Genomic DNA, 69,096 nt, shown 5'->3' on the forward strand with positions numbered 1-69,096 from the left:
TTCATGTGATTGGTATACAGTTAAAAAAAAGTGTAAATAATATTAACGTTAAATTATTCAAACCATTTGAAAACTCTAATATCAATTTAAAAGTACTTGTTCTAAACCAAAACTAAAAAAGAAAAAGTCTTTTTAATTCTTACAAAAACTCCCTAAAATATACTGTAGGAGAAGACCATCGTCACATTGAATCGAAAATAGTACTTTGAAAATTCAAATTTAGATCGAGTTTTGTCGAATTTAAATCAATTATACGACAATGTAATACACTTATTATGTAATTATTGTATAGTTCAGAAAAAGAGACAAGTGTACTACATTTATCCTATGATTGATTTTGATAAGATTTTCACATACGAGTTTGTAATTTACCTCCCTATGATATTGTAAATGAGCAAATAACCCCCTCATGGAAAAATAATAGCAAATTACCCTCCAATATTTCTTAAAATAAAATAATTTATTTTCCTATTTAAAGAGGTAAATTGCTTCATATTAAAAAATATATAGAATAAATTACTGTATTTTTAAAAATACAGAATATAAATTCCTATTCTTTCCGTATAAAAATAATTTGATCATTTTTTCCGTTTCCCATACTATTTTTGATCACGTGGTAACAGAAGCTGCAACACCTTAGACGCACGCAGACTCCACACGTCCCAGTCCATACACGGATAACTCCATTCAACTTCACTTCCTCCCTCATCGTCTTCCTCTTTCCTCTCTCTATATATAGTGGAACAAGAATTAGACTATCCATAGCATCACTCACACAGATAATAGCATTAGGTAATGGCGCACTGTACTTCATTCCAACCACATAATTTCTTATCAAACCAAAAATCACAGAGAAATAGCAGTTCGAAGGAAGCGTTTCTTCCCAGTAATCTCCAATGTATGAGATGGAAAATGCAGTCCACGGTCGCCAAACAGTTAGTTAGTTACCAGCCAAGTTCTTGGAGTTACGACTTCATACAATCCATTGGCGATGATCACATGAATCATGTGGTATTAGAGTAGATTAATATACTGAAAATCTGGAATTTGTTTATATCTCCGCGTGAATTACATAGAGCAGAGTTTTTGTACTTCTTATGACTTTTTATCTTTCTGTGTTGCATGCATGATTGCAGATGGAAGTAGAGGAGGATGCCGGGAAGATGGAGGACGAAGTTCAGTGCATGCTTGAGAATGAAGACGTGGAGCCGTTGGTTCTGATAGAATTGATTGATGATATCGATCGTCTAGGCATCGCGTACCGGTTTGAGGAGAATATCGACAGAGCCCTTGAGAGAATTCTACTTCAATCTTCACAAGTTGAGCAGAAACTGCGTGAGAACTTGCGTTCTAGTGCTCTCTATTTCAGGCTGCTTAGACGACATGGCTACAGTGTTTCTACAGGTGCTATATTTTTCAATACTGAATCATGGTTTTTTTATTTGAAAAGTTAGAAAGCGAGGCCTCCTTGGACTACTTATCCCTTCCCGCACTCATCGATCACTTTTAGCAAGAGTTTAACTAACTATATCAATTTTTATGGGAAAATAGATATATTTGAGAGCTTCAAGGACTCAAATGGAAACTTTAGAACAAGTCTGGCCACGGACATTGAAGGAATGTTAAATCTGTATGAAGCTTCTCATCTAGCATTTGACGGGGAGAGTACGTTGGATGAGGCTAGAGAATTTACGAGCTTCCACCTCAAGAATATGCTCGGGAAGATGGACATGAAAAGTGCTCTGCGAGTGAGCCGTGCATTGGAACTTCCATCCCATCACAGAATGCAAAGATTGGAAGAAAGGTGGAACATTGAGATGTATGATAAACAAAATAAGGCGAACCAGTTGTTGCGTAAATTGGCAACATTGGATTTCAACTTGGTGCAAAAGGTGCACCAACGAGATCTGCAAGAAGCATCAAGGTAAATGTATTTCCTGTTTTTCAACAAATCGTTTAGTATGAAAACTATTTTCATGGCTGCAGTAATTTCTGATGACAAATGCTATCTCAGTCTACAGTATAATATTATCGTGTGATGCATCGTGTAGCATAATTTTTGTAACCTTTTACACTGCATGCACTATACTTTCAGGTGGTGGAGACATGTCGGCTTAGCAAATAAGCTGAGCTTTGCAAGAGACAGGTTGATGGAAAGCTTCTTTTGGACAGTTGGAATGATCTCTGAACCTCAATTTAGTAAATGTCGTGTTGGATTAACCAAAGTGGTCAACCTAATTACCGTTTTAGATGACATTTATGATGTTTATGGCTCTGCCGACGAGCTAGAGCAACTGACAATTGCTGTTGACAAGTAAGGAAAGAAACAACTTCGGTATAAACTAAATATATATACTACTTGATCCATGCTTATTTGATACTAACCTTTTGTTTCGATTTAGGTGGGATGTCAATGCTGTGAATGATCTTCCAGACTACATGAAGCTATTCTTCTTTGCACTTTACAACACAGTGAACGACATGGCATATGATACTCTTAAAGAACAAGATCAAGTCATAATTTCTCAGCTAAAAAAAGTGGTAAGTTAAGGAATATGAATATGTAAGACAGATTGTGAACGAGCGCAAAAATGAAAAAAAAATAAATGAAACACAGATAAATGCACAATTTTAATAGACAGAATGTGTTGCACGCGCTGTGTAGAAAATGCGTTTAAGTCCACGATATATAATAATAGTAATTAATAGACAGAATGCATTGCACACGCTCTGTAGAAAAGCCTTAAGTACATAAGGATTAAAACTCTTTGTGCGTTTTGTGTTGTCAGTGGGCAGATTTATGCAAAGCATTCTTAAAAGAAGCAGAGTGGAGATACAAGAAAGAAATCCCTAAATTTGATGAATATTTGGATCATGGATGGACTTCTTCCTCTGGAGTGGTATTGTTAACTCATGCCTATTTCTTGACCACTCAAAATATCACAGATGAAGCCATAAAGGCCTTGAATGACGGCCACGGCCTGTTACGTTCCCCCTCTACAGTTTTTCGTTTGGCCAACGATCTATCTTCCTCAAAGGTATGTATATACAGATATCAAATTTGTCCGAAAAGTATTGGTCCAATCGGGCCGACTCTTACTAAAAAGTACTCGTACTCTTTTGCAGGATGACGTCGGAAGAGGCGAAACTGCAAAAGCAGTCTCATGTTACATGCATGAAACCGGTGCATCTCATGAAGTTGCTTGTGCATATATTGGAAAGTTGATTGATCAAAACTGGAAAATGATAAACAAAGAGAGTACTTACAATTCAGCACTCTTTGGCAAATGTTTCATTCAAACAGCTCAGAATCTTGCTCGCATAGCTTTGTGCCAATACCAGCATGGAGATGCTCATACTGCCCCGACCGATGGATCAAGAAATCGAGTCAAATCAGTGATCATGGAGCCCATTCACTTCATGAAGTGAAAATCCAGTTCAAAAGTTTCGGTTTATACTTCATACCATTGCTGTAATTATTCAAATTCTTGTTTCTGGTCTAAGTAATTCGTTTTGGTGCAAGAAGTCCAATGTGACGAAGGTGTTCTTCCTCTTCATACAGTAATGAATCATCGATTCACTCACGTTATTCTGTCCAGTTTGCTTACATCAGTCAGTCAAACGTATGGATCTCACGATAAATATTTGCAGATAAGTCCCAGTAAAGTTTCAAATTTTACAGAACAAAATCAGATTTCTCGTCCCCGAGTTGCAATTTCTTCTCTGAATCAAACAAAGAATTGTCTGATTAATGAATTGAAGTTTCGGTACTTTTCTCGAACTGTCGAAAAATTCGGCTATTGTAATATCTCCGTTTAGAAAATGTCTGAAACTGGTTTTTTCTCAAAGCCATCAGATGATGTGATACTCAACATACTCTACAACCTCGAGGATGAGCCTGGGAACTAGGCTAGGATCGCTTGCGTCTCCACCAAAATCTCCTCTCTGATCAGAACGGTCTGCTGCAGAACCAAATGCTCGCAAGCAATTCCCGCCTTTGTTTCCGATCTCCTTCCCTCTGGTGCATTGTTCACCGGACCTCCTGGTGGCTGGGCATCACTTTACAAGCTTGCAGTCTGCTGTCCCGGCCTCGTTCACTCCGGCTTGCTCCTTGAAAACTCTGTTGGAAAAATAGAAATTGTGCCAGGAAAACCACCGCCTTAAAAGCGAAATTTCAATACTACCGTGGTGCAGATAGTATAAATCGATACTTCTCAAGCTTAACATAGTTATTACTTTCTTACATGTCAACTCGTGGACATAGTTATTACTTTCTTACATGTCAACTCGTGGAACAAAGCTTGAAATAACGAACAAAATATAAAACTCAGAAGTGAAAGAACAGAAACGAGCTAGGAGAGAAAAGGCTCTCGATATTTTGGTTTGTAAAATGCAGTGAACTTAAGCCCTATTTATAGAGTCATACATTAGTTGTTGGAAAAAATGGGTCTCTATCCCATCCACAAAAAATCCAATGGATTTATTTTGATATTTTAAGAGCAAAAAATGAATTTAGGAGTCTTAGGTGATTAGGAATCCAAAACCCATTAGTCATTCCCAACAAACCCCCACAAATGACTAATATAGATGAAGAATATGATTTCTGAGTGAAGGAAAGAAATATACTTAAGCATTAATATCTTTCGATTGAATTAATGCGTAGTAAAGTGAGGAACGAGAGTGATATGACTCTTGAACTTTCGATAGCTCAAATTGAGACCCCCACAGTCACGTATGGATTCTTTAATGTTCGTTGTTCCGCGATAAAGTTCCGAGCGCTATTGATGGCCTTACACTTATACCTTGAGTTCTAATGAGTGCTCTAGAAAGAGCTTTCATTTTTCATTCGTAAAAGGCGGCTCACCTCCACACTCATCTAGATAGTTTCATCAAGTTTTATAGACCACTCAACAACTGAGCTATTAAGCTATCTTCCTGAATAAAGTCAGGGTTATCCATCAAGTCCTTATTAGGATCACCCAAACACAGGGCTATGGATTTATATGATCATCACCATATTCCATTCTTTGCAAAGTTCTATTGGCAAAAGTATATGATGACCGACAAGAAAAATGGCAGTGCATCTTAGAAAATTCACATGCACATTAAAACACAAGTAGAGAGGGGTGACATAGACAAACTCAGCAGATCCCAGCGTGCCAGCATTACTCTCGCTCCGCCTCTCCACTAAAACATTCTGCAACCAAGAGCCAAAACACAAGAGTCCAACACAACAACTAAGGTCCGATACAAGGCAAACCTACTCGTCAGGTATATCCATAATTGGAACTAGTGGAACCGCATCATAAGGTGCCTACAATCAATCTCTAGTACCACGCCTTGCAATCCCAAAGCCAAAATCCAGAAAAGCTTATTATGAAAATCATGACACTGCTGGATAAGAAAATAAAAGGTACCAAACCATAGGTCATCCACGATTGTTGTTGCCACAGTTTTTGCAAATAGGAAAACAAAGTGCACAACAATGATTTAACAACACATAAGGACAATCACAGCACAAACTAGGAATCAATGGACGAAGATGCTTGAATTAAGAAATTCTCAAAATGAAACAACAAAGCAGACTTAGCACCGGGTGAACCAAAATCTGATGGTCTAACCAAATAGCCAAACAAAGTGCATCTCTTGAACAAAACAACACTCCTTGATCTTGGCAAGCCTTCTGCAAATAGGAAAGTGAAGTGCATAGCAACTATCCAGGACACATAAGCATGATAGTATTGCAGAATAAAAATCTAAAATGCTTGAGGAAAAGATGTGGAAAAGGAAAAACCCAAAGGCAGACTTGGCGACAGATGAATGATTATCCAATCGCCTCACAGTGCATCTCTCAAGCCGGGCAACACTAGTTGGTCTTGATTAATACATTTTGCAATCAAAAGGCCCAAGTCTCCAGAAATAATAGAATAATCACGACTCCAGAAACCTACCAAGAAACATTACCAAATAGCCTGGCACTCATAACCGTTACTTGTTGCAATTAATCACAGTACTGCAGGCGTATCTTAAGGCAGACAAGATTGATTAACCGTGGTGCAAATGCAGTAGTCCATCAAATCTTTTATGTCATACGAGTTTAAACGTGGTGAGTGAAGGGAACAGTGAGAGTGATAGCAAGAAATTCAACCAAAATTAGGACAAAAAAGTGCACAAATACTCCTAGATAGGGTACTAGGGGTAACTTGATTAATCAACTTAAGAAGAAGAAATATATCAGAGTTGTGAAGGTAAAATGAGCAAGCAGAATAAAAAGTTAACTCTGTCTTGCATGGAAAATTCGTCACTCGATGCAGGTTAAGACTCTTTGCTGGAATTCGTGTTCTGAAAGAAGAAAAAGATCAAGCAGCTGCTGTGAACTGAAGGATACAAAACAGAGTGAAGAAGAAGGAAGGCTACAGTATAAAAACGTTTTTTTTCTTTCTTTACTTATAAAGTCGCCAATGCGACTCTTACTATCCTTTTTTGACCTCTTCTTCACAAAACAGTTAGTTGGTTGCTAACCACTTTTGCTGTATATATATGGGACAGCAGACCCATGTTCTGCAGATGAGTTTTCTTTACCAGAGAATGAAATTTCTTTCTTGATTCTTGATAATTCCCTTGGTCGTGTCAATATATATGAGCTATAGTAATTAGAATGATACATACTCCCAACTGATTTTCTTGGAATCTAGTTTTTGCCATCAACGAAGATGCAAGTTTCTAGTTTTCATTCAAATAGTTGCTCAGAACTCGTGCCATGTTTTACACCATAGTTAGTTCCGAATGTTTCTTCCAACTAGCCGAGAAACACAAGAATGTTCAATGTTGATTTAAGCTGCAACTTATGGACTAAAGGGGAAATGCCAAGTGAATAATATCAACAATGAGGACCAGCCAAAGAAAGCTCCAAGCCCAATGAAAAAAAAAATCATGTTCATGATCATTCACACGACCTCCACACCAGAAGAGAACTATAACATAAAAAATCCCATCACGGATCATTTCATCAGAGTGTATCTTATGAGAGAAAAAGAGTTGCTAGCATTTCCATCAATGGGCAATGAAAGATCCCACCAAACAAGATAATAGAAAAGAAATACTGCTATTCATAATTAGCAAAAATCTCATAGTTTTAGCAAAAACTTGACAGGAAGAGAGATGTGACTGTCGCAGAAACTTTAACACGTCGTTTTCAACAAAACTTAATTTTACATATCTAAGTATAGACACATCAATCTTGGACATCTCTTTTTTTCTCAATAGAATTTGAAGTTCAATTCAACTGGTGAAAGGATAATAGAACAGAGGGTAAAAAATCAACTGTGTAAAATTTGGGTTCCACGTGATTAAAATCCAAATTAACTCAAACAGCCAAATTATCAAATTAAATTCAACCATTAATCCAAGTTAACTAAGTAAATGAAATGGTCCAAATACATAAAATTACTTTAACCAATAAGTTAATGCCCTAAGCACAGAAAGAATAGCCTTATTAAACGCATAATACCAATGGTCATGTATTAACCATCGTTCGCAAAATCTCCGACTGCAGATAAAGAAAACCAAATCAGCCGAGAACCAAACACCTAAACATGATCTCAAACAAAATCATAAAATAATAAAATGTCTTTCAATTCTTTGGCAATCTGACGTTGATATACTTGAATACTAAAATTTTGCTTTCAACTATTGGAAAAATAGAAATTGTGCCGTGGAAAACCACTGTCTTGAAATTTCAGTACTACCTAGTGCAGATAGTATAAACTGATCGCTCCCCAAAGTTAACATAGCTATTACTTTCTTACATGTTCACTCGTGGAAGAAAGTTTGAAACGGAGGCTCTCGATTTTTTGGTGTGTAAAATGAAATGAACTTGAAGTCTATTTATAGAGTCATACATTAGTTGTTGGAAAAAATGGGACTCTATCCCATCTACAAAAAATCCTAACGGATTTATTTTGATATTTTAAGAGCAAAAAATGAATTTAGGAGTTTTAGATTATTAAGAGTCCAAAACCCATTAGTCATTTCCAACAAACTCGAATTTCGGGATCGAAAGCGATCTGGCCGGATGAAGATTACCAAGGGAATAAGTTATTAAAGTCCACTGAATCTGAAAAAATTGCTTCTCCGAGTTATGCTGATCATGAGTCGAGTGTTTCCGTATCTGCTAGAGAGTGATCATTGTATGATGATTTGTTGTTTGATACCTTATACAAACATTCTGAATCATTACCAAAAAGCCGGCTGAAATGCACGAAGTTAGATCAGCTCAGCCCGAGTTTACTGTTTGTAAGAGGAGGAAGATTTGTAGGTCATTTAGGTCGCATTTGGCGTCAGGTATTTGGAATTTGAGCCGCGAGCAAGGGAACAAATTTCTCGCCAGTCGATTTAATGGGGACTGCTTTTACATTTGCGATTGATGCATTCACGTCGAGGAGAAGCATAAGTATATGCTTTTTAGGGGCATTTTCAAAAATTTGAAGCAGTCGAGGTGTGGAGGACGATCAATGATGGGAATAGGACAAGATTGATTTGAATTGCCTATTTTGTAGCTCCAAACAAGCATGGGATTTGCATTCTTCGTTTTGTTTGAGGAGGTATTTCAGGTACCATGATGTTGGGGAGCCTGTAGTTCGGGCTTATGTTTGTGAACACGGCCATGTTTCTGGGGCATAGACGAATTGGCCTTTGTATACGTGAAGCTGCAATCAGAGAGTTTTTTGGTACCTTTTCTGTCTCAGTGATTACATGTTTGCTGAAGCATTTGTGCCTGGATGTTTGTGGATTTATCAACTCATTTGTATTGCTGATATACATTCGACCAAATAGTCTACTTCAGACAGGTAGCTGTGGATTTACTTTTGTATTGAACTGTTGTTGTGATTCAATTGTGATTTCAGTAATGCAGCTTGCGACTCGATCGATGTTTTGCGAGGTATTGTCTATTTTAGATGAGGAGCTTGAGTGGCTTATAAGCCCCAAGCTTCCTCTCCCTAGCGTGCCTTTTAAGACAAAACTGTGAGGCTCTTGCGAAACTAGAACGGACAACACCTAGCGCAAGGAGACACCGAGCGAGTCGAAACCTACATCAGTCAGGGTGATAAGTTTGTATGTGGAATGTTGATATGGGGCTCTCTTATCTGTTTGTTTGGGTAATTGTGTTTGAGAATGTATGAATCATCTTGAATTCAGGTTTTACCTAGCTTCTTCTTATCTATTTTATTCTTGTTACTTGCTGGTGTCTGTCACTAAGGTACTTTATGGTTCCACTTTATCTTAGCAAGTTCCCATTGTTTCTCATTATTTTCATATAACTAGTCTTCTCCTCATTAGAAAGTCTTTTGGTTCAGCATTGAAAATCTTTGATCTAGTTCTCACTTGTGATTGATTCAGCCCTTGAGCTTACAGGCTATCTATCGTACTCCCATTTAAAAGCTTGAATTACATTCAGGTTGCTTTGCATGATGCAAGCTTGTACTCAGACTATATCATATCTCCTTAGTTGAAGTAAAGCTGCTGAACTAGTGCTCTGCCCGTATTCTTAACAGTATTGTTAGTTCAACTAGTCTTCTTTTAGTTTATTGCATATTTCTTATCTATAGCCGACTTGTGAACTTTTCAATCTGTCATCAATGTATCACCTTATCTAAACATTGCATCACTGAAAATCAATTGATCAAACTAGTAGAGTTCCAAGCTAGTTGCTAAAGTTGTATTACGTAAACGTTTCCTCAAAATGGAAAGTGATTGATGGACTTGCCCTTTTGTTCTCAAACAATTGACCACAGAATAACAAGCTGGGCAGTTTTCTATTCCATATGGCCGTCCTATGACATATATGGAGCAAGTGTCCGTGTAGTAATCCAGGTTCGTTTAACTTGGTCCTTTACGACTGTTCACGTTCCCACTTCATAGTTTTCAGCTTGAATTTCTTTCCTTGCAGTTTATACCTATGCCCGATGACAGTCCATATGATTCGCTTTTGGTCGTTTCTGTTGTTACTTGTTTTATCTTTTGTTCTTATGAAATCTTTGTTTTTGCAATGGATTCTGTGTTTCTGGTATCTCTTCTTTCAGTTTACCTTCAGTTTTCAACTATCAAATGATACTATAGCCTACTACTTCATCAATACTTCGTATAAATCTACTATAAAAAGAAATGAATTGAATAGCAAATAATTGCTGAATCTATTGCAAACATATACAGCAAGTCGTGCATTCAATTATACAGAGTAGCATTACACACTCAGGAGTGGAACTAGAAAGAAAAGGCCCTTATGTTTGCGATCGACAATATGTGTAATGTCAATCCCAGAACCTTGTGGGGGCTCAAACAAAGATTCAATTGATCACAACATTAGCATAAGAATTGCACTTTCATAATATGTTCGGAAAGATTATCAGTGTTTGATCTTTGGCTTCTTGACAATCATCACAGAGCAGTGAGCATGATGAGCGCAGTAATCACTTACACTGCCCAAAACAGCCCTGCAAGAACAATTTCATTAACAACACATCAGCCCTCAAGAAGCAGAAAGAAATAGAGGGAATTTAGGAGCATAAGAGAAGAGGAACTCCACTTTCATTCATAACAGTCATTTACATAGAGTGGGACCGAAGAAGCCAATCTAACGGTTAACTTCTATTCATTATACATTAGAAGGAAAAAAATACCTCTTTAAAGCTCCATAACCATGACTACCAACAACCAACACAGTGGCTGGGTGCTTTTCCACAGCCTCACAGAGAACATTCCTAGCATCACCATCGACGACCTCAAACATCGCATCATTCACCTGCACAAAACATGAATGCTTACAAATTGATATCGAACTTATACAAGTGCTACTCATTCTCAACATAGCCTCAACTCAGAAATTCATATCAAACATTTTATTGACATCCCCAAAGCTTATTCTAAGCCTTGCATACTTCTCCATTTCTATATTCGCCTTCAACTGTTTACGACCGTGACTTTGTTCATGCCATAAGATTTATACATACCGTACAGAAAAACAATCAGAACAGGTCTTTGGTCCAAGAAATGATGGATAAGCGAAAACCATTCATTCAACTCTTAGGAGTTTTAGGATTGCAATAAGTTTCCAACAGCGTAACCGTCGTAACAGGAACAACTTCATGCTAGGAGATTTCTTCCTAAATTGCCAGGAACAAGAAACACGTATCGAATTCAATATGGAATAATAACTAGTAAGTTAACTCCAAAACTTAGTTACAGAGTACCTCAAGTAGTCAACTTCAAAGTAAACACATACAATTAGTCTGGGGAAACAGTTACAAAATTAGTAAGTTACCGATTTAGCTGTGCACATTTCCTTGGCCTTTTCCAAAACCCTGGCAGCAATCTTCCTCAAATCCAAATCCACATAGGGCAGCACCTCAGCAGAACCTATGGAACACAACCATCATAAACATTAAGAAAAACAACTAATCCAGATCATTCCAGCGCAGCAATCCCTCTGCCGGCCCCAGATTGAATGTTTCATTTGATCCATTATGAAGTCAAACAACCTAATCTTCGATTAACTGGACTCAAAACAAACGCATTTAAAGCTATGCATTTAAAAACAATTCAAACTTACGGGATCTTAACAATTTTTCCCATGTTTCTGAAGTTTAACAGAATTAAAGTACGTTGATCATCCGCAATCCAGTCTCCGATCGGTATATATAATTGAAAAAAATAGGAATGACAATGAGTATACCGGGGCCAGCGAGGCCGATAGCGGTCAGAGCAGAAGGCTTAGCGTGGACGACAACGAGCTTGAAAGGGGAATTTTCCGGCGACGGAGAAAAGAAATGTTGCAAAGTCCACTCCAACGCATAGAAGCTGTGGTCGCTGTCATCCAGCCCAACCACCATCACCGATTTCTCCATGCCTGCTACTCGATCAAAGCAAAATAAGACCTGAATTTTCTTTTCCCGAATTCTCTACCTCTTACCCTTTCCTGAATGGTTTGGGTGCCAATTATATAACTTTGCTGTAGCGTGGAAACTGAAAAAGTGAAGTGAAAACTATCAGCGCCTAACTGCACTAGTTGTTTATTGAGTGGAATGTGGAAACCGGATGAAGCCTGGTATCCAATTACACCTGTTTTTGCTTTATTCAAAGCTTGGACACTGCTGCTGAACGTTCGGGATGTGCCTTCCATATTTGTATTTCTTTAAAATAAAATATTTATAATTACACTCTCTCCCTCAAATTTTGTAAGATTACCTTTAAATTTTTTATAATTTAAAAAATTACATCTAATAATCTTAAATTTTGCTTTTATTTAATAAATAATTTTATCCATTAATCAAAACTTACCGAATTTACTATATCAACTCCTAATTCACTTATTACTTATCTATTGCATGTCAAATAAGTCTTTTATGACCAATTTACCTCCCTACTTTTTCACGCATCAATGCATGTGAGAAGATATATCTTCACAGTTATAAAGATAGTTTAGTCCGAAAAAAACTACTTGACCTGCAATAAAACAGTAATTAGTTAGTCAATTAAGAGTAAATATCAAGTTTTATTCAAATTTTTTTTGTTAATATTAACAAATTCAATAAATTTTGAATGACAGATAGATTTATTTGTTAGACGAAAATAAACCTTAGAGGTGTTTAATGTAATTTTTCAAACTATAGGGAATTTATGTATAATTACATCAATCATTAGGGGAGGAAAGTGTAATTATCACAATATTTTAATATATATAAAATAATTAAATTAGGGGGATTGACTTTTGCCAATACTAACTAGTCCAACATCTTATGGGCCTTTCAAGAGTCTGTAGAGTGTGGTCATTGGATCCTAATTTCAAGAATATTATGAACATGTAAAATTTAAATTTAAATTAAATTTAATCGCATTTAAATTGATTACGTACGGGGCAGGTAAGATGCAGAAGAAAGTGCCTGAGACTGGCTTCAGGCAAATCTTGAAAAGGTGTAACTATCAGAACAATGGGAATAAGGTTCCTGCTCATGATACCTCCACTTGCCCACAGCAATGCCCAGGTAGAAATTTGAAGGGTATTATTGGTGGTTAGTTTTTCAACTCCAACACCTCCATATTTTCTAGTCTCCATACCCGAGTTTCAATACTCTTCTTCACACTTTCAACACTACATTTGAATTACACAATCTAGCTAGCTGAATTTTTAGTTTTTTCCTTGAGTTCTTTAGGGGAAATAGCATTTTTAGTCCCATAAGTTAGATTCATATCACTTTAGGTCTCATTCATTACGGGATTAATATTTTTAGTCCTATAACTTATAAAAATTAGAATTTTTGGCCCTCATGCATTTTTGCATCTACTATTTAACGATATAGATCACGTGCCTAGCACATTACCATTAAGTATTTTTGGTTGGAGGGAAAATTGATCTTGTTTTCAATAGTAGCATATGAGTACTTTATTTGGCCTACTTGATTTACTTGTGGAAAATATATTCTTTGTATTGCTTCTACTTGGCTTCAACTTATAGAAATATGAGAAGAATAGGGTTCAAGTTTTGTAAGAAAAAAGAGAAATCGCTATGTTTTTTGCCCTAATTTCCTTCAAGATTTATTTTATCCCCTCAAATATAGTTTTATTTTTCCCCAAAAATTATCCCAATCTAGAAAACAAACCAATTGTCACTTCAGCTAAAAATACTTAACGATCAAATGCTAGGCACGTGCACTACACCATTAAATTATAGATAAAAAAGTATATGAGGACCAGAAGTGCTAATTTTTGCAAGTCGATGGACTAAAAAAGTGTTAATTTCGTAATAAATGGGATCAAAAGTGAAACGAACCTAACTTATAAAATCAAAAATATTATTTCCCGAGTTCTTTATTTTAATCTATCTCAAACACTTTTACTAACGTAAATATTGAAATGTTTATTCCTATTTTGTAAATTAGTCATATGATATCTGAAGATTTCAAAGAAAGATCTTTTAATAATTATGGTGCTATTGAACTTTGATACGCATAAAAAAATTATTCAAGTAACCTATTGAGTACACTAAACTCAATTTAGACACACACCCAATAGGACACGTCATCATATAGCTGGACAGACACGTTATATAGCTTGCCAATAAGATACACCATCCTAATTTATCTCCAGGTGGTTCCGAGTAAATTTATGGCAAATGAGTCGGGAATCCACGAGTAATCAATTCTTGGTTTTTCAATCAAATATGGCAAGACTCAATCCACCTAACGTATATTAGTAAAATTAAGTCCATATCACAAATGATTATTTTCTGGATAATTGCAAACTCAAAGGGATTTCAAATGCCATAGGACTCTTTTCAAGCAGATATGGCAAGACTTAGTCTACCTAACATATCTTAACCAAATTAAGTCCAAATCATAAACAGTTTTTTTCTAGATAATAGCCAATTCAAATGGCTTTCAAATGTCATAGGACTCTTCTCAACAACACCCGTATCCCGTTCTATACACGTCTGTAAATAAATGTCTTGTGCAGTCATTTGGTAACACCATTTCTCACTCTCAAACTCTCACTCTCTCAATTTTTAAGTTATTCTAAGCTTATACTTTGCACTCTACATGAATATATATACACTTTATCATCATTTCTTTCCATTATTCTCACTTTTATTTCAAATTCCCTTTATTTTTTTCAGTAAAATCGTTACTGATTTAAGCATCGAAGTGCTAAACTTTATTTTCAGGGTTAGTCCCTGTTGATTTTAAGATTTTTCTTAAAGATCCTTCAATCTTATGGTGTGACCAAAAATCTAATTCACATCAATGATGAATTGTAATAAATATGGAGAAGTAAAGTGAGAGAGAAATATGGAGTAGTGGGTAGTTAAAAAAAAAGACTATATAATTTTGAAATTATTAAAAAATTAAAATTACTAATTTGATCAAATTTAAAAAAATAAAAAAAATTTAATATTCAAAAATTGATACAAATTTTCTTTTTATAATAGTATATATAAAACCAACAGTTACGAGTACTTTGAGCCTAAACTTGTTGGGCCATATAGACTTAACGTGGGCCTTAGTGATCTGTAAGCCCAATGGCAACATGATAGAATTGTGGTGTAATCGCAGACGGTCTCGCGTAACCTATTTCAACTCGAATTACGCTTTTAGATGAAGAACTGAGCCGCTTCGTGTCCACGTCGGAGGGTTTTATACGCAAATATCTTCCTTCTGAGGGTTTTAAAAGGACTAGAGCTGCTTTGTGACGCTCGCACTTCTTTTTCTCTGTACTTTTGCTTCTAGGGTTTTCAACTCTCTCTCTCTCTCTCAACTCTTCGCAAATCAAACTCGAGAATGAGGTAAGATTTTCTTCTTGACTCAGTTTACACGTTTTGATTGTTACAGTTATGGTGATTTTTCGTTATTGAATTATGTATTTGAGGTTATACACCTTTTTGCTTTTCTTTTCCGCTATTCGTACGCGGAGCTGTTTGTGTTATACTTCCTGGGGCTTCGGTTTGATTCTTTTAAGAACGTCATGCGTCCTTTTTGTTGAATAGCATTTATGTTGGTTGTTCACTCTTTCTGTCAAGTTTCATCCGCGGGAGAGAAAGAGAGTGTTGCGTTATTACACCTTATACGGAAACGAAAATGTTCATAGGGTTAATTCCTGTGGAAACTGTGTTTAATTTCATGTTTTTAATTATTACTTTCTGATTTGTTTGAGCAACATTTTGTTCAATTGATTTTAATGACACGAACTCATATTTGTGCGTTTTCAGAAAGTAAAGAGGTTTAACAAAAAAGGTTTTCTCACCATGAGGATTAAAGTTAATTGAAATTGCTTCTAAGATTATGGGATTTTGTATTTTCTTCTTTATATGATTTTGTAACAATGGCGTTCCTGCTGTTTTCTTTCTGGTTTAATTTGCATTTTTATTTACAAAGTTTCGGTGTTTGTCCTTTGAACTTTATGCATCTGTCATAATGATTTCTGATGTTCATTTCCTTAAGTCTGACTGTCTTAGTAGGATATTTTGTTATATGTAGAAGACTATGTAGGTTAATACTGTCAGAACTTGATGAGTGCATACAGTCTAAGCTTCACTAGTGATTGCTGCTCAGAACAGAATGAAAAGTATGTGAGCTTCAGTGATTCAGTTATGCTGAAAGATGAACTGGATGAATCTCTTAATATTTATTTGCATAAATACTAGCCTTTGAATGGTTAACAGCATGTGATTTTTATTTTATATTAAAAAAACTTAGCTAAAAGATCTTCTATACTGTAGCCGACACCCTGAAGTGAAGTGGGCTGAAAGAGAGGACAAGGTATATCTTACTGTGCTACTGCCAGATGCAAAAAATGCTAAGGTGAATGTTGACCCTGAAGGAACATTTACATTTTCTGCCACTGCTGGGACTGACAACAACCTATATGAACTCAAATTAGATCTTCTTGAGAAAGTTAATGTGGAGGTGAGAATGCTCAGATCTACTTTCTTTATTTCTAATTTGAGGTAATGGTGGAATATCTGTGAACTACTCCCCCCATGAGTAAATGACATTTCAAATTGCCATTTTTGATATATTCGTATTGTGCTTCCTCCATCCTAGTATTGTTGGTCTGGGGAAAAGTGAGTTTTGAGTATCTTTGTGATGAAGATTTCTTGAAAATATAGCAGCGGCGAATTAGTGATATGATTAATTACTAAATACTACGTGGTGGTTTGGGGGGAAATGTGTATTAGGAAAAAGAGGCTTTTTTATGATCCCCGGAAGAAAATTTGTGGCTATAAATTTGATACAATGGTAATGTTCTCTTTGCAGGGATGTTTTTATGTAGCTTCTCCTATGGTTTATGTACTAAATTATAAGAAAGCTACTTAAAATCCTTTTACTTGCCCCAAAATATCTGTTATAACTTTTATTTCCCAAGAAGTAGGAATTGTTGCTCACAAATTATATTCTCTAGGAGTGTAAAATAAATATAGGTGTGCGGAACATATTCTGCGTACTGGAGAAAGCAGAGAAAAAATGGTGGGAAAAATTGTTGCGTGGAAATGAGAAGGCACCCCACTACGTAAAAGTAGATTGGGATAAATGGGTGGATGAAGATGATGATACTGGTAAATTTGTATATATATATTTCCCCGTAGTTCATGGAAGTTTATCTAGTTTCACTACAATATAATTGATTCCTCTGTATTCCTCACAGGAAAAGGTGCTCCTGCTGATTATGATTTGGGTGGAATGGATTTTTCTGTAAGTTTTCTCTGTTCCTTGCATTGTGTTCTGAGTTTTCTTTACGAGCCCTTCTAAATGTTTTCCGATTTATCGTACCTTACAGAAATTTGGTGACATGGGCGGCATGATGGGCGGCATGGGTGGCATGATGGATGGCATGGGTGGCCTAGGAGATGATGCTATGGGGGATGACTTTGAGGATAGTGATGATGAAGGTATTGGTTGAACTGCATTTTGCTTCATAACTGTGCTTGAATTGTTAATGGGCCAATTGATCTTACCCAATAAATTGGGGAAAACAGGGTTGTCATACTAATGGTCGCATAGAATGCACTATGTATTGGGAGGCAAATAGTAACTAATCACGACTTCCATTTAGGCACTTCTTTGCAGGAATTAAAGAGCCTCAAATAGCTATGGACTTCCATTTAAGCCCTTCATGGGAGAAAATGAAGCTCTAAATTTTGCCACTCAATTTCTCTGTCTTCCTTGCATGTATTCATATGTGGTACTTTCTGGGGGACTAGGAATGAGGTGTGATTTTGTTACTTATTCAGTTTGTTTCTGTTTTTCCTTTACCTTCGCTTAGGTTGAAGGCGAGATTTCCCAGATCCATTTTATGCAAAAAAAATTATTGGACATGGTCGTGGTGTGTGATCACCTGTCTTCATGCATCATGTCTTGTGGAAAAATGATGAGATGTTTCCATGCCTCCTGTCTCATCTTATTTGCATCATTTCACAGTTAGGACACCAACTGCCTGAGGAAGATATGGAGTGTTGTGGTTCGATATATCTTTTGACTCAAAAAATGGGTGATAAGTAATGGCTTGACACGTGGATTTCTGAACTGTAGTTGTGTTAAAGAATATTTTTTCGTTCCACTGTTCTACAGTTCCTGTTTTATTTTGGTGATGCCTGGTCTATCTTTAATGTCATTGATTGTGTCTGGGGGAATTTGATGTAATAGAGTTCCATCTGTGGCATTCTTTAGCTTATAAGTAGTTTGCAGCACTTGCATTATTTGTTTCTTTGTTCTGAAGTGATGAACATGTTTGGCCGTTGCTGCTTTGCAGAGGTCAAGAAGCCCGAAGAGAAGGTCAAGGAGGCACAGGGAGGAGAAGCTTCGAAGGAAAAAGCAGAACCGTTGTCAAGTACATGATTTGTGTGAAATTATTGAGAAGACTTATACTTATGCCAGAGTTTTCCACTTTGATTATTAGTTAAGCGTGTTTCTGTGAAGAATGATGGTCCCCTTGTCTAAATTTTTGTACTGATAAAGCATTGTTATTGTACTCTGGACGAGATAATCTCTCCATCCAGTCTGTGTTGTATTTTTAGCCGAGTTAATGGGTCTGAGATTTGCAAATGTGACCCTAGATGAATGTCCGTCCCAACAATTTCACATCTAAATGAAACTCAGGAACCTAGGATGTCTGCAATAGTTAAATTGCAAAATAAAATGGCAAAAGGGTTATGAGTCCAGCAATAGTTAAAAAAATGAGAATAGATTTGATGCGAGCCAAAAAAATGTAGTATTCAGTCTACTTGAGTGGAAAGCAGTAAAATAACTGTAGGAAATAAAAGAGCTTTTTGTTTAAAAGTGTAGGAAATAAAAGGGCTTTTTGTTTAAAAAGAAGAGATTGATATTTTGATTATGAAAAACGCTGTTCCTCTTGACAAAAGTGGTAACATGAAGTTGAAAGTCTTAATAAGAATGCTCAAGTTGTAGCTTAAATGAAATTATATTATGTGGTAATTTTACTCCCCTTAATTGAAATTTGGTGTAACTACGTGCAGGCCCTTTGTGATTTGAAAAATTATATTTGACACCTCTAAAATTTATTTTTATCTAACAAATAAATTCCTACACTAGTTAAAATTTATCAAATCTGTTGATAGTAGTAGTTGATTAATTACTGACTTATCGTAAATTAAATAGATTTTTTTATTAACAAACTATCTTCATAGATTTTCACGCGTTAATGGGTGTGATGACATATATTTTATTATTATAAAGTATTTAGTTCGAAAAAAATTATTTGACACGAAATAAGTCGGTAATAAGTCAATCAAGGATAAAATATTAATTTTTATTTTTTTTATTAATATCAATAAATTCAATTATTTTTTACCAACAAGATGACTTGTTTATTAGATGGAGACAAATCTCAAAAGTGCTAATTTTTCAAACCACTGAAAGTCTATGTATAATTACACCAAATCTTAAAGGACGAAAGTGTAATAAATTTAGTGAAGAATAATCTCAATATGACCAAATAAGGTTGAACTCTCCATGAATTTGGTGGAGGATCCCTTGAATTCAGTGAAAGGCTATCTCTTGAGAGTTGAAGACTCGAGATCCTCGAGGGCAATTGGAATTCCCTATAGGGATATTTTTTCGCAAATTTTCAAAAAGTCAATTGAGAAAAACGTCTTCACCCAACTAGAATCCAAAATTTTAAAGTTTACAAGTTACTTTTCGCTAGACGTGCCACATGTCCCCGATCAGATTGTTCGGCCTTATATGATTCTATGAGAATACCTCCAAAGATCCTACATGAATCACATTTAAGTCGCCTGTGTATGCGACATAATAAGCTCAAACTTTGGCGGAGGAATTTCAAATCCTTAAAACTTCCTTATAGGCTTGTGAAACCTTTTTAAATCTAAGCCCTTCAAAATTTGGGCATAACTTTTTTTGACCAATTTATTTTTTTGGGCACCTCTTATCTGTCTCCACAAGGGATGTACTAAATTGGATCTCCAGAAAGGGAACGTTAAGCTTTGCATTCCTCTGGCAATTTGCAATCTTTCTTCTTTTTTGATAGGTTGGGCCTCTTTGAGTAATTACATGTCCCCAACCTACCCATTTGACACCCCTGTAATATCAATATTGTATTAGTATAGATCCTGTTTTCTGGTATAGGCTAGAAAGTGCGAAGAAAATTGCCTTCCAGGTTATATCTTTAATAGTTCATTTTACCCCATAGAAACATAATAGCCTGTGTAGCATAGCATCTACGCCCTTTGATAATATTTAAGATGCTCGGACACTACCATCAAAGAAGTGCACCAAGTTGCTAGCAAAATTAAAACTACCACTAGCACAGATGGAAATGAACAAATGTGAGATAATTATCTGACGCTGCAAAAGATTATAATACTCTTACCAACTAGGACGTGAACAACTTTTGGCTGATAAAGCCACTTCAATCCAGTAAAACGCAATGATAAACCAAAAACTTGTCTGACATAAAAAATTTCCAATCTTCAAAAGAGTAGGTCCGCCCAAGCAAAGACAAATTTACAATACCAGAAATCTCAATAGAAATTGATAGATTGCAACACAGGTAAGGGGTCAAAAGGCAGCTATTCCGATACTATTGAAAAGTCCAATAAGAACATTAAGGCAATCAATTACTACGAAATAAGAAAATCATGTCTTCATCTCATCATGGTATATAGTTGCAAACGAGTGTGTATATATATATAATATCTAAAGATTGGGGTGTGTGGTAAGCAACTACATGGAGAGAAAAAGCTGTCTAAACAAGGGTATATGAATATAAAGGAGAAATCTAAATATCCATTGATTATGTTAAAAGGAAAGCCTCTACATCTCTCTATATACACATTAAACTCGAAGCCACACAGATGCTGCAATAAGTTAATAGTACAATATACCAAAAAAAAAGAGACGAAAAAGAGGGGAGCCCCTCAGATTAAGCCAATCATACCACACCTACTTTTTCCTTGGGCAAATTTGTTGGAGGATTCCACCCACCCACCCTTATCTCATACCACCACCAAAAGGGTACAGAAAACAACCAGAAGGGGAAGGTAAGGAGAAAATTTCTATCTCATACCACCACCAAAAGGGTACAGACAACAAACAAAAGGGGAAGAAGAAAATTTCTAAATGCTATCAATGGGACTGATCTTTACCAATTCCATATTTCACCTACTCAACTTTTCCACATGGACACAGAGATTGGCAGAGAAACAATTAGAATAAATCCAACCTGAATATACAGACAAGAAAGACCTGATGAAGCAAAAAATTAGTAGGATAAGCTTGATAGACACTTTTATCTGGTGGTGACAAAATACCCATGAGAACTAAAATGATACAGGAGTGCCAGGTTCAGAAAAGAGGTTTTCAAGTGAGAGGAACCTGGAATTGGATTTCCACGGTCACAGGGCCCACCATCTCAGATAAGAAATAACCGCCTAAACATCAAACACTATACAGCTCCTGCATCTCCTCTACATGAAGTAGCTAAGTGATTTCTTCTTTCTTGATCCACCTTCCCCATACAGTTCATTCCACTGGAGAAGCTCATTCATGTTTTGTGATTCTGATGATACACTTGCACATACCTATATTTTCATCAGAAATACAATTTCAGGACCGTCAATTCTCTCAAGGATGAAATTAGTTCAACGTGATACGTGTATTCCAAGACATGTTTCACACTTAAATGCATGATAGAGACCATATGGCCATGAGACCTCAGGGGACAATAACGGTATCCATTACATGCACAAACGAACGCAGAAGCATTTCACCAGTACACTATAAAGAGGCTCGTTGAACACTAAAAAAGAATTCCGGTCCTTTTTTTTGAGTAAAATCTACACAAAATAACATTAAAAGAAACAGAAAATTACATCTTTGATATAACACAATTTTACTGAAGAAATATAAGTCATTATTAGCAGGCAAGAAAAGGCTAAAACGAATTTAATATGAGCAATAGGTTTGCAAGTTCCATTTCGGGTTGCTCTTTCTTCTGCTAATATTTTCAACTTTGGACCACTAAACACCACCATCTGTGTGCTTCTCTTTATTTTTCCATATACTCTCATTGGAAGTATATATACCTGTTCATGTGCATATCTGAAGTCATCCATAGTCAGGGGACGAACATCTGCACTGCTATGTAATGCAGGCAACGGTCTGTTCTCAGCCAGTGCCAAGGCCTTCTCCTAGAATGATGCATGTTAGTGCTATTAGTTTAGCAAGGATATGAAAATAAAAAGGGAACACAAAATCCAGTAGCTAAAGATCAAAACATCAACAGTGAGCAAACAAGACAAGCAAAAAATTATATAATGTCTAATAAGACGTGTCACTAGACTGCCTTAACAGCAACTGCTTAAAGAAAAGTCTATATGAACCAAGATGGTCAACTGAGATATAATTAAGTAATGCATACCTTCTTCTCCTTCTCCAAAATTTCTCTTATGGGGCAATGTGCAGCTGTCACACACAGATTCTGGGAATGGATGGTTTCCAAATGGAAAAACAATCATCAGGAACATCGAACCAAAAGCAAACTAGTTAACATATAAAATCATAACATGAAAGAATGTGATCAAACCTTTAGATCACTTCCTGAATACCCCTCCGTCAAGCTAGCAACTGCTTCAAGGTCAACATTAGGAGCCAATTCTTCCTTTGCTAATATCACCTTTAATATTTTCTCCCTGTTTCGAGCATCTGGCAAATTGACCATCAGCCTACACCAAATAAATAAATAAAGTGACTAATGAGAATTTCTTTCAGTTAAAAGATAAAAGTCTGTTTTTTGTTGGAGAAACACTACAAAACTATTAATCTAGGCAATGAAAAAACCTCCTGGGAAGCCTCCTGATTACAGCCTCGTCAAGATCAAATGGTCTATTTGTTGCCGCAAGTACTAAAACCCGTTCCTTATCCTTTGTACGCAAACCATCCCAATTCACCATAAATTCATTCTTCATTTTACGCATTGCTTCATGTTCTCCTGGGTTCTCTCGTCTACCTAACATGCTGTCAACCTGTGCCAATAAATATATGAAAATTGAAGGAAGACGAGATTATTGAGAGAAGGGAAAGGAAACCCTTGAAGACTATACTGACCTCATCAACAAAAACAACGCTAGGCGCTATTTTGCTGGCCAAAGTGAAGACTGCTTTCACATACTTCTCTCCTTCACCAAACCACTGAATGCAAACAAATTAGAAATTTAGGTGCTGATAGAAAAGGTGAAAAGGACATAAAAGACTAACAAAATGAAGGGCCAGTAAGAAACTCTACTTTTGAAGTGATGCTTGACATCGATATGTTGATGAAATTTGCCCCAGCTTCAGTTGCAACAGCTTTTGCAAGCATTGTTTTACCAGTACCAGGAGGCCCAAAGAGCAATATTCCTTTACAAGGCTGTCAAAAGTTGACAGTATTAGTGAAAAAGACATGTCTACTGATGACTAATGGACAAAGGAGGACCTCCATGGAACTTCTAATAAGCTTTAACTATTCATTTACTTTTGTAAGCTGTCCTTTGCTGAACAATTCTGGCCTTTGCAGGGGTAGCATCACCAATTCCTTCAAAGTTTCCTTCACATTCTCCAAAGCTCCAATATCATCAAAAGTGACACCAATATCACCAGGTGGTATAACCTCAGCAAGGAGCTTTTTCTCAAACTCATTTTCAGTAACCACGTCCTAAAATTCAAGCTGTCATTCTCCTATACCAGTTATGTGAAACAGCACGGCCAAAAGAAAATCATGAACATTAGAGACTTCAAGTATCACCTTGAGGGATTTCTTCAAACTCTTGTTTTCATTTTGAATGCCCTGTAGAATGTCGAGCCCATATCTCATACTGTAACAAAAAACCAGAAGCAATAATGGTAAGTACCTAAACAAACACAAGCTACTCATTTTCCCGTCCATCTCCAGTCATCTTCTATCCTCCACCTTGCAACAGGGCTAATGGAAAAGAGTTTCAACAACGATTTACCTTTCACTTGAAATAACAAATTTCGACTCTCTGAGTGAAGCTTCAGAGCAATGCATAAAGTGATGACTTAAAGACCAGCCAATTACTTTTTCCGCACCTATCACCATTATAACAAGTATTAAGAAACCTCTTGAAGTACATGACTCCTTATTTAAAGATTTGCGCTGTGTGAGTTTAACTGACTTTCACTAGTCAAAGCTTGGTCTTTAATGCATAATGTTTCCAAATCAGGGCAATCAAGGCCAACCCGGTTTAGAACCTGAAATCCATGCAGAGAAACACAAAATGCTAAGTTAAGAAAGATGACAACCAGCTCACTCAGAGATAGTTACCCATATGGTTAAACAGCTTTCAAGCCAGCAACAGGGAGGTTGGGCATGAATATATGTTATTTACAAATAGCATTATGAACACTTATCACCCTCTAGCACCTCCAGAGAAATAATCAAGTTAAAAATCTGGCCAGAAAAATAAGAAGATATGTATCACGTCTAGCCTGCACTGGAAACTTAGAGACCATCACATAGAAGGGTCATCAATTTCGAGATAACCAAGAAACCCGAAAAAGATTTTCAAGTTTTCTCAGAACACTTTTTACGTTGCTTGTACAAAAAGCAGATGTGTACAAGAACACAGAGTATTTAGCACCATGCCGACATCACAGTGTAGACCAAGCAAACCAGTGAGCATATAATTTATGAAAGGATGATGGACAGATGAGACTCACTACGCGAATGCTGCCAATATTTGATTGTGACTTCATTCTTTCAATATCTCGGTCTAACTGTTGTTTCCAGTCCACAAGCACTGTTTCATCCTGTTGTATTTGAACAACGTTTAAAACTCGGTGTACAACATCATAGAAGCAGCATGACATAGAAACCAAAAATAGTGATTACCTGGGGGATTTGTATCGTCACTTTGTTCGGGAAAAGACGGCTGAGTTGTTTCATTGTTTTTGGAATTTCTTTACTTCTATCATGCAATCTACCAAAATTATCCTAACAAAAGAAAAACCAGAAATTTTGTCACGCTAGAGCCTCCAAGAATGAAGCTATTTCAGATGCAACCATAGTCAAGTTGTCTGCCTGACCGCAAGGGAACAGAGTCTATGAATGCACAAATCTCCACTGTGACAAGCATGTAAGAGGACGATGAAGGAAATGTTACATTCAACTGGCAAGATGGTGTCCCTCTCAAAGCATTCTCACAATCACATTCCATAACCTATTAAATCATTTTGAACTATAATGAATTTCTCAAGTGCAGCCTAATGGGGATGGGGAATGCAAACACATCAAGTATGATATAACTATTTCAAAAGACAAAATTTCAGGAGAACTAGATCAGACGATAACACAAGGAAGAGGAAGAGAAACATCTAAGCCCACTTAATTTAACATACCGGGAAAGCAAGGTCAAGTAATGCGGTTTGGTTGCTTCCAAATTTTGTGAAAAGCAATCCACCAGGATGAGACTGAAGTCAACATATTATATCATCAGTTCTACCAACAAATATATACACGAAGATAGAACCGTAGGTAGTGGAAGTAAACAACCATGACTTACTTTCTCCTTTCGGTTGTCCGTCTGAGTATGTGAAGCTATTACAACAACATTTTCTGGCAAAGTTTCAAGCTTAATTTTGAAGGCAGCATATGCCTCTGGATTCCCAACCATGGATTTCTCTATGTCTTTCAGGAACAAAATTAATGGACTACTTTTACTTTCAACGGAAGCAACCTACAAAATTACGCATTTGTAAACACACATTGACAAAAACATTGCAATTTCAGGAGAAATCATATGTTTTTATCTATATGTAAAACTAAAATATGAAGTTTACCTCAAAGAGCTCATTAATGGCAAGCTTGTCAATGTCATCACCACTGGAGTTATCAAGACGTAGTAAGTCAGCTGCACAGAAAGATAACAGTCACCACAGGGCTAACCATACACGATTAAGGCATAAAACAAGAGGACAGAAGTCAGACAAGTAAAAATTTACCAGCACAAAAGAAACCATGATCTTCTTCACAAAGGCCCCCCAGATCATTTCCCTCTGGAATTGTTCTGTCAAATCTAACCCCAATTTTAGAAGAGCCGTTTTCTTCAAAAGCAAGAACCACCTTGCCTCTATAACCATAGGTTGGACCCCTGCAAAATAATTTATTGTTATCCTACATACAAATAGAAAGTGACATCACAAATCATGTCAATCATCTAGTATAGCTCATGGGTGAAAGAATAACATCTTCAAAGTCTAGGGACACTAGATATAAGCAATTTATGTCAAAAATCTTCTTGTTGAATTTTGTATAATAGAGGGGGTTAGAGGCAAATTGGGTTTAACCAAAAATTTGCTTATAATTTTCAGTTGCCCAACATTATATTTAGAAGCATATCAACATTTAGTTCCTGCAAATCTTTCCCCTCTTCTGGTGAAGCACCAATTACATATTCAAGTTCTCTATAAGATAAGGTATAAAGGCATCAAAAGAGGTAAGATGGAGTACATGGAAGCATCCATTTCTAAAAGCTGTTCCAAAGTTACAGCAGACAAGCTCAAAGACACATGGATCAAGTGCCCTTGCAACAAGAAAGAGAATAGGGGACTTCTGGCTGTGTGTGCACACATCCAATGAAAAACTTTCTAGCCCCAAATGGGGGCATTGGGGCTATAGTACGACTGAAACTAATACTTCTAGATACTGGAGGAGCCTGCTGTTAATTCTAACAATCACAGAGATACCAGTCCCATGGACACCCATGATAATGTGTTGTGGAGGAAAACAACTATCTAGGAAAAAATGTGTAACAGAAGGCAGTGAGTTCTATCTGATGGCTGATAGCAAATATCAAAATCAGTCTGCTGGGACCCCTAGCAAGCTTAAACGTCCCTGTCAATACCAGCATCACTAATACAAGTCGCCCGACTGGACAACGAACGACCGGTGGCACTTTCATGCAGCCGGCAGCAATAGAAGTATACAGCTTGAGTACAAGAAGCAGAGACATTCTCTTAGAGAAAGGAGAAAATCTGTCCAATTGAACTTAAATAATTACCTAATTGGAGCTTGGGAAGGAGAAAATCCTGATGGTAAAGAACCCACATATTTTACTCTGTCTCCTGCCAATACAAAAAAGCAAATCAGTTAACAGAATATGTCCTCAACCAAAAAAAAACAAATGGCTAGTAGACAGCTTCGTGTACAATACCTTTTCTGAAAGTATAGCTTTTCGATGAAGCAGTAGATGCTTCCTGTTTAGGCTGAGCCTGAGTACTTATAGCAGAACCCCCAGTAATATCAGCCTCCACACTTGAGGCTGGTTTCCTAAGGTGTAGTGCAGCACTAGTTCTCTTTCCGAAAACACTCGCTCTCTCGGGTTTTGGATTCTCTTTGACAGAATCAACCTCCTTTGTCATTGGTCCCTAAACAATTTTTGAGTCATTAAGTTAATCAAAAGTACTAATTTTACATGAGAAACAGTAGAACAACTTGAACAAGGAAAGACAAATATTAACATTTGGAAACAGCTAAGCTAGACACTTACACCAGGCAATAGAACAGTATCAACTATAAGGAGCCTCGCACCAAAATATTTAGCAAGAGCCTTGGTCAATGTTTCCTGATATATTTCAGAACCTATGAAGAAAAGAAGTAATGTCTCAAGATCAGGAAGGAAAAGTATGGAACAAATACTTGTATAATTACTAAAATAAAACGTGGAACTACATTACCTGCGGGGCCTGACAACAAAATTCTTGGACACACTGTAGGGAGATCTGAAGTAAACTTTACAAATTTATTACATTTCAAATGTATGTATGTCGAAGCAATAAGAACATTCTTGGTGGTCTCACTGTCAGGAAAAATACGGAATTGTTAGCGATGATGATGAAAGAACAGAGTGAGAGTAGGATGCCTTTAATACACTCGAAAAATTTACCTTAGATAATAGGGAAAATTTTCGAATGAAACATCAATATTTTTGCAATCTATTACTCCTTGTCGTAAACCATCTTTAAATTCTTGACGTCTTGACGACACTGAAATGGGGGGATCACAACCCTTGCACTGATCTCTAACTCCCCGATGCTCATCAAGAATTCTTGATAAGCTGCCAGTTATATCAAAATCAGGAGCTGTTGGGCCTAAGAAATGCAAAACTGGTCTCAAGTCATTGTTTTCCCCTACAATCTTCCCAATCTCAGCATCAATATTCAAGTTGTCACTCGCCAAACCAGGAGATGGACCACCAGTCTTCTCAACTACTGATGCAGAAGCAACATCGTTATGGACAGAAGTATCCTTCATTTCAGTATCAACAACACAATTGTCTGGCACTTCACAAGTAGTAGGCACAGATGGTATTTCAGAAGCTTGTTGTACATCTTCCCCACTCCGAGATGATGGAGGAAGAAGAGATAACTCATTACTGAGATGTGATAGCGAGGCCAGAGTTGATGCAACAGCAACAGTAGAAGGATCCCCAGTTCTTGCCTCAATATGTAATCCTTTTATGGGTCCACCATGAGCTTCTAATATGCTGACTGAAGGAGGCATATCCGTCGCTGATTCACCACTGTTGGTGAGTTGTTGGAAAATCTAATAGTATGTCAAGGAAATATGAAGGTGTCTAATAAAGTAGGAAGAGATATACTTATCCACATTTAGCAGATTAGGATACACTCAATCCCTCTAAGGTTATGATCAAGGGAACTAGTGGAAAGAGAGCAAAGAAAAAATAAATTGTTCTGATCGTAGGATACATAAGCATGTTTACCAGACGAGCTAAAGACCACCTCATCACCTCCATTTAGAGGAATAGTGGAATCTTTGGGGTAAACCTTGCCATTAACTTGAACAGCACCCTTTTTCCCAGTGATTTCAAGCACAGTAACCGAGTCCCCTCCCTAGTAAATAATCAAGAACGAAAACAATGATACAAACAGGTGGAAACCAGCAAACACCGGGAAGGAAGCGCCACTGCCTTTAACATGGCGGTGATTCAAACTCACAACTAAAGATTTACGAGCAAAAGAAAATCAAATATACCTCAGTCTCCATGAGCTTCAGACTACACAAAGATTTACTAACTGTAGGATCTCCCACCCACAAGTCACATTGGCGGCCTTGACCAACAGTGAAAGTAGGACGATGCATAACAACATGCGGATTCTGAGAGGGAACATTGCACCGATAAGGTGAAGACTGAAACTGCTGGTGAATAGTGAAATACAAAGGCCATTGAAGCTCCACAACCAAATACACATATCTCGGTAATGAGACATGTTGTAAATGTGATGCAGACCTTTCTCTGCCCTTTACCCACACTCACAAAATACACACAAAGTTTCATGTAACACATGAATGCGTGTGCATAAACAATTCAAGTAATGACACAACAATGAATACTCATAAGAAATCCTGCAGCTACCCCACTCAACTATCACCATTTGCCTTCAATATGTAGGATACACATCATCTTAATGGAGTTAAAAAGGATTAGCAAGACCACAGTGTTTGATTTTTTTATGTTCTCACCAAACCCAGACTTTTTAGGATAGCATGTTGGCAAATGCAAAGCATATCATTTGTTAAGGTGGAGCAAATTCTTCAATGACCAAGCAGTTCAAATAGAGAGACAGATTGACGGACAGTATTTCCACATCTTAACAGTGATTTTTGCCTGCAGATATTAATCCTAAATATATATAGCTCCTTAGTTCTATGATGCAACAGAAAGAAAGCCCAAGTTCCCCCATTTCTTTAAACTATTCAAGAAATAGAATAGGCTTTCATATTTCATATTTCGCAGAAAGAGTCCATAGCAAAGCCTTCTAAAGTTACTCAACTTTCTTGGAATTTCTACTTTGGGATTTTTCACCACTCAAAAGTCAGGTTCCGACATAATTCCGCATAAAATTTAGCAAATAGAAATAAACATGACAAGAGGAAAATTCCAGTTAGAGTGTCTGACAAATTAAAATTCAATAATCACTGCAAATCTCAATATGTGGAGAACTTGCAACCATACCTGTAATTCTACCATGAATACTGTTTAAAATATAATTAGAATGAGGCTGTATATATTTTCTTCTTGTTTCTAAAACTTTTATTCATAAACAAGATCAAAGAATACAACTGAGTACAGAGTGTGAACCCACCTGTGAACACTGGGAAAGGAGTTTCCCCCATGCAATCCCAGTATCAGATTTCAGTTGCCGTTTCTTCCCGCGATTCACTGATGGCCCACTCGACTTCCCTTTCTCCGCATCTATTACGGTGTCATCTGCATCCACCAAACAAATAAAATTTCAATAATTCACAAAAAAACACCAAAAGAACCAAAATTCTATAAAGCCAAAGCACATGCAGAGCACAAGATCACAGCTAGAGTCATCGGGAAAACCAAAACCTCACCTTCAACCGCCGGCTCCGGCGATTTCTCCGCCGTCAAATCATCCGACTGCTTTACGACGCCGCTGATGGCCAGATCAGCCGATCCAGCCTCCAATTCTTTCGGCACAGCCGCGTCTACCACTTCTTCGGATGCCGGCGAATCGTTCGTAGATGAAGAAGACGCCTCCGCCGCCTGCATGCACAGAAAAACCCCGAAATTCAGAACCACCACAAAACACCAAAAATGAAAGGAACAGTCACAAGAAAAATCAAGAAAATAAAAAAAGTTGAAAAGAAAACCCCAACCTTCGATCGCTTTCCGCTAGGCAGAGGAGATGAAGGAGAAGACAGGGGGCGCTTAGAGGAAGACGAGCTCCGCCGCGTTTCAACCATGTTGTCTGATCTAATAATCCTAGAAAAAGAAAAGCAAAAAACTTGTGATTTTGAAATCAAAATCAAGAAATCCACCAAAACGGAAATATAGTATATATAACTGGAGAGAGAGAGAGAACAAGAAGAAGAAACGATGGATAGAGAGAGAGAGGAAATGAAGAGTGAGAAAACAAAAGAAAAGGTGAATGATTGCGGGAGATCGATTATATACATACCAACTGCTTTGGCTTTTTGCACATCATTTTCCCTTTATTTTCTCTTTTTTGGTTTTTGGTTGGAGTTAATGACTAATGAATCGGCGAGGAGGGTAGAACAGGACTCACTCCCGATGCGCTTCGCCTGAATCCAACACTTGCCACAGTGTAAGGTGCCACCTCCAAATTTCAATCAATTTCATAGTATTTGGATTTATATTTTTAATCGTTTTATTTTGGTGTTTCGGAAATACAGAGAAAAAATAAAGATAAATAAGTATGTGTTGAAAATAAATGGTATATTTGGAGTTGTGTTTTGAGGCATTTAAAATATTTTAAAATAAATAGTATAGTTTTGACATTGGGATTTGAAAGACAAATATTACTATCCATTATCAAATCGTATTTATTTTATATATAAATATTATGTTAATATTGTATTTTTTGGAGACAAAAGACATTATTCATTGCAAACCATGTCTCGTTTATATTATACATAAGTGTATATATATTATATATAGAAAGTGAAAAATAAAAATACATACAAATAAGGTGTAAAAATTATAAAAATAAATATTGGGTGTGGTTTATCTTGTATCGAAAATACCAAAACATGAAGCCAAACTTAGTGTTCGTGTTCTTGAATTTTGGTTGTCCGCAGCGAAGTTGAGACTTAATGGTGTTATACTGTATAGTAGGTTTGTTCAATTTTGAAGAAATTATACTTTTAGTCTCATACGATAAGGTGTGTTGCACTTTGGTCCTATAGTGTACGGATTTAGTATATTTAGTTCCAAAGAATAAATATAGTCGTATTTTTCGTTCCATAGGCTAAATATTGTAGCACTTTTTTTCCTATATGATAAAAATTATGGTATATTTGGTTTCATAGAATATAAACAAATGTGCTATAATTTTTATTCTATGATACCAAAAAATATTACAATATTTATCCTATTGGACTAAATATGCTAAGCCTGTAACTGTAGACCAAAAGTGCAACACGCCCAATCCTGTGGGACTAAAAGTACAATTTTTCTAAGATTTTATTTATATGATGTGATTGGTTAGGGTATGATTTTCATAATTATCTTTATTAGTAATTGATATTTTACAAAAATATTTATAATTGAGTAATTTTATTTAATAATAATTTATCATTTAAAAAAAGGATTTTGGGTGGTTGACCAAATTAAGGTGAAGTCTGCTCTGCCATCTAAAAAATAAGAGAGTCAATCGTTTGCCAAAGCATTTTCAGTATTCAAATTCAACTCTTTCTTTGTACACATTACCAAATACACGACTCTGCCTGTGCCAAAATTTGAATCTGGCAGCACGATTTTAAACAAATTATTCCCCCTCCTTTTTTGGGAAATCCAAATAATGACGTTGAAAACGTATAGCGACTTAATCAATATTTCAAGGCCCATCCCTTTTTCTACCTTATTTTTTTCCCTTCTTCCCCAAATTCGGGAAATAAATGATAACACACGAGATATATATAATATAATAAGGGTAAATTGCAACGATCCCCTTCAAAATTTGACATAATTATAAATATTTGCTCATTGTTTGAAAAACTACAAATACTCTTTAATATTTTATGAAATTATGTAATTCTTGAATGGAAGTATAAAATTGTCAACTATACAACTACTGTATTATTTTTTTAAAAAAATTAAAATTTATAGAAAAATCGAACAGGATGGATGGACAAATTTTAAAAATTATAAAAAAATTATCCATTTAATCGATAAAAAAATTTAAAAAATAAATAAAATTATAATTTTTAGTCCATAAGGGCATTTTGTTCAATTCACGACAAAAAATGGATAAAAACCTAGCGGAGACTAACAGAAAGGGTTAGTTGTTGGAAGGCCATTAAAATCAGGGGATATTGATAATGTAACAAATAACGAGAAAGTATTTATAATTATAGCAAATTTCGTGAGAGGTCATTGTAATTTACCCAATATAATTACAAAGAAGCAGGTAATGTGGGCGATTAATATTATTAGTTTTTTATAATTAATATGTACAATCAAACTTAGTCTTGATTTCCTGTAATTATGATATAAAATAATATTTGAGTAATTACAATGAGCTCCTCTAAAAATTTACATAATTATAAATACCTTCATTATTATTTAAAAAATTATCAATCTTCCTCTAGTTTTAACGGTCACCCTCCCAATCCGCTACTCTCCGGTAATTAACTGATCAATGTCATTTATGGACTATAAATTGTAAAATTTTAATTATTTCTTAAAATTTTAAATAACAAGTATGCACTAAGTGGACAAGTGTTTTACATATTTAAAAAAAAAATACAATAAAGACAAAGTAGATAAATTCAAAACCCTCATTCAATAATTACATAATTTTATCAAATATCAATAATCAATAATTTTTTATATAAATATAAAATATTTATAATTATATCAAATTCAGAGGAGCTCGATCCGATATACCCAATATTTTTTCATAAAAAATATATATTCCATCCACTATCCACCCAATATATTAAAACAAAAAAAAATTGAATATACCGACACATGCATGTATATATGTACACATAATATATTTATATATATACATAGAGGATTAGCGGACTAAACAATTATTATATATATTTATTTACAAGATTAGTGATAAAATTCACATGCGCACCTCACAAAGTGGAGAAGGAATCACGCATCAGCCCAATCATGCATTGCATGGTCTCTAACTTAGGAGAAATCATGTGTTCTTTACGTGGACTTAACTTAACAATCATCATTAGCTGGAAATATTAGTTTAATATTTAGGAAAAATGCAACCAACTTCATATCATATTATAAATAAGCAAATTTTTCTTTTATGAAAAATAAATAGCAATTCACCTTTCTATATATTTTAGAATGCAACAACTTATTCCCTATATTTTTTAAAATGAAATAATTTACCTCCTCAAATAGAGAGGTGAATTGCTTTATTCTAAAAAATACGGGGAGTGGAGTGAATTTGCTATTTTTTACCATTAAAGGAGTAATTTGCTCGTTTGCAATATTATAAGGGTAAATTGTATTAAGCCCTTTAAAATTTTGGGAAAAACAATTATTACCAAAAATAAAAAGAAAAAAAATACAATGTAATTCAGTTTAGGGATAATTATATTTATACCCCATGATCTATGATTTATTTACACATATCACCCATATCTTTTGCATAATTACAGAAATTACTCATGAATAGTAAAAAAATAGGGATAGTCTGTGTAATGATGCTACATTTTTAGGAGGGTGTGTAATTCTTAAAAAAAGTAAGGGGTAGTTTGTGTAGGTGATAATAATATTTTGATAAATATATGTGTAATTATCTTAAAAAATATGGATAATTTATATAAATAAGTCATAAATTAAGGAGTGTAAATATAATTATCCCTTAAATTTAGGAAATCAGAAGTGGGTAAATTGGGTTTTAAGTATCCGAAATTTATTAGGTTTTATTCAATCAAAGAAATTAATTGTGGACAAGTAATCGGATGTGTAGGGACGTAGGGTGTATATTGTCCCTGCATGTGGAATGTTGTGTGTGTGTGTGTAGTGTCAATTATTATTCCATTTGCACCCATAACTGGTCAAAGTGGGATCACTCCTTCTAAGTGCTCAATCTTTTATTGGATTTGGTTACAATCTTGGGGAAATTAATCATTATCTTTAGTTTTATTTTTAAAGTGTTTTATTATATTTAGTGAAGACAGAGAAAGAAAAATAAAGATTAGTAAATATATGGAAGAAGTAATGTATGTTTGGAATTTTTTAAGAGACAATTTCAAATAGTGTAAAAGAGGCGGCGTATGTTTGGTTTTGTATTTGGGAGATAAAATTCACTGTTCATTGTCTAATCATGTATCTTATAAATGGGTGGTATAGATGGTGACGTAGCTGAGGCAATAAACGGCATTCAGATGGCGGCGATCTATGAAAAGGGAGAAAATGGATCTCCACCAAGGGGACTATTGACCGCTGGCAGACGGCTTATACATGGCAATAGAGAGAGAGGCTTGTAAGTGAGCATGGGCTTAGACACAAAATTTGGGTAGGGTTGTTTATGCCTGGAGTTGAAATGATTTGTGAGGTTTGGCTTTCATTTGGGAACGACACAAATGAGCTAAAAATATTAAGATAAGGTGTAATGTAACGAGTCAAATATCATACATGTTTTAACACATTTTCAAATGAAAACAAATATAGTGAATAGGTTTTAAAAATTAAGGTTGAAAAGTCCCGACATGAAAATTATATTATAAGATAAAGTAAAGGATATGTTAGGATAAAATTGTTGCAATTAAATATTAAATTTAAATCAAACTACTTGATATTATTGGGAATAAATTTTAAAAAATTTTAAATTGTCAGATTGTTTCCAATACTTTATTTCGATTTAATTAATATGCCAGTTTAATTTAATATTATTTGAGGTTTATAACTCATTATTATAATGATCTATGAGTATTTGCACGTTATAATTTTATATTTATGTGGCCAGTTTAATATTAATTTTACTATGATGATTACTAATTTTATTTAGGCCATTTAGTTTTTATAACGGTTAGATTCTTTAAAGTATTTAGAAGGGTCATCAATATTTTTATTTGGCACGTTGAGGAAAATAGTTCATATTTTGATAAAGAGAAAAATACATTTCATACTCCCACAAATAACTTTGAGTGTTAGCAACATGACCGTGGATAGGTTTTTAATCTTCTCGTGGTCGTGCACATGAGATGAGACACTACTGAGTGCTATTGGAGTTTTATATATCATGGAGTCATGATCAGTCGTTAAAACCTGCACGTAGGGAGACAATCATGGCTTTAGGACAACAACAATGTTGTGACTCTTCATTAGTGCAACTTTTCTAATTTCTTGAATTTTATTTCATTACTATACGAAATTGTGTAATTATCATATTGACATTTTACATGTTAAATTATTTTGAAATATAATTATAAATACAAATCATACAAAATCCACAACAGATACTCGATTGAAATCAATCAGTAAAAACTTGATCAGAGTAATATCCAACCAAAATTCAAATATAATTTTTTTACTATGAATTCAAATAAGTTTGAATAATTATATTTACGGCTCGACTCGAATCATTTCATGCGCTAATTGCAATTATTCTAACTAAGGGAATTTAAATGCCACGGAATAATCATTTCGTGAAAACTTGTTGAGACATTGTAGCTCCACAAACATACAAACAAGTTGGCAAATACGACAAAACAGACACATGCCCGCCCCGGGTTATTACAACATTCAAAATGGATTCCGGGTTGACTGCCTTCCCAAAATCAGGATTTGGTGCACAATATTACATCCTTGGTCTTATCATCCGTAATCGGGTCGTGTTCGTCGGATCCTAAGAGCACTCGGGTTTGGATTTTACCCTAATAATGTTTGATAGTCCCCCTAATGTCATCATCCAAAAATAGAATTATCGACAATGAAAAATCGACATATTTTGGGCCTAACACAAGTTGACAACATATGGCATGTGTTCATATTATACATATATACACATAGATCATCATGTAAATTTAACATGCAATATACAATTTGATATTAAATTATAGGAAAAATTACAATCAACTTATAGACACTATTATAAATATATTTTGTGTTGTCTAAAAAATTATAAATATGTCCCTGATTTTAACGTCCGAATCAATTTCGTTAGCTACCATTAAATTTTTTTTTTCAATTTTTGTTATAACTTGGTAAAAATGTCTTTTTGCATTTAAATTATAGGGTTAATTAGACTTAAACGCCCATTTGAAAATGCAAAATATCACTTTCCTTGAAAGAAGTTTTGAAATTATAGTTACACCCTTTCTAAACTTTTCTACCTACATCTAGTCCCCTTTCATTAGAGTTTGAGTGGAAACTGCAGATGTAAGCCAAAAAAATATATAAATTTTAATTGTGCACTTCATTTAACATTTTCTTTCATATTTTTGTATTTATAAAAGGATAAATGTAATATATATATATATATATATATATATGAAGTGATGCTAGCCTCATTATATTTTTTTCCTTATAAGTATAAAATTGTTACAGGAGAACAATAAATGAGGGGTAAATTAGAAATATTTATAATTTTTTTTCATAACATTAGTATTTTTCGTCTAAATCCTAATGAAATGGGATCATATGTAAATAGTGAATTTTTGAAGGGGTGTAAGTATAATTTAGAATTTAATCTCACATGTTTAGAGGGAGTCTAAGTGTAATTAACCCTAATTATAATTTAAAATATTTTTATGAACTAATATGCTATATGAATTATTTACTTTACCTATTCATGTTTTTACCTCAGCGGTATTCAAGATTATGATAAATTTTTAAAAAAATAACTATAATTTACCTAAATTATACCAAAAAATTCGAGAATATTAATAACTTAGCTTCGTAGGTGTGGAGGTTTAAGTGATCAAATTATATGTTCTTGACCACAAGTTTTGCATGACTACGAGATCACTAGTTCTTCATTACTACTTAGGAATATGCCTACGATTCCAATGGGCAGATGATCTCATTAATCTGGAGACTTCTACATTATGTTTGATTTTATGTTTTCGTATTTTCAAAACAAAATAAAATACACTTAATGTTTGTTTTTGTATTTTTACATCTTATTTGTTTATTTTTATTATACAACTTTTTATATATATTATATATATATAATATAAAAGAGACATGATTTGACAATGGACAGTGATTTTTGTCTCCCAAATCCCTACATCAAACTTACACAATTTATTTTAAAATATCTCAAATAACCTCAAAATACAAATCCAAACATATAATCTATTTTCAAAACACACTTATTTATCTCTATTTTTCTCTCTCTATCTCCAAAACACTCAAATCACAAGAACAATCACCATGCTAATGTCCTCAAGACAACCTCAATGAGGCTGTCTAATTTAAACCAAATTTCCGAACAGTACAATGAAATTTTGGGATGTTACCAAAATACCCCTCTCTCCCAACAAGACTCGATTGGAAACGACGCAGGATTTATGACGACACGGCGACGTATTCACCATTGACTGAAACAGCGGCTTCATTGACATTCTCGGCTTCTCCGAATGTTTTGGCGATTCTCTCAATGGGCACTAATGGCAGGTAATACGACGCCGTGCACCCTCTCTCAGCGGCATCTGCAACGGCTTGATTATACTTCTCGGCCCAGTAGGCAGCCGTTGGGACCATGATATGAGCGATTTGGGGGAACAAAGGGAGCCGGTTCAGTGAGCGCCAAGCCGCGACTGCGTACTGCTCGGCTACTGGCTCGTACTTGGCGTAGAGTTCCTTCGCCACAGGCTCGTACCTGGTGTAGGCAGTTTTGGCGATTTCTGAAGCCGTGTTAACCAAGCCGTTCTTCTGCACCTCCGATGCCAGCTGCCGCACCATTTCTGGAGCCGCCTGAGCTGCTATCCAAGCTTGGCGCGATATCTGCTTTAGAATTCCCGGCACGTGATGGTCCAACTCGATTATGGATGCGTCCACCTGCAAAGCACGTGACCCAAGCGAGTGTAAGAACCGATTTTGATATGCATACAAACACGATAATAATTATGAAACAATCACGACATCATCAGACAAATCAATTCATACATCAAAAAGTGCCAAACCACAAATGTGTACTGCAGTTTTCATAATTTTTGCCAAAAATGTATTTGAAGAGTTACAGTAAACAGGAAAGGGGCTGCGGCAAACCTTGCGATCCACGAACTTGAGAAGCTCGAACGGGACCGTACGGAATTTCTCATAGACCGGACCGATGACGGTTTTGACGGTTGCTTCGACTGTCTGAACCCCGGGTCTTAAAGGACCGGAGTTTTCCTTCGCATACTCGTAGAGTGCGGAGCAACATACGACGACGTAAATTGCGGCAACTTGGACGAAATCGAGATATTTGAGCTTTTTCTCCTCATCTTCCGTAACCTTAAAGGAAAATTCACAAAATCAGAGATAATTAGTGATTAAAAGAAGAGAGGAGGCATTTTTACCGGTTGATCGGTGGGTGGTCTGGCTTCTGGTTCCGCCATTTCCACTTGGGGAATGAAATTTCCGCTTCAGACAAATGTTTATAGAGGAGAGGAAGACAGCATGCGAGAAGGTTGAGATACTTGTTCGCATTTTATAAGGAGGGTTTTTCGAGGATAATTACTTGTCGAGGGTAAGAAAGTAAAAGAGTTGAGGTCAATTTTTGGTGTTCTTTTTGTGGTGGGATTTGCGTTCGATTAGTCATACAAGGTTTATAAGGTGCTAAAACTCCTACTCTTGATGCTGTTTCATTGTCTTTAACATCAAAGTTCTTGCAAATTAAGTGAAAAAGCTACTGTAGGATACTGATTATGATTCCATCCGCATCTCGTTGCATAATATATTGTTTATTTTAATTTTGTATGAATTTAATATATAATTCTATATTAAAAAGATATTTCGTTTAAATATTAATATTAGAACGTGTAAACTGCTCAAACTTTTCATTTGCAATTAATGTGAGATGGTTGCTTATATCGTATAATAGTTGATAGACAAATGTGATAAACTATATAACATAGTCTTCATTTTATCGACTTACAATATCTTTTAGGAATAATTACACTTACATGTTCTGATATTTATTTATTTAAACAAATCATCTATACTTTTTGTATAATTATAGAAATCACTCTTAACAGTTAAATATATTAGTAATTTTTGTATTTATGTTCACATTTGAGAGGATGGACAATTTTCTAAATAGTTGGAATAATTTATATTAATTTTTTTAATAAGTGTACATGTAACCTAAAAGATAAAGATAATTTATATAAAAAATAATAAATGAAAAAATATAAATATAATTATCTCAATTTATTACTTTATTTATCAAAACTTGAGACCTACCTACCTACAAAGCATGTACCGAGATTTAACCCAAACACTACCTAACATTGGTAATAAGTTGGTGGTCTTTATTTGACAGGGGAAAAATGCTATTTACTCTCCTGTCATATGAGAAATGAGTCAAAAAAAATTTGTGAAAAATAAAATAACAAATTATCTTTTGTATTTTGAAAAATGAAGTAAATTATTCTCTATCTAAATCATTGATAGATGCTTTATTTTTTAAAACACAATGGATACTTTTTAAAAAAAAAATTCACAAAAAATATTCTGTCTTTACTTATTTTATATATTATAGGAGAATAAATTGTATTTAACTCTATTTGATAGTGATGAGGCGGAGGGATGGGGAGGTGGCACACCTATCAAGATCTCATCCATTGGGCCTACGTTTAGAATTTGAAAGTGTTCTAGAAGATTATGGGCTCTATTTTAGGGCCCACTAACCATACCTTATTTGGTGATTTAAGATTCTGTTTTATGTAATGCTGTGGGCCTGGAGAATGGGTACAGCACATCACTACCCTCTTTGAGTAGTGTTCAAATGAGTGTGTGTGAACAATAGACATATTCTCTCTTTTGATAATATACATCATTCATCTTTGTTTCCATTGGAGCTTCTTCGATGAAGATCGCTTATGATTTTAAGTCATTGCATTTCTTTAAGCACATTATCATACTTGAGTGGTTTAATTGAAATTGAGATTCTATGAAAAAGTTTGAGGCTATGGGTTCAAGATGTGTGGGTTTTTGTCTCATTTTATGTGGGTTGTTGTGATTTATGTATTGTTATTAATCATGTGGATGCTATCGAGATTGAGTTATTGTAATTTACTTAGTGAAAGAAAAAAGTTTTTAAGCACAGTTAAAGTCAATGATATATTGGGTTTGTCTCGATTATAATTTTTTTGATACTTTAGTCAATAAAGTTGGTGTAATGATGAAATCAATATTGTATGAAAAATATTTCATACATAACAGTTGAAGAATATGGTGTTTATAGTTTTTATGACCAGTTACATCAATATATGTAAATGAGGGTGTATGACCAAAATATAGGATGACGTATTGGTTTTATCAGAATAAAATCAACACTGCAAAAAAGATACAGACTCTTGCAGTGGAAAATCATATCAACAATTGCTTAAAGACATTTTTGTCTTTTGATGTATGTGCGTATTGATCTCTAGTAAGGGCGTTCGTATCGATAATATTGAGAATTTTTAGTACGCAGGAATACTGTACCGAAATGTCTTCTCTTTAGTAAAAGTCAAATAAATTTTGGTTCAATTAAGTTGTTTCAACGAATTAATCGATTTAAGAAACAAGATGCCCGTAATATTTTAGGACGCCCACGAAGACCTGGTAGCGGCCCTGGCGAGTGTCCCCCACAAAAATAGATTAGCAAAGGGAAGAGGCCCAGAACATCCCCCAACTCTAACCATGATCAAAGCCCGCCACAACATTCGACCCAAAAAGCCCATACGCATGATAGCCCACTTTCCCACGTGGCACCTCATCAGCTCAGAGGTCAACAGCCACCCTAAAACCACATCAGCGCTAACAAGGAGGACATCCCTAACGATTGGAACTCCTTACAGACGGGGGAGGTCCCCCTAAAGCCCTGGACTCCTTATCGAATAGGAGTCCTCGTTGATGAAGGGTCTCCCCCAACTCGAAGATAAACATCCAAAAGCACAGCTAACACAAGATTCTTGGATCTTGATGATGAATTCGGGCTGATAGAGCAAAATAACTTGAGAAATAGGACCTGAAAAATAACACTTTAGCACTCCGATGCTCAAGTTAGTTTCGAATTTAGGAATAAATAAATATAGAAATAAATCGTAATGAAAAATTGAAATAAAAATAAGAATTTCGTGAGCAAAATATGATTATAGCACAAGTTGAGTGTAGTAGCAAAATAGCAAGACAGTTTTCAGATTCTTGAAGGTGTTCGTGCTGAGGGGTGCTGCCTATATTTATATAGGAGTCCCCCTTCGTGGGGACTTTATACGTAACCTACATTTCTGAGAAAAAAAGGGACAAAAAAACTGTGGATAACGCATGATTTTCTCTTATCTCTAGCTTGATCAGCACGTTTTTGATTGGAAGAGGACTCGTACTCTATAAGGAGTTTTTCTAGGTCAAGGAGTCCAGAACTTTGGGGGCGCCTCCCTTCTCTTAGCTGGGTTTGGAAAGCAGGTCTGTAGTCTGGTAAGTCGTGTACTGGCCTTTTCTCTTGGGCCAAGCTTGGTAATATTCCATTAGTCGTCCTCATCATGGGCTGCCATCTTCATCATGGGCTGGTGGGCCCGAACTAGGCTGTATATCCTTTCTCAGGCCAAGTGTTTTTGGGCCACAGACATCAATATAAAATATCATTACATATATAAGATATATTTTTAAAACTCAATATTGGTTACGGTTCAATTTATCGGCCCCAAAAATCGAAATCATATCGAATTTGTTAAAAAAAATAAAAAAATTCAATTCAATTGATTAATATCATAAAGTGACATTAATATCTTAGAAATTATGTTTCCAAAAGAAAATAATTTCATAATACTATGTGATGCGTATGGCCCAAAAACACTTGGATCAAAAGAGGTTGTGGAGCCCAAGTCAAGCCCATCAGTCCATGAAGACGAGCCACAGGAGGATTACTAGATCTGGCCCAAGAAGGAAGTCCAGTAAAAGACTTGCCAAACCACAAGCCTGCCCAGGAGAAGGGAGGGGTCCCCAAGGCGCATGACTCCTTGAAAGGACTCCTTGCAAAATAAGAGTTCTCATGTAAATGGAGTCCGCCCAACAAAAACGTGTTGATCAGCTAAAAATAAGATGGAATCGTGCCTCATCTGCAGGTACCTTACCCCTTTTTTCTTGAAATTGCAAGTAACACGCAGAGTCCTGGAGAAGAGGGATGCCCCCTCTATAAATACATGCAACATCCCCCAATGGGAACACCTTTAAGAATTTGAAAATTGCTTTGCTATTTTCTCTGCAACTCTGAACTCACATTCTAACCTAATTTTGTTAACGAAATTTTTATTTTTTTATCTCAATTTCTCATTACGATTTATTTTTACAATTCTTTATTCTTAAATCCGAAACTAACTTGAACGTCGAGTGCCAACGTATTTTTTTGTAGGTCCTATTTTTCAAATTTTTGCTTAATCAACCCAAGTTTATTGTCAAGATTTATAATCGTCGACCCATACTAAAATGACACGCATCACTATGTATTGTGTTTTGATATAACATGCCCTGGTGCATTAATCTGCGGTTTGGTTCGAGCCGTGGTGGAATTTTGATATAACCCTCTATTAAGTACGTCTAAGGAGACTGAGAATTGGCCCAAACGCCGTCGTTTCTAACTTTACACACTCTGTAGCTCGTGTAGTCAAAATTAAATCACCAAGCAAAAATCGGCCGATTCCTCGCTATCAATCCCGATGGCTCGACAAGCCACGGCTGTCCGATCGTCCGGCGGCGTACGAAAGCCAGCTAGAAGACCGGAGTCGTCCATTCAGAAGCTTCTGAAAAACCCCAAAGTACCATTCGCCGTCGCGTTGCTATTCGCCGATGCCGTCCTCGTTTTTCTCATTATCGCCTATGTTCCATGTAACTCCACAAATACAACTATTTTCTAATTAACTTGTTCTGTGATTAATATTTCCTGCAATTTTGACCTGTTATTGGTTTATGCATTTCAGATACAAAGATTGATTGGGACGCTTATATGTCACAGGTGAAAGCGTATTTTACATTTAATTTTTTTTTGTTGTTTTCCTCGTTTTGATTTTTTGATTTCGTAGTTTATGAGCTATGTCCTGAGTTTTTAATTGTAAAAAGGTTAGTGGATTTCTTGGAGGAGAAAGGGATTACAGCAAACTGAAAGGGGATACGGGGCCTCTGGTATATCCAGCTGGCTTCCTTTATATATACTCCGCGATTCAGTACATTACAGGAGGTGAAGTCTACCCTGCCCAGGTATGTATTTATTCTATTCTATTGGTTACTGATGTGTATTTGCAGATTTGTGGATACACAGTTTTTTAACTAAATGCAGAATCTAAAGGGGTTAAAGTTGGTTTTATGACTGGGAGAGAGGACATATATTGATGAATCATGTTATCTTTGGTGTTTTTGTAGCTTTATTGTAGGGGTGCCACTATATAATCGGACCTAGTTTGGGTTGGGATGTTCTTGAAATAATGCAGATATTTGTGATCATGGACTATCGTTGCCTGTAATGACTGGGAATTTTGGACATTTGCATTGTAGTTTCTTGTATCTTGAGCTGAATCTGTCTATTATGTGTTGATTTATTTACCAAGTGTCGTGACTTGTAAGCTATTGTGATTGCAGATTTTGTTTGGCTTTCTCTATGTTGTGAATCTTGGACTGGTGCTATTCATTTATTTGAAGACCGATGTGGTATGGACTTGCTTCTTGGTTTATTGTTCTTGTAACATTTTTGGACTGCCTTTCGTGTTTATTTTGATAAGTAATTGATAATTTTGAGTACTTTTTTGTTGGAAGTGGAGTTTAATGCCCTAAACAGGCAATGGGAAATACAGCTCATCCCAGGCATCCAATTGTGTTGTGAAAACATTTAACAATGTGCTGGTGGAGAGCTGCTTTAGTATTAGGCCTGCAGAGAGAGCTCCAAGTAGACCACAAGAGGGGGCATGGGGGAGAGGGGTATAGGGGCTGATGGCTTATTACCGATATGAAAATTTGGATTGTAACAGAGGTTTCTTGTTATGATAACGTAATGAAAATTAAGTTAAGATCAGGTGTTGATTCCAGATACTTGTCTTGCAGCTTCCTTGGTGGGCTCTGTGCTTGCTTTCTATGTCCAAAAGAGTGCATTCCATCTTTGTGCTTCGTTTGTTCAATGACTGTTTTGCCACAACCCTGCTCCATGCTGCAATGGTTTTATTTCTTTATAAAAAATGGCATCTGGGTCTAATTATTTTCAGGTACAAACACAGCATTAACTGTTAAGTTGTTTGTGGATGCTGTTTGCATCATTATTGTTATTTGGCTTCTATATTGTTTTACTAAAGGTGTTAGAGACATTCTTTCTGTTAGCACAGTGGAGCTGTTTCAGTTAAGATGAATGTGCTCCTTTATGCACCTCCCTTATTAATCCTCTTGCTCAAGGTATGTGCATCTATCTTGATTGCTAATATTTCCTTAAAAGTCCTGAAATGAGATTTGGGGTTTAAGCACCGTCAAACTCTAACTGGAGAAAACTTGAAATGCAGGCGATGGATATTTTTGGGGTCATAACTTCTTTAGCGGGTGCGGCACTGGTGCAGGTGCGTGTTCTTTAATTCTGCATGATCGTAATTTGCTGTTGCTTGCATATGAACTAACACCAAAGCTATCTAAGGCAGTTTTTAAGGTCGTTTGCCATTATTGGTATACTTGTTATAATCTAGCTGCATTAATTATTTTTACTTACACGGATTGTTTATCTGATGAATTATATTTATTGCAACGAGCAACGTAATGAATAACAGCTACAAAGGAAAATTTTTGGCAGAACATTATCTGACTCAATCTCTATCTGCTTTCATTACCTTGTTGATGGTTTTGCAGATTCTATTAGGACTACCCTTCATATTATCACATCCAATGGCATATGTTTCAAGAGCCTTCAATCTCGGTCGTGTCTTCATCCATTTTTGGTACATCCATTGACATGAATATTATGTGTTGTATGAAATTTGTTGCCTGTTCAATGCTTGAATTTCAACTGATCCCCTACTGCTATCCTACTGCTCAAGATCTTTGCTACTTAAACCTTTTCAAATGATGACATGATTCGATGTATTTAAATGTAGATTATATGGGTCCTAGGATGAAGTATTTGAAATTGTGTTAGTGTATGAACTGTCTGTTGAATTTAAGAGATAATCATGCTGCTCTTAAACTGACTTAAATGGACTTTCTGTAAGATATTCTCTCTTCTTCTATTTGTAAATATTGTAGTTTGTTTAATTTTTATATGCTGTCTGCTTATTATGTACACTTTTATTTATTATTTTCTGATCTTCCTTGTACACTTGCGGTCTCATAGAGGACATGTTTACTGTATTTTGCAGGTCTGTTAACTTTAAATTTGTCCCAGAACCAGTTTTCATCTCTAGGGGATTTGCGCTGTTTCTATTGGCTGCACATCTCATTCTTCTTGCTATCTTTGCTCATTATAGATGGTGCAGGTTTGTACTCAGTAAGAGAACATATGCATTGCGTTGTTAATTTTTTAAAACGTTTTTGAAACTTATAAGATGTTTCATTTTACTCTAAAAGATATGGTTTTGAGCAAATAAAATCTAAATGGTTCTTGCAAGAAAGCTATTATCAACTTTACTTTCTTTTTTTGCCTTTATAGATGAAAATCTATTATCTTCAATTACCAATTCCCAGACCTTGTAGCCTCCCCTTCATGAAACTCATGGTTAGTAAGACCACGTAGGCCTAAAAGGAACTCCCAGATGAGATGCTGGAAGATCCTCTAGTTCTACTCTTTAAGCATTACTTCTCGTCTTTGCTCAGCTTTCTGGTCTCAGTAGGTCTTTAGACTGTTCTCTGTTTCCTTTTTTATCTTTAAAATTGTTCTTTACTTGGTGCAGGCATGAAGGAGGAATGTTTTCTCTCTTGCATTCTAGACTTGTCCAATTGAAGCTCAAGATAGGCTATTTGAGTTCTTTTCCGCTAAAACAGTTCAATAATTTCAACTCGAATTTCAGGATTCTTACAACAGAGCGTAAGTAAAAGTGAACTATTACAATCTTTTCTCTTCTCATGCCTAAATTTAATTTATCATTTCTATGCCACTGATACCGTTTTTACCCAAATTCAGATATTGTTACAACTATGTTCATCGGGAACTTCATTGGCATTGTATGTGCTCGGTCTCTGCATTATCAGTTTTATTCTTGGTAAGATCTATTGGATTATGCTACCTTGCATCATTAGTTTGTCTTGATACTGTGGGTGGGGATATGAAGATGCATTTTTTAACAAGGGCCTGGAGCCTGGATTCGTGTTTAAGAACCTGAGAGAGAACAGATTTCTGGGCTTTATCATGTAAACTCATAAGCTGTCCTAGACTGTCTGCAACTGCAACTGCAACTACAACTAATAAGGGTTCACCATTGGATCATTTTTATGGAATAAAAATGAACTCTAGTTTTCTGGTATCAGAGCAAAGTAGAAGTTGGGTATTGATATGGAAATTGTTTCATACCCATCTAAGGATTCAAAAGTTTTCTGACTTCTTTGAGTTTTATAGGTTGGGGCTTCTACAAACAATTTGCTATATGAGTTGTTCGACTGTGGTCTTGCCATAGGGTAGTCGTAGGTCATCAAAATGAAAAAATTAAACTAAAAAAGGAGAAGAAGAAACTAAGTTAGGAGGTTCTAATCATAACATGTTGCTTATCAACATGCTTACTCTTATCCAACTTATGATATGCTCTCATTTCTAGCTGGGTCTCCTTTTTATGCAGGTATTTCTATAGCCTACCATATTTACTGTGGCGAACCCCATTTCCTGTATGGCTACGGTAGGGTGCTTGACCATGAAATCTGTTCCTTCACTTTTTCACTGTCTGGTACTGATTGCTGAATTTAATGTATTCTGCAGTCTAATCTTATTTGCAGCAGTGGAAATCTGTTGGAATATATACCCTTCGAATATTTATTCCTCGCTGCTGCTACTTGCTGCCCACTTAACTATATTAAGAGGTCTCTGGAGTGCACAACCAGATTATCCATACACCGACAATAAATCAGCAAATTTCAGAAAGGACAGCTGAAGACTGGAAATTTTGGCTTATACTGATGAAATTTTTGTGTTCTAGTCAAGCTTATGGTTGTATATGAAAAGGAAATTTTCTTTTCAAAAGCTACTCATAGAGTTGTCAATACCGAAGCTCAACGCCAAAAAACCTATTTTGAGCCCACGTAAATTGTGTCACGCTTTCTGGTGCCCTTCTTTTGTTGTATGTTGAGTGAAACATGCAGAAAGTCAAAAGCATTGGTGGTTGTCAAGACAGATTGTCCTAAGTCCTAACTTCTGTTTCTTCCATTTTTCCTTCCACCATCAGTTAGTTGCCTGATGTAATCCTTCCGCTGGCTTTTCCCATCGGCCGCTGCTGTATGTTACCTGTGTTCTTTACTTCTCTCTTCTACTTTTTTTCTTTCAAAATTTAACTGAGCAGCTATTAATTCACGTGGAATGAGTCAATCAATCAATTCATATCAAATCAAAGGAGGTGAAAAGAGTGAAGGGCTTGCGAGAAAGATGATCAGTTTTTCTCCGCACCAAGTTAAAAAATCTGACCACCTTCTATTGAATTTCATGTAAAACGCGGCTTCCTCTTCAGTTTCCGAGGAAAGAAATTCTCAACAATTTCTCAGATCTTCAACTACTCTTCAGTTTCTGAGGGAAGATATTCTCAACAATTTATCATATATGCAACTGTATATACCTCCCAGAATACCATCGCCGAAACTCTTCTACATTATAAAATATAAAGAAAAATGTCCTGACAACTGATGGATCATCTTAGTAGGGATTGATATATTGAAGCTTCATTTTTTAAATTTCTTGTAGAATTTATCAATTCCTATTTCCTGAGTCCAATTCTATTGCGAGGTGCCCGTAACAAATGCCTAGCATGTACCTTTGAAGTATAGAAGAATCAACACAAACAGCAACACACGTGTTCTTTCGGCTAAGGCCTAAAATGCAAAACATGTGTACATTTTGCTTTGTTTTGGCATATATAAGAGCGAAATTTATCCCCCAAAAACAAAAATATACATGAAAACGAATTCTCGTATTTGTCAATCATTCAAACACCAAACAATAAGAAACCTTTAATTGTAAATCAGCTAATCGGAAAAACAAATGTAGAAGCACACCACAAACATTAAAATGTGACGCATCAATTACTCAAAGAACTTACAGAACTGCTATTATACACACACATACGAATTGAACGCGACGCCAAATAGAAGAAGAAAGAGCTAAAAATTTAACCGCGGCACTGCGTGGCGGCTGTGCATGACCGAGTGTAGGGATTAGCTTCAGCACCTGGTTGACAGTTGTAGTACGACGCGCCGCGCTGGGAGCATGGTACATTGTTCGCCTGCAGCGCACCATAGCTGATGTAGCTGGTGGTTGCTAGTATCCGCCGGTTGATTTCAGAATCCATGTCGAACTCACCACCATCAGCCATGCACTCCGCGATCGATCCTTGGCAGGTCGCCGGCTTATTCATTGGCATCCAGTTGAAGTCGTCGCCGGCGGTGGCGGTTCTGAGAAAGAGAACCGCTGCTAACACGGCGGGAATGAGGATGCCGAGAAGAGAAGATTTCGCCATTGATTTTTCCAATGGCTTTTACTTCTGACCAGAGAAGGGTTAAAGAGTATTGCTTTGTTTTTGTTTTGTTTAATTAACACAGAGAATCGAGCGGGCTCTCCATTTTAAGTAGCTGAGGAGTTAAGCAATCGGGACTAATATTATCTGAATTTACCTAATTGCCATCCCACTTCCTAATTTTTTTTGACTTAGCATTATTTTTAGTGTAATTGTGGAACTCATCATTTAAATGGTGATATCAAATTAATATTGTTAAAATATTAACTAAATAGTTCTTTCCTTTAACAAATTAAATTTTAGAGAAGTTGTTCGTTACACATGATGTTAAAATTAGACCAAACAAATAAGTTTTGGGTTTAAATTATATTGGCATTTATTTATAAAAGAATATTTTATGTGCAAACTCTGTAAGTGAAAGATACGTGTTATAATAGTAATATTAAATGATTCTTCTCTCTGATTGTTTAAAGTTTTTTAGACGAGATGATCGTTTATTATACAGGGATAATTACACCCCCCCCTTTTTTTTTTTTCTAAAATTTGCCATAATTATAGTCGACACCATGTGGTATGGAAAATTATATATAGTACACCTAAAATTTAGTTCTATCTAACAAACAATCCCATTTGTTAGTCGAGATTCTTATTAACAAAATATCAGGATGAAAATTCATATTTTGCGATTAATTTATTGTAGGTCAAATAAATATTTTTTTGATCAAACTATCCTTATATTTCTTCACACATTAATACATGCTAAGGGTATATCTTCATCCTTATACAAGTAGTTTAATCGAGGGTAACTATCGATTTTTATTCAATTTTTTTTTTGTTAATATTAGGAAATTCGATGAATTTTGACTAATAAAAGAATTTATTTATTATACGAAAGCAAATTTTAAAGGTACTAAATGTAATTTTTCAAATAATAAAAATTTACATATAATTATACCAAACCACGAAAGGAAATCGATATTTAATAAATGAAAATAAGACATGAATGGAAAATTGAAAAGGAAAATAATTAAAGAATTTATAATACTCTTAAAACGGAAATAATGAAGGGTATGTTGGGAAAACCAAACACTAAAGATAACAAACAATTGAAAAGTTGAAGCATGTAGCTTTTCACTTGGGTCATCATTTCAGAATAAGCCCAACAACCATCAACAATGTAGTTTGCCTAATCTCAGACCAATGCTTACAATAATCAAAATTGAACCTACTACAAAATATAATATGTAAGACGATAAAGGAAATGTGATTGGCAGCAGAGGGTGGGGGTGGGTGAGTTGAATGATTGAATCAAGGTTTTGAAATGGCTGTTTTAGCGGTTGAAGCGCGTGTGCATTGTTGTCGAGGAGTTGGATCCCTAAACAGCCATCAATCTTTAAATACCAACCATGGGAATCGATAACCTTTTATATTATCTTAAGATTGCATGAATATTTGTAACCTTCCCTTGCCATGTGCTGCTTCCAACCAACCCACATATAAACTATTAACTCAAAAGGAGATCAGGGAAACACACAGCACAGCGTCCTCCGTGGGATATTATTACACTCCCGAAGCATATTAAATTAACTATCTCGCTATCCTCTAGAACACGGCTTACCATCAATTCAGGAAGAAATCAGAAAGCAATCTTGATACATAAACCTCATTTTATCATTACAATGTCAACTAAGATCATCAGATATCGATCCAATAGGACATGCGAATCAATCCAGTAGTACTGCTAAAGAGAGAAGATTATGGGTCATCTTATTCGATGCCAGAAAGCAAAGTCATTGCTCTATCACTCTCTTAGCTCCGTCTAAGGTATTCTTCAGCAGCATGGCAACGGTCATCGGCCCAACACCACCAGGAACTGGAGTTATCCATCCAGCTACTTTACTTGCTTCTTGGAAGTCGTCATCCCCGACAAGCCTATAGCCGGATTTCTTACTTGGATCATCTACAGCATTTGTTCCCACATCAATTACTGCAGCACCGGGTTTAATCCAGCTGCCCTTGATCTGGAAATTGGGAAAAAATTTGTATGTAAGAAGAAAGTTCTCGTCATGCAATCTTAAACAGTCAACATAAATTTATACTAGGTAGATCAGTTCTAAAGATACATAATTGCTGTAATAAGGAGAAAGGAAAAGGCAATGATGATGTGTTTGTCGTTACCATCATTGCTTGACCTGCAGCAGCAATAACAATGTCAGCACTACGAACGATGCTCTCCGGTTCCTTTGTACGTGAATGGACTATAGTAACAGTAGCATCTTCCTTCAGAAGAAGCAGTGAAACTGGTAAACCAACGATGTTACTTCGACCCACCACGACGGCATTCTTTCCCTTAACACTAACACCACTTCGTGACAGAAGCTCAAGGCAACCCTGTTTCAGAATTATTTCAGTATAATAAACATACTACAGAAGTACTTGTGTGCATACTTTGTTTTGAGTAGTGCGTTTTCCCCCCTCCCTTTTCCAGTGTAATGAGTGCATGTAGGTATTTGACATTCCAAACATTGTAAAGCAACATAAAAGCATTAGATGAGATTTAGCATGTTCAAGGTAAGATGGTGTTTCTATTTATTACCTTTGGGGTGCAGGGGACAAACAAAGGATCTCTGCCTTTCATTGCTAATTTGCCAATGTTCAGAGGATGAAATCCGTCGACATCCTTGTCCAGGGATATTTCACTTAAAATTTTCTCTTCATTTATATGTTTAGGTAGCGGAAGCTGTACTAAGATACCTGCAACAACCATAAAAGAAAATAGTTTAGCTTCCAATTTTAGACATGTTACAAAGCACAAGATAGGAAATGCAGACTTGAACTATTTTATATATTCAGAGGACATTCATATTTCCAAGCAACAATGACATTAAGGAACATCATCAAGATGGGACAAAATCTAGGAAGCGGGATTTATGTTAACAGATCATTTTAGTGATATAGTCTGTCAAGGACCATAAAATTTAAGTCTTAAATGGACAAACAAGCGAATTAGCCTTAACAAGGTGAACTTTACGGGCTTAGATTGAGATGTATACTCCGATATGATTTTAGGTGCATTTAGCATATCCCACCCCAACCGATACAATTATAAAATGAATACATGAATAAAGAAACTCCCAAAGGAAACAAATTAAATGGAAAAGAGTGAAGCACAGAAAACCAATGGATTTAACACAATCATACAAAACACTGAAGCAGCACACGTACCAGAGACTAAAATCAAGTCAATAATAATGATAAGTTCACAACTAACCAACCATGAACATCAGGATTTGCGTTCAACTCGTGGACTTTGCTAATCAACTCAGATTCGGATACTTCCTCGGGGAGGTCCAAATCGACAGACTTGATCCCAACTTCGGCACAGGCCTTCCTTTTCATATTGACATAGCTCTGTGAATCCTTTCTTTTCCCCACAATTACCACCGCTAGACCCGGCACCTGAAATCAACTCAATCACAGTTTTTAAAACTTTTAGGTTGCTCTAAATACAGGATTTCTGCCAATGTTAAAATTATAATAATTTCTGAATACTTAGACGCACAGCTGATCTTCCAGAACTTCATTCAGCAAATCTTTTGATCAAATCTTAATACATTATCATAGGCCACTATTATAAATGTAGATGAACAGCTCAATGCACAGTAAGACAGTATTAAGATTGAGTAGCTATATGCTCAGAATTGCGGCATCAAAATCCATTCAAAGATCTGCTTCCATTCCCCGATACATAGAGCATTAAATTTCACTTTTTAAATCTCATCAGTTAAATGCAGACACATGATTAATACCGAATTTCACACACAAAAGCACGCGCACACAGTGATTATAGCGAGACCTTTCCATATGTCTCGGAGAGGCGGCAGACTTCGGCGGCGATCTCCGATCGGATTGTTTGGGCGATTGCCTTGCCATCGATTAAGGTGGCCTTATGATCCGACATCGTTTCGAGAGAGCAAAGAAGCAAAATAGATTCTACTGTAATGATTGTTGGTGCGCTGCTGTGTGTAGATAGATAAACACCGCAATCCGGCGACAGCAAATTTTGGCTTGGTGTTGTACTCGATGCTTCGGAATCTGTACGCTACTCTGGCAGCACGAATTTGGATCATCAGTTAGTAAGGCCCACACCAATTTCAGGCCCAATTGAGTATCATCTCAGGCCCGCGTCCGGCCCATAAATAATTTCTCTTTCCTTCGGATTGGTTAAATACCTTGTTACACTATTTTGTCAAACATTGAGGCCTCGTTTACTTTGAGAGAAGGAATCAAGTTGGAACAATTAATAATGAACAAAATGTCGGATGAGATTAAATTATCATACATTATTTTATTTATTTATATTGATAAAATTTTGGATAAAACTAAATTTGGGAAGTTAAAAAAAGAAATCAGGTCATTTTATAGATATTTGAAAAATTAGAGTTATTTTGAACCAAATATTTTTGTATCTAGGGAGAAATGAGTAAAATCACATGCAATCTCCGTTAAGTATGTCTGGTGGAATGATAAATCCGACCAACTCGAGTGGAGTTTAAAATCACCTTTTTATCCTTGTTTGTCACACTTGGGCCCGCCTAAATACAAATAGAGAAGGGATTGAGATATCCAGTCCAATTCCAACAAGTAAATAAGACCTCAATATTTAACTTTTTTAGTCGTATATGTCAGAATTTGTTTCCAAACATTTAAAATGATAGAATTGTAATTTGGTCCGAAAATATAGGTGATTTGCAATATTAGTCCCATATTTTCTCATATAGTCAACATTAGTCCTACACTTTAGAAATATATTGAAAAGTTAGTCTTATCATTACAATATCAGTCCCACAGTTTAAAAAGTATTGCAAAATTAGTACCACACTGCAGAAAATATTGTAAAGTTAGTCCTATACTTTAGAAAAATATTGCAAAATTAGCCCCAAAGTTAATCCCAAGCGTTGGAGAGTTAGTCTCAAACATTATAATTCTTTGACCGTGAGACTAATTTTATGACGTTTTGCTAAAGTGTGGAACTTATATTGACTATTTGAAAAAGTATAGGATTGATATTGCAAACTATTCTATACTTTAGGATCAAAATTATAATTTTCTCCATTTAAAGCATATGATTTTTATTTTTCTTTTATCAATAGTCAAAACCAGGGGAGCTCGTTGTGTTTGTAAATGCTTAAAATAAATATTAATTAATTTATTATTGAATATAAATCGAAAAGATTGTTTTTGTTTAATTGCTCCTACTTTTGAGCTTCTTGATTCAATCCAAAGGCTATAAGTAAATTTTTATCAATTTTTATATATTATTAATAAAATTATAAATATTAAATTATTTTTTCAAACACTTAAAAACTTTAACTTTTTCTTCCCACTTTTAACTCAAATACTTCAAACTTTTAGTAATGCACAGCTTACAACTTTTCTTTTGCCACAAAAGCAGAAGCAATTTCAAACACCACTTAATTCTTCTGAAAACATATGTTATGAAAATTTTAGTTTAATGTTAAAATAGTTTTGACAAATTTAAATAAATAATGCATGTGATATATAAAAATAAATATAAAAAGACTGTCCTGTAGGAGCTAGTCACGTCACTTGATATTGTCCTAAAATCGTAATGACCTCCCTCCTTGCAGGTACTATCGGCTCACAACTACCCCAAGATAAAACCAAAAAAGCCTCAACCAGCGTTTTCTATTGTGAGCACGTCACAAGATGATTAGAGAACTAGACCTTATCAAGTTGCCCAAAAGTATGTAGTAAGAAGAATATGAATGTGAGTATTGAGATACAAAAGTGAGTTGTGTGTACCTAGATCGACACGTAACACGCTAAATTAAAATAGAAATAATGATTATTAGTGGGGTGTTACAAAATTAAAAGAGATGTTACACACTTTAATTTAAAAATTAAAATATTATTTTGAAGTTTTAAAACTTCAAATTGAAACAATATATACCACAAGAGAGCCAAAAGACTCAAAACACTTAAAAATCACTTCCAAACTGATACAAAGAGTAGTTTACAACAATTGAATGCTTTTTCTTTTTCCCCTCCCCTTTAAACATAACATACACAAATTACCATTTTATGATAACTATGTACACAATTACAGTCCTCAAGTTACATTATTCTATATTTTTAACTTCTTGACATCCTTCTCTACATGAAACCTTCACTACTAAAATACACGCAGGTATATATATTTACTTTTATGACATAGTCAAGAGGTTAAATGCAATTTACCCGTAAAAAAAATTAGAAAAATTGAAAAAACAACCCTATTATAAAAAAAAAGATACAACAAAACTCCCTTTGCATTTAAAAAATGACGCGAGACACCCCTTAGAATAGAGAGGCAGTGTGCATCATTTTTCAAATATCAGGAGAATTTTTGATATCTTTCTTTTATATAGGAGATGTTTTGAAATTTTCTAATTTGATCGAAAAGGGAAATTGTATTTAACATCGACGACGGTCAAGTGTGGTTCCAAGAACCCAAGAACATGATAGTTCTTATCGGATCTTCTACACTAGACCTCTTCTTTCGCCTTTCGATGTCTTTAGACGCGGAAATTCTACCTCGTCCGCACGGTGCAACAGCTTTCGAGTCTTGAAACAAAGAGGCAGTAGTGTCTGCAGAGGAGTGTTGGTGATGAGGCTTCATTCTGAATACTCCTTTGCTGGATAGAGTGAGATATTTGGGAGCTTTGATGGCTTCTTAGTGCAAATTTATAGAAGTGGAATAAAGGGATATTTGGATATGGGAATATATGACCAAGTAATGGGGTAGGTTGCAAATTAGTGGGTAAGGCATATTTTTGTGGTTGGGCCTATATTCATGTTGTACTTGAATTTTGTGGCATTAATATTCCCCTTGTCTAGTGGTGGAATCATTATATAATAACTACGTTTCTGGAAATGTTATAGGAGATCTCGTATTTGAATTTTGGATATGTATTGAGTGCGTGAATAATAAAAAAAAAAAAAGGAAAAAATGTATTTATGGTAATGTGTATTATTTCACGTGATTTTTTTTTTATAAATTATATACGTAGCTTATATATATTTACATTTGTTTTCATTTATTACAATGTGTGTCACATGTGCAATATACGCAAGAAGAGTCCATCCCGATAATTAAATAAAAAAATCTTGATTTTTCATATGTGTTTTTATAAATAATAATGATTGAGGTAAGATATTAAATCATGTTCAATGGTCTAGTTTTTAAAAGGAAAATTGTAATTTTAGTTTTATATGAATTCATTTTGGTAATTTTAAAAATTTCGGATATTGAAGATAAAATTGTAAGAATTGGCTAAAATGGCTGAAAAAATGCAATGTGATAAACTTAATTGGGTGTACTTTTTTTTGACTATTTTAGCAAAATTATGAACATTTTCATCTTTAATGTGCAAAAATTTTATATTGCAGGACAAAACTATCAAGATGGATTTGTATCGAACTAAAACTGCCACAACTACAAAAAAAATGCAGGATTTGCACCTATTTTTGGAATGTTTTTTTTTTTTTTTTGCCTTTTTGGAATGGTTTGAAATTAAAGAAATTAATTTGAATCGGTCTTTAGAACGATTTTCGTTTCGTCGTTATAGACAACATACGGTTGGTGGAGGACCCTTTCTAACGTCGAACGGTTATTGTACCACATTGTTCTTGATCGTTCCTAATAATATATTTGAATATGAACATTTGATTTGTTTGATTAGAGCACATTGGATAAGTTTTGGAATAGTTATGTAAATTAATTCGGGATAATTTTGGAACAGTTGTTGTATTACCTTTGGCTGAATTTTGGAACTGTAGTTATTTATAATGGTGAAATATTTAGGAATGGTCATTGAAATTGTATTGTGCTCAATTTTCGAAATAGTATTAGAAAACATGTTAATTAAGACCATGTTAATGATCAGAGAAATGTAGACCATAAATTAATTAAGACCATTGGAAACATATAATTTATTTCATTAAATTGATACATGTTCAGTAGATCAAGTACATTTGTATATCCTAAATTGTTAGTTGTACATAGATGTAACTAGTATCTTATATGTTATATTGGATTGCCTAATCATACCGCTAAAATTTTGATCAGACCGTTAGATTTGATTAAGTTGGCAAAAGACTATGATGTTTTGGACATATTTGTTATACGGATACTGAGATATCGTATCTGATTCATAATCAAAGAGGTTCAAAATAATGTAACTGTCAATCAGCCATTGACATAATGTAGTATTTATATGCATTTAAATTTGGAATTAATCAGGCTCGTGGATGTGGAGATATCATAATCGAAAAGTAAATTAGTAATTTTTTGTTATGCTTAGAAATAATTTTTTTATTCTTTTTGGTACAATTTGCTTTATATTAATTTTAGGAATGGTCAAATATTTAACAACTGTTCCTAAATGTAAATTTTCCTCCTTGTTGCAGTTGGCGCCAAATTAAATTTACGTGGAACTCTTGTAGGAATCATAAATTTATTGTAACTGTTCCTAGGCTTTGAATTTCCCTCATTTTTTTTTGTAGAGTTTTATAACATTTTTAGGAACGATTGTTATTTATTTTTCCTTCTAACTTGATATTTAATATTATTCACATACAATAAGGATCCATTATGCAAGGGATGGTGATTTTGTGGATCGTTCCTAGTTGGAACAGTGTGGATTACTATAACCTTTCCTAATTTAAACAATTTTTTTTAAAAAATATATAATTATTCGTACAGAATAATTATAGAAATATTCAATCAATAATTCACAGAAATTTTTACAAATGTTTGATTACAGAAACAGTAAACTTTCAATCTTAAGTATTATCTTCTTTAGTTTTGTAATCATCGTCAAAGCTATTTTCATTAGATTCATCATCAGATTCACCATTTGCCAAGCGAGATGTACTTGCTCCATGTTGATTTGCAACAGAAAGACCAACGACTACTTGTATGTCATTTGGGTCATGCGGGTCATAACTATGATTGTCCATAACAACTTGTGGAGTAGGTATTGTTTTCTTTTCTTGAAATGCAACTTCAGTCCATCGAGAGTCATCAATGACTCTTCAAGCTTTGGGTTTTGCATACAGCGATCCAGTCAACTTTGTCTCTCTTCATGCTAGGATACTCTATGTAGTATATATGTAAAGCTTGTTGCACCAGGATGAATGGTTCATCCTTTTGGTATACCTTATTGAAATTTACATCAACGAGGAGATAAGGAGGATGTATCTTCATACCTCTCACGGAATCAACCAAACGATATTTGAAAAAAACAATGTGCATGTTCAGAACAAATGAGTAATTTAACTGAATTATCTTTTCAAGTATCCCATAGAAGTCACTGTCTGTGTCTGTATATGATGAGCTTTTAACACATTTACCATAGTTCATAGTTGACTTGCCTACGTTGTGACATTTCATATGGAAATTGTAACAATTCACAAAGTAACACGGTAATGTTGTGACCTTAGCGATAAAACCCCAATAATGCAACTTCAAAGCTCGTTGTTCGTGTAATTCAATTTGGATTTCACCTGTAATGCACATATTAGAGAAAAAATTGACGACTGACTGTTTCACAGTTATGACATAATTCATAAGGCACTACTTACACGATATTTGAACCAATCCATGAATTTAGTAGCTACTAGTAGATCAACATTGGGGTCCTCCGAATAGTGGTGCTCGTGGAGTTCATTTCACAAAAGGCAATTGGGATCAACTTCTGCATGAATACGTACAATCATGGCTCTTTGTGCCGTGCAATCTCAGCTCCTTCATGTTGGTTCAACGAGCCAAATAGATGCGTAATCATCATGAAACTTAAGATGACTAATCTATTCACATATCCTCCTTTTATGCTCCTTCGTCAGGGTATATACGGCTTTGGGCATCACGTTAGGCCTCCTTTCATCCACCTCAGGCTTCAATCAATTACATATGCCTTCAGGTCCTTCTGTACATTCAGATAATCCTTCGTTTTTCCCTTTATGTCCATCACGGTATTGAATAGAATGCACATGTGTCATCTATACAAATTGAACACCCCATCACACCATTGGTACTCCATCCAGACGCCATCCCATAGGCGGGTAGGTCGTTCACGGTCCACATCAACGCGGCGTGCAGCTTGAATTTTTGTTCGTGCATTGTCGCGCATTAGTACACCTGCAGGCCACAAAACTTCTCGATCAATAGCTCCAGGTAAATATCGATGAGACGTTTCGAATTGGAAGGGCCAGAGATCACCATCGTCAGGAACATATACTCTGAACTCATGCACATTCTCAGTTGAAAATTGTAAGGTGTAATATGGACCAACACGAATACGTACGACCGTACTACTTGTGCGGTGCGAACCCATCCGTGTACAAATTCAGTCTAATATTACGGGGCTCTACTACAAATTTAGGATATATCCGGTCAAAATGCCTTCATGCCTTTACATCAGATGGATAACACATGAATCCCTTCTCTATCTGAAGATAAGCATACCACGTCATTTGCTCGGCAGTCGCTTTTCAAACATACAACCTCTACAAGCGAAGGGTATGTGTAAAATACCTAAGAATAGCATAAGGGGTCTTCGTGCTGTTACAATTTCGCTCTCTGATCAGCTTGTACCTAGCTTCACCACAAAACTTGTAGTAGTCTAGATCAATATCGTCCTTCCAGTACAACATGCAATCATTCTTACACGCATCAATCTTCTCAACAAGTAAACACAAGTCTCTTATCATCTTCTTCGTACTATAGTAATCAAGGGGCAGGGTATGGTCGCGGGGCAATAAATTATTAGCCCACTGGGATATTCGATCATATGTTCGTTAGAAAAATGGTCATCGGCCTTGATATTCACCAATTCAACAATAGATGCCAACTGAGATTGGGTGCAACCGGTCCACAATTGTTGTTCGACAGCATGCACTACATCATAAAATTGATCTGCCAACCCAGACACATAATCATAGGGACCCCACCGTAATATGAATTAGGCCCGACATCAGTAGGATAAGACCTCGTACTATCATCAAGAGCACCATCCTGGTTACACACACACATATATATACTATAATATTAAATTTAATTGATGAAAGGACAACAAATGTAATCAATTGACAAATAAACGGTTAAAGTTAACTGATCAAAATAACTTCAAATATCATAAAAATTCTAGAGAGATTGATGAACGAGAGTATAAAAAATATTAGTGGGATAGTGAGAGATCAAAAAAATTCGAGAGAGATTGAGAAAATAGAGAAAATATAAGTAGAATGGAAGAAAATAGTGAAATTAAATGGAAATAGAGGAACATACATATATATATATATATAGAAAAATTTGGAACTGTCATTGGAATGATTTCTAGCACACAAAAATAGTGTTAATGTGCAATCTGTGACGGTCTTAGGAACTCATATAGGAATAGTTTTGTATCCGTTAAAATATAGCCCTTGACTATTTTTTGAAATGGTTTTAGTAATACAATATTATTAGTACATGAGAATTGTTCCACAATGAAATAATATTTGAGACGATACTTGTAACACATTCCATTTGAAAGATAACTCATATTTAGGAACAGATTTTGTAATATTCATCCTTCTACGTACTAAAAGTGTCCCAAATTGTCTTACCCATGTTTTGTCTCACACGTAGGAACGGTCTCCTCTTGTCCGTCCTTGCCTTTAACATTTTGTTCCAATACAAGTTTCAATTAATCACCGCTATAAGTTTGAATTAGTTTTAGGAACACAAATTGTAACACTTATGTTGGAACACCTTTCGTAATGGTTGCGCCGTCCCAAAATCATAAAACATAAAAAGGGAGGATCATGACATTAGGGACCAATTTCCATTCCTTAAGAGTGCCAAGGACCGTTCCTATATGGAATGGAATTTGAAACGGTCGTCCAGTCCCCCCCAAATTATGCTTTTTTTTGTAGTGCACCCCTTATATTCATATGACTAGAATTACTATTTTTTCACTTTAATACCATTTTATGATATTTGATCCCAAACTTAACAGATTGACACTTATAGTCCCAAAAAAACTAAACAATAGACACTTTTGGTCCTCTACTGTTTAAGTGTTAATGGAAACGACACGTGTTGGATCACATGCCTTTAGTTAACAGTTGTTGGCCTGGCTAATAAATGGCGAAAATTCATTTCACCCCCTATGTTTTTCAAAAAATAAAATCCTCCATAGATGAAAACTGCATGTGTTTTGAAAAAAAAAACTTTTTTAGAATTAATTTAACTAAAATATCTTTTTGATCTTATAAAATCACCCTCCTTTGTTTCATTATTGAGGTTGTTTTTTATATGATTTTCTCCCTTCTAAAAACATAATTAATTATTTTTTAAATATATTTATTTAAATATCAAAATAACAGAAAAATATATTGTGCCTATAACATTAATTCTAAATTCTAATTATTTTTTAATAATTTTTAAAGTTTTTTTAAAAAATAAGAAATTTATTTGAATTTTAAAACTTAAAATAATTAAAACATATTAATTATTTTTTTACTAGATATTAAATTTTATTTTAAATACTTATAATTGTAATATATTTTTAAATATTATTTTAATAATAAATATAATATATCTAAATATATTTAAAATAAATAATAATATATATTTATTATGATTAAATAATATTTATATTCATATAGAGATTTAAATTTGGGAAATAAACTTTACTATATTAATTTTTTTATGTGATGTTAATTTACTTTTTTAATTTTGAATAATAAAAAATTTAAAAAATTGAGTATTTCTCTTGATATTTTGATATTTAAATAAGTATATTAAAGAAAATAATTATTTATTTTTTGGAAGGGAGAAAATTACATAAAAGAACCACAAAAACAATCTTAATATAAAATAAATAAAGGAGGATGATTTTATAAGATCAAGAAAGTATAATAGTCAAACTGAGTTCAACGGCACGTGGCCCAACACGTATCGCTTTTGTTAACACTTAATGGTAAGAGTGATGGGGGTTTATTTATTAAAAGATAAAAAAGCCCTTCATTAAGGGCATAATGAAGATTTCGCCAAGATCCGCGCATGAGGTCGCTGGTCAGGTCACTAAGACTCGCCTGCGGGTTGACCCAAAATTTGAAGATGGCTAAACACCACACGATTGAAGCTAGGAGGACCTCGGATTACGACATGTGGATTGATCTACAGTGTCAAATAAGACCCTATAAATACTTCAGATCTGACTCACTAGAGGTAACTGGCATTTATTGCTTTGACTATCTGACTTTAGATCGTATATTTCTATCTCGACCACCAACTAACTTGCGCGTCGGATGGTTTTCGTCAAACCTAACGTACTTGTTTCATTCCTCAAAACCAATCACAGATTTGGGGAGATTACGTAGTCAGATTCAGATCGTTGATAAAATTGCATAATTCGAGTGGTATCATAGAAGATAAAGAATGTTCATCTTTTAACCCTATCTAGTAGGATTAAAAGTTTGATGTTATATGTATTTGACGTAAAGCAATTTTAGTGAAAACGAAAAAATTGTGTGTGAATTCTGCGATTAAAATTAGGAAGTGGACACCTTGAAGATGCTTGTGACAGAGCATCTTGGAGGACAAAGGTATCAAATCCGATTGAAGAAAGATGCTCTGAGGTACAACCCACTAGCGCAGTTGATATGTTTTCAATCTGCTATTGACAGCGGAAGGATAAATACAGAAGAAAATGTGAGTGATAAGTGAAAGGTGGGGGATGGGATGCTAACATTCTATACACACCTAATTCTTATATAAGCTGTTACATTTTTCTTTCCTTTTTGTTTCATAGGTTCTCTTTAAAGAAGGGTCTGATAAATAAATAGAGTAAATTATATTAACACCCCTAATGTTAGCTTTAATTGCAAAAACACCCTCTATCTTTTATAAAATTACAAATATATTTCTTAGAATTGTAGTTGTAATTACAAATAAACCTCTTATTCAATGTCAAAACGTTATACAAATATTTTCTGAGTAGATTGCACTAACATCTCCTTAAGGAATATACCTATAATTTTATAAAAGATTAAAATACTTATGTAGTAGACGTAACATCAAAATTTGTCGATATAATTTACCTAATAAATAAAACTATTGCTTCTTCCTTAACCTCATAATCGTAGAATTTTGCACTTCAGTGATAATAATTTAGACCATACACACACTACCACCTTAAGGGCAATCTCCTCTCTTGTGCCTGTCAACCGAAGACCCTGAAGATCTCAACACTAACAACTTAACTTGTTACATTTGAGTCCATTATTGAACTCTTTCCATTCAAGACAGAACAAACTTTCTTTCAGCTCTAAAGTGAATGCTTTTGAAGCAAAAAGTAGAGATTTCCCTTTAAGCATAAAGACTCCATCTTTTGCCATTTACTTTATCAGGTGATGTTTTCAGCTGCAAAAACAACAAACCTCCTTTACACACAAGAGAGAGAAGGGACAAGATAGACTTCTTAAGGTCCCAAACCTACCTGCAGAGCAAGCGTAATTGATGTTTGGCCAATATCAAGAAAAACCCAAGACAACAAGCAAATTACATGAAATTCACATGCGATGCAAAATATACAACACCTTTTGAAATACTAAATGTTCGTTATAATATTATTGTATAATACAAGATTATGTCACATGATTGAGCATACACTTCTATCGTCGCTGTAATGATCCTTTTGGATGCTGATATCCAGGGCCGGATCAGAGGGTGGAGGTGGCTGGTAGTAATTTGGGCGCGAGTAAGTGTAAGAATGCATGGGCAAGGCATGAAATGAGGTAATACCACTAGCAGCAGTTGGTGCAGTATTGTAACTCATCCCATATTCTGGAGCAGCAAAGTAAAACTGCGGATAGTAGAAGACGGGCTGATGTGGAGGGCTTATATTCAGTTGATCGACCGGTGGGTCCAAGCTCGCCGTGCGGGGAGGGGATCCACTACTTGCTGGTGCACCGCCGTCGTTTTGAACTTCACCAATTGTTGATCCTGTATTCCCCTTTTTCCCCTTCTTTTTCTTCTTCTTACGTCCACTGCTCCCTCCGCCACCAGTCACGGTTACAAGCTCTGGCGCCCCGCCGTTCCCCTCCATTCCCAGCATAGGATCATCACTCCCAGTGACAGTCTCAAGCTTTACCTGTTGGCTTTCTTTTCCATCGTTATTATGTTTCATTGGATCAGTTTCAGCTTCCTCAGCAAATTTTATGTTTTCATCAGCATCATCACTAGCATTTTCATCACATTTATTAGCTTCTGATTCCTCTTGCTTCTTTTTCTTCGACTTTTCGGACTTTATTCCTTCTTTTTCAGAATTTCCCGGCCAAAGATCAGCTTTCTTCCCGGACTTCACCAGCTTCCTGATCAATGTTTCAGAATCCACGTTCCCTGTTACTACAACTTTCTGTTGTTCGGAGTCGATATCAATCTTATATACCCCTGATACAAATAACACATTAGAACTCAGACTCTAAGCAAACAGAACAGACAGAAAACAGACTCAAATTCACTTATAATGTATTATATTTTACCTTCAATGCTTTGAAGAACTTTCTTTACTTTTTTCTTGCACCCTTTGCAGTGGATAGACACTCTCAATGCCCAAGTCTGCACGTAAGTTCATAGATAACATGATAAAAATAAGTGATGGATTAGTGAGTTAAGTAACAAGCTAAATGACTATCAAATAGATACAGGGATTGATAAATTACTAAATTACCATAAACTTGAGAGGTTCGGAGCTGTCATTGCCAGACAATGTGTTCTCCATCCAGTGTGTGTTTTTGTGTGCGTGAACGAGAAAGGAAAGGGAAGGAGGCCCCGTTTGAAAGAGTGGAGAGAAAGGAAAAGAAAGATAAGAGCAATCCAGTCTAGTATTTGCTTAAATTAAAGGGAGAATGATAGCACGCACTATCTTTTAGTATAAACACAAAATCAGCAGCAAAAAATGGAAAGACAGGTTTGCCCCTTGACTATGGAGGCCACGTCGGAAGCAACATACAATAAGATATGACATGTCACCAAAGCAATATGACTATGATTAGGCCACCAGCCACAGGACAAATGAATGATCCATTTGACAGTGGGTGCAATGCTGATGGCATACTCGTAAGGCTCTTCCCCAATTCAATGGTTCTACTGTATTTCGGAAATTATAGCCCGAATTGGGTTTGACCCAACTAGGTTAATCACATGAAGAGTGTGTTACACTTATAATACGATGAGATGTAATAACACTTGCAATATATTGGTTTGGTGTGAGAAATCTAATTTAGGTGAATTGTCAATTCTCCAGGCTATGCAATAGGAAATGATAATAACAGCTTTAGGCCCTTTCTTCACAGCCTTGCCTGTGGTTACGGGAAACTGATCAAATATAACACAGCGCTACTTTTAGTAGTTGCAAGTGACTAGAAACAATACACATAGCTACAGGCATACATAGCTTCTTTTTTATAGGACTGGCAGAGACTGTGTATAGAAGAACAATAAATGGCTTTTGATTGTAAGAAAATGAAATTTCACCTCAGTTGCTTCTCAGTTAGGTATTAGCACACATGTCGATTTCATTCAATAAAATTGATGGTAACAATTTATTCTCCTTTCTTTGAATATACTCAATGAGCTGATGCCAACTGGTAAACTGCATGAATAATGGCCATGCAGATTAAAAGAATTGCCGTATTTTTTACACTAGTAGTATTTGGTTGAAACTAATCATCAGAAGAAGTAACTTGGGCATAAAGTATAAGATTCAAAAGACCATCTTAAAGTTTCAGAAATAAAACAAGAAAAAGATCGGTTCAACAAAATGAAGGAAACAAGTGCTGACAGAAGATAAGTCAGAAATAAAAGCAATGCTTTTCATCTTGCAATTATTTAAATATGAGAGATAGAAAGCTGAAAGAGACAAATATGAACAGAAAAACACTTCCTTTCCATCTATTGCAGCACGATCCCAAGCTAGACCAAATACTAAAAAGATTACCTTTTCCGTGAAATCTTACAAAAAAAACTTATCATCTCTGTGGATGGAGCCTGATCAGAACACCAACTTTCTCCAACCTACCTGCCTGATCTGACATAACATTAAAGGCTCAGAATGAGGTGTGACAACATTTAGCACTCAAATGCCTCATGCTTATCGTGACTGAGGATAGTATTGTCATTCTCAAGATCTCAACATACAGTAACAGTGACCCTCAAACTGATGTTCCGGGACTCATTGTTTGAACATAGATACAGCAAGCCATCACTAAAACATTCCACCTTTCAATGATCAAGCAGAAATTATGTAATATTCACAAGGAGGACTTCAAGAACTTCATTCGAGTCACTAAACATATGCTCTCAGGCACTAACCACCACATAATGCACAGTAAAACCCAATTACTCTAGTATCAGCTGTCCCCACCTTTTAGAAGTGCATCATGGTTTTGCTTCCAAGTTTCAGCATTGATCAAGATGACATTCTGTTATCCTTTACGATACGACTCAAAATCAGAGGAACTAAAAACCGCTTTATCGAAGTTGAACGCCAGACTCAAAACACCAACTATATCACACATTCATGAGGCCACGTCAAAAGAATAGAAAAGAAATATTAGTCAGTAGTTTAAGCGATTTATTGTAAACCAGCTGGGTGTGGCAATGCAATTTCTGCCTTTAGTAACAGAAAATGAGCCATCTCCAATATCCAGAAAATCACTTTGCAGGTTTCAACAGATTTCATTTCACCAGATCAATCCTCCTATTGAGAAGTAACTCAGCGAACATATATAATAACTGTACTGAAACTTAAAGCTTCAATTACTAACTCATCCCCGTGTAGTTTTCGCCAATGTAAGCTCATTATCGACTATCTCAATCGGGTAAAAACCAGCTACGTTTGATCCACTTCCTAGATTAGACGGATATATCCACAAGCAAGTCACTAGCACAGACGCGTATAGCACAAGCCAAATTCAACCATCGACACTTGAAACAATCAGCTGCCGAGGCAAAACTACGCCAATCAGAAAAATTTCCGGAATCAGATAACACGAAGAACAGCCAACAGAAAATCTGATTCCAGTCAGTTCGCCGTAGAATGACGAAGAGAATTTACGAGCGACGAGAGGGAGAATTGCCGGAGCTTAGAAGAAAATTTTGCGTGGTTTAACAGGCTTAGGCAGCTTTGCGAAATCTGAAAAAACTGGCAACCCACTATAAGAACGGGCTCGATATTCTCGATTGGGCTGAAATGTCAATTGAGCCTTATTCGGACGAGCCAGCTTCCGAGATTGTAAAATAATGTTTGCTTTTAAAGGGGGAAAATATCAGCGCATCTGGTGTAGTGGTATCATAGTACCCTCCCACGGTACTGACCGGGGTTCGATTCCCCGGATGCGCAAATCATACTTTTTTTCTGCATTTTCCGTCATATCATGCAAAAGTCAAAACAGCCTCCAGGTTCCCAACACTTTTTGGAAAAGATTTTGTTCGAATCAGATCTTATCGAACCAAACTATACCCAAAATTACAATCTATAATTTCACAACTTTTTTCTTGAAAAATTCTTGCGCGAATCAGTTTTGATCGAATCAAACCAATTATCCAAAATTTTGTTGCACTTAACATTTTTTTTATTTTGAAATTTACAATAAGAAGAGCTTAACCTGATATTATTCCAACAACACACGATTTTCCTTGTCAAAGCTCTAAGAGAAACCATGCATGCCATATCACACAACCATGGATAAGCCACATAATTCACTGTTTGCACTCAGTGCTTCATCTTCTCCACAACCTTCTGCCAGGCAGGACGGGCCAGGATACCCGCACACCACCCGCTCACATTAGGCCTTGCATCGAACAAGGCCTTCGTCTTGGTTCCAAACAAGGAGCTCACAATTGGGAGATGGTGAAAATCCGCCAAGCTAAAGGCTTCCCCTCCCAAGTACTTGGATCCGGTTAAACGTGACTCGTAAACATCAAGAACTTTGCCTAGCTTCTCTTGATGCTCTTCCACAACAGCGTCATCGGTAGTCATCCCCAGCATTGGCTTTGTAACGAGCTCGTACGACAGTTTTGCTGCGGCTGCATCGAACTTGTGGGATTCCACTTCCATCCAAACATACACTATCGCCTTTTCCTTGGGATCTTGAGGCACAAGAGGGGTTCCCTTGTCAGCATAGATGTTTGCAAGGTATTGAGTTATCGCCCTTGATTCTGCAGTTGCTCAAGTTGTCAATAATTTGCATGTTAATTCATGAGAAAAGTGACCAAGAAACTACCAAAATCATCAATAGTATGTAAACAACTCTCTGTGATTAGTTTGTATGGCCAAATATGATCTGATCTAAAATTTTCCCAGTGTTTTCCTCTACTTTGTACTCATCAAAATTCAAGATCCGAACAAAACAAGCATCAAATTTAAATACATAACCCATAAGATAGGAGAGGGGAAAAGTTACCAAAGAGCTTCAAGTCTCCATCTTCAAGGGCTGGAACTTGACCAAACGGCTGCATCCATCAGAGCCCATTAAAAATACGGCAGAAGAAAAGAAAGAAAAAGATAGATCGTTGGGTTTTAAAAGCTATTTATATATGTATATGTATGCTTACATTAAGTGAAAGGAAGGGCTCCTTCTTGTGCTGCCCAGTTGATAAGTCGATGT

At 35.5% G+C, this 69,096-nt stretch overlaps 10 protein-coding genes, 1 non-coding gene and 1 pseudogene across 12 annotated transcripts in view; 5 read left to right on the plus strand and 7 right to left on the minus strand.

Annotated features, from left to right (window-relative positions):
- On the plus strand, positions 754 to 3,584 carry LOC105165226 (isoprene synthase, chloroplastic). The gene is made up of 7 exons (XM_011084171.2): positions 754 to 1,011; positions 1,137 to 1,404; positions 1,552 to 1,924; positions 2,096 to 2,314; positions 2,403 to 2,541; positions 2,790 to 3,038; positions 3,127 to 3,584. The coding sequence occupies exons 1-7, from the start codon at positions 796 to 798 to the stop codon at positions 3,427 to 3,429; spliced, it is 1,767 nt and encodes a 588-aa protein (XP_011082473.1). The 5' UTR covers positions 754 to 795; the 3' UTR covers positions 3,430 to 3,584.
- On the plus strand, positions 3,673 to 10,472 carry LOC105165346 (annotated as a pseudogene).
- On the minus strand, positions 10,208 to 12,087 carry LOC105165227 (universal stress protein PHOS34). The gene is made up of 4 exons (XM_011084172.2): positions 11,732 to 12,087; positions 11,321 to 11,415; positions 10,680 to 10,801; positions 10,208 to 10,493 (listed from the first exon to the last, which is right to left on the minus strand). Exons 1-4 carry the CDS (start codon positions 11,901 to 11,903, stop codon positions 10,406 to 10,408), a joined length of 477 nt encoding a protein of 158 aa, XP_011082474.1. The 5' UTR covers positions 11,904 to 12,087; the 3' UTR covers positions 10,208 to 10,405.
- Positions 15,176 to 18,590, plus strand: LOC105165228 (uncharacterized protein OsI_027940-like). The gene is made up of 6 exons (XM_011084173.2): positions 15,176 to 15,334; positions 16,268 to 16,454; positions 16,951 to 17,104; positions 17,194 to 17,240; positions 17,326 to 17,437; positions 18,298 to 18,590. Exons 1-6 carry the CDS (start codon positions 15,330 to 15,332, stop codon positions 18,381 to 18,383), a joined length of 591 nt encoding a protein of 196 aa, XP_011082475.1. The 5' UTR covers positions 15,176 to 15,329; the 3' UTR covers positions 18,384 to 18,590.
- On the minus strand, positions 20,736 to 30,954 carry LOC105165229. Of its 2 annotated transcripts, XM_011084174.2 has the most exons (27): positions 30,727 to 30,954; positions 30,442 to 30,613; positions 30,186 to 30,310; positions 29,074 to 29,196; positions 28,788 to 28,931; positions 27,965 to 28,623; positions 27,756 to 27,877; positions 27,569 to 27,660; positions 27,233 to 27,446; positions 27,080 to 27,143; positions 26,022 to 26,170; positions 25,860 to 25,930; positions 25,583 to 25,756; positions 25,419 to 25,490; positions 24,913 to 25,014; positions 24,741 to 24,830; positions 24,197 to 24,272; positions 24,014 to 24,110; positions 23,806 to 23,875; positions 23,536 to 23,715; positions 23,308 to 23,430; positions 23,130 to 23,213; positions 22,863 to 23,047; positions 22,609 to 22,747; positions 22,444 to 22,503; positions 22,109 to 22,213; positions 20,736 to 21,604 (listed from the first exon to the last, which is right to left on the minus strand). In XM_011084174.2, exons 1-27 carry the CDS (start codon positions 30,811 to 30,813, stop codon positions 21,491 to 21,493), a joined length of 3,693 nt encoding a protein of 1,230 aa, XP_011082476.1. In that variant the 5' UTR covers positions 30,814 to 30,954; the 3' UTR covers positions 20,736 to 21,490. The 2 variants fall into 2 exon arrangements, with proteins under 2 accessions (XP_011082476.1, XP_020550190.1); XM_020694531.1 differs by lacking the exon at positions 29,074 to 29,196.
- LOC105165231 (stress-related protein-like) lies at positions 37,857 to 39,229 on the minus strand. The gene is made up of 3 exons (XM_011084176.2): positions 39,079 to 39,229; positions 38,786 to 39,013; positions 37,857 to 38,575 (listed from the first exon to the last, which is right to left on the minus strand). The coding sequence occupies exons 1-3, from the start codon at positions 39,115 to 39,117 to the stop codon at positions 38,084 to 38,086; spliced, it is 759 nt and encodes a 252-aa protein (XP_011082478.1). The 5' UTR covers positions 39,118 to 39,229; the 3' UTR covers positions 37,857 to 38,083.
- On the plus strand, positions 43,288 to 48,164 carry LOC105165232 (dol-P-Man:Man(5)GlcNAc(2)-PP-Dol alpha-1,3-mannosyltransferase). The gene is made up of 13 exons (XM_011084177.2): positions 43,288 to 43,588; positions 43,681 to 43,715; positions 43,820 to 43,957; positions 44,336 to 44,404; positions 44,795 to 44,952; positions 45,070 to 45,136; positions 45,241 to 45,294; positions 45,578 to 45,666; positions 46,084 to 46,200; positions 46,615 to 46,748; positions 46,845 to 46,923; positions 47,494 to 47,550; positions 47,631 to 48,164. The coding sequence occupies exons 1-13, from the start codon at positions 43,420 to 43,422 to the stop codon at positions 47,800 to 47,802; spliced, it is 1,338 nt and encodes a 445-aa protein (XP_011082479.1). The 5' UTR covers positions 43,288 to 43,419; the 3' UTR covers positions 47,803 to 48,164.
- LOC105165233 (rapid alkalinization factor-like) lies at positions 48,737 to 49,439 on the minus strand. The gene has a single exon (XM_011084180.2). It carries the CDS (start codon positions 49,372 to 49,374, stop codon positions 49,027 to 49,029), a length of 348 nt encoding a protein of 115 aa, XP_011082482.1. The 5' UTR covers positions 49,375 to 49,439; the 3' UTR covers positions 48,737 to 49,026.
- On the minus strand, positions 50,851 to 59,771 carry LOC105165347 (bifunctional protein FolD 2). The gene is made up of 6 exons (XM_011084328.2): positions 59,454 to 59,771; positions 53,228 to 53,473; positions 52,647 to 52,830; positions 51,968 to 52,125; positions 51,550 to 51,762; positions 50,851 to 51,392 (listed from the first exon to the last, which is right to left on the minus strand). Exons 1-6 carry the CDS (start codon positions 59,769 to 59,771, stop codon positions 51,162 to 51,164), a joined length of 1,350 nt encoding a protein of 449 aa, XP_011082630.1. The 3' UTR covers positions 50,851 to 51,161.
- Positions 64,014 to 65,897, minus strand: LOC105165234 (heavy metal-associated isoprenylated plant protein 36). The gene is made up of 3 exons (XM_011084181.2): positions 65,157 to 65,897; positions 64,969 to 65,044; positions 64,014 to 64,876 (listed from the first exon to the last, which is right to left on the minus strand). The coding sequence occupies exons 1-3, from the start codon at positions 65,205 to 65,207 to the stop codon at positions 64,077 to 64,079; spliced, it is 927 nt and encodes a 308-aa protein (XP_011082483.1). The 5' UTR covers positions 65,208 to 65,897; the 3' UTR covers positions 64,014 to 64,076.
- Positions 67,759 to 67,829, plus strand: TRNAG-CCC. The gene has a single exon. It is a non-coding gene; the product is annotated as a tRNA-Gly (tRNA).
- The window catches only part of LOC105165235 (glutathione S-transferase), a 1,406-nt gene continuing 302 nt past the window's right edge, over positions 67,993 to 69,096 (minus strand). Inside the window, exons 1-3 of the mRNA XM_011084182.2 lie at positions 69,044 to 69,096; positions 68,893 to 68,941; positions 67,993 to 68,647 (exon numbers count right to left, since the gene is read on the minus strand). The exon at positions 69,044 to 69,096 is cut by the window's right edge and continues 302 nt beyond it. Coding sequence (XP_011082484.1) covers positions 68,202 to 68,647; positions 68,893 to 68,941; positions 69,044 to 69,096 — 548 coding nt within the window. The 3' untranslated portion in view covers positions 67,993 to 68,201. The remainder of the gene's footprint in view (positions 68,648 to 68,892; positions 68,942 to 69,043) is intronic.

The sequence above is a fragment of the Sesamum indicum genome, linkage group LG6 (genome assembly GCF_000512975.1).
Source record: "Sesamum indicum cultivar Zhongzhi No. 13 linkage group LG6, S_indicum_v1.0, whole genome shotgun sequence".
NCBI classification, from domain to species: Eukaryota; Viridiplantae; Streptophyta; class Magnoliopsida; order Lamiales; family Pedaliaceae; genus Sesamum; species Sesamum indicum.

What these genes read in the sequence shown, in the direction of transcription:
- LOC105165226 (XM_011084171.2), top strand. Translation starts at nt 796, where the DNA reads ATGGCGCACTGTACTTCATTCCAACCACATAATTTCTTATCAAACCAA. An exon ending in TTTCTCAGCTAAAAAAAGTG is followed by an intron (nt 2,542 to 2,789) that starts GTAAGTTAAGGA and finishes TTGTGTTGTCAG; the next exon opens with TGGGCAGATTTATGCAAAGC. An exon ending in ACGATCTATCTTCCTCAAAG is followed by an intron (nt 3,039 to 3,126) that starts GTATGTATATAC and finishes ACTCTTTTGCAG; the next exon opens with GATGACGTCGGAAGAGGCGA.
- LOC105165227 (XM_011084172.2), bottom strand. Translation starts at nt 11,903, where the DNA reads ATGGAGAAATCGGTGATGGTGGTTGGGCTGGATGACAGCGACCACAGC. An exon ending in TATCGGCCTCGCTGGCCCCG is followed by an intron (nt 11,416 to 11,731) that starts GTATACTCATTG and finishes TGTGTTCCATAG; the next exon opens with GTTCTGCTGAGGTGCTGCCC. An exon ending in GGTTATGGAGCTTTAAAGAG is followed by an intron (nt 10,494 to 10,679) that starts GTATTTTTTTCC and finishes TTGTTCTTGCAG; the next exon opens with GGCTGTTTTGGGCAGTGTAA.
- LOC105165228 (XM_011084173.2), top strand. An exon ending in GGATGAAGATGATGATACTG is followed by an intron (nt 17,105 to 17,193) that starts GTAAATTTGTAT and finishes TATTCCTCACAG; the next exon opens with GAAAAGGTGCTCCTGCTGAT. An exon ending in TGGGTGGAATGGATTTTTCT is followed by an intron (nt 17,241 to 17,325) that starts GTAAGTTTTCTC and finishes CGTACCTTACAG; the next exon opens with AAATTTGGTGACATGGGCGG.
- LOC105165229 (XM_011084174.2), bottom strand. Translation starts at nt 30,813, where the DNA reads ATGGTTGAAACGCGGCGGAGCTCGTCTTCCTCTAAGCGCCCCCTGTCT. An exon ending in TACTTGACCTTGCTTTCCCG is followed by an intron (nt 25,015 to 25,418) that starts GTATGTTAAATT and finishes TTCTTTTGTTAG; the next exon opens with GATAATTTTGGTAGATTGCA. An exon ending in TTTGTTATTTCAAGTGAAAG is followed by an intron (nt 23,876 to 24,013) that starts GTAAATCGTTGT and finishes TTTTTGTTACAG; the next exon opens with TATGAGATATGGGCTCGACA.
- LOC105165231 (XM_011084176.2), bottom strand. Translation starts at nt 39,117, where the DNA reads ATGGCGGAACCAGAAGCCAGACCACCCACCGATCAACCG. An exon ending in GACCACCCACCGATCAACCG is followed by an intron (nt 39,014 to 39,078) that starts GTAAAAATGCCT and finishes TTTTCCTTTAAG; the next exon opens with GTTACGGAAGATGAGGAGAA. An exon ending in TCAAGTTCGTGGATCGCAAG is followed by an intron (nt 38,576 to 38,785) that starts GTTTGCCGCAGC and finishes CGTGCTTTGCAG; the next exon opens with GTGGACGCATCCATAATCGA.
- LOC105165232 (XM_011084177.2), top strand. Translation starts at nt 43,420, where the DNA reads ATGGCTCGACAAGCCACGGCTGTCCGATCGTCCGGCGGCGTACGAAAG. An exon ending in CGGGTGCGGCACTGGTGCAG is followed by an intron (nt 45,295 to 45,577) that starts GTGCGTGTTCTT and finishes ATGGTTTTGCAG; the next exon opens with ATTCTATTAGGACTACCCTT. An exon ending in CGTGTCTTCATCCATTTTTG is followed by an intron (nt 45,667 to 46,083) that starts GTACATCCATTG and finishes TGTATTTTGCAG; the next exon opens with GTCTGTTAACTTTAAATTTG.
- LOC105165233 (XM_011084180.2), bottom strand. Translation starts at nt 49,374, where the DNA reads ATGGCGAAATCTTCTCTTCTCGGCATCCTCATTCCCGCCGTGTTAGCA.
- LOC105165347 (XM_011084328.2), bottom strand. Translation starts at nt 59,771, where the DNA reads ATGGGTTCGCACCGCACAAGTAGTACGGTCGTACGTATTCGTGTTGGT. An exon ending in TCTCCGAGACATATGGAAAG is followed by an intron (nt 52,831 to 53,227) that starts GTCTCGCTATAA and finishes AGTTGATTTCAG; the next exon opens with GTGCCGGGTCTAGCGGTGGT. An exon ending in TTGTCCCCTGCACCCCAAAG is followed by an intron (nt 51,763 to 51,967) that starts GTAATAAATAGA and finishes ATTCTGAAACAG; the next exon opens with GGTTGCCTTGAGCTTCTGTC.
- LOC105165234 (XM_011084181.2), bottom strand. Translation starts at nt 65,207, where the DNA reads ATGGAGAACACATTGTCTGGCAATGACAGCTCCGAACCTCTCAAGTTT. An exon ending in CCGAACCTCTCAAGTTTATG is followed by an intron (nt 65,045 to 65,156) that starts GTAATTTAGTAA and finishes ACTTACGTGCAG; the next exon opens with ACTTGGGCATTGAGAGTGTC. An exon ending in AGTTCTTCAAAGCATTGAAG is followed by an intron (nt 64,877 to 64,968) that starts GTAAAATATAAT and finishes TATTTGTATCAG; the next exon opens with GGGTATATAAGATTGATATC.